Source organism: Canis lupus, chromosome 31, assembly GCF_048164855.1.
Source record: "Canis lupus baileyi chromosome 31, mCanLup2.hap1, whole genome shotgun sequence".
Lineage (NCBI taxonomy): Eukaryota > Metazoa > Chordata > Mammalia > Carnivora > Canidae > Canis > Canis lupus.
The window spans coordinates 10,378,757-10,450,845 of NC_132868.1; the positions used below are offsets into that span (position 1 = coordinate 10,378,757).

The 72,089-nt window shown below is 38.9% G+C and overlaps 1 long non-coding RNA gene across 1 annotated transcript; it reads right to left on the reverse strand.

Annotated features, from left to right (window-relative positions):
• Positions 1–11,479: 11,479 nt before the first annotated feature.
• LOC140621954 (uncharacterized) lies at positions 11,480–21,354 on the reverse strand. Its single transcript, XR_012021697.1, has 3 exons — positions 21,226–21,354; positions 20,107–20,256; positions 11,480–13,599 (listed from the first exon to the last, which is right to left on the reverse strand). It is a non-coding gene; the product is annotated as an uncharacterized lncRNA (long non-coding RNA).
• Between the last annotated feature and the right edge of the window lie 50,735 nt (positions 21,355–72,089).

The following is a 72,089-nucleotide window of genomic DNA, read 5'->3' on the forward strand; positions in this document are numbered from 1 at the left end:
TCGACTCTTCGTGTCTGAGACTTTTAACCGAGGGAATTACCCCAGTGGATGTCTGCCATCTGGTAAACGAGGCAAGTGTGGAGATCTTCGTGTGAGTTTTCAGTGATTTTAAGGGATGGAGGCTCCTAACCTTTTGAAAAGGATAATTACCTTCAAAGGAGAAATAAATACTCACCCAAGGATAAATAGCATTCGTGCTTTCCCTCTGTGGGGAGATTTGCTTGGAAATTTGGAGGCGCCAAAACTATTCCAGAGGAGCCTGGGGAATTCCCAGAGAAAGCTGGGATGTGGCTGGAGGCTGTGCTATTACTAAAGCAGCTACACCCTCCTGCAAGCTGGAACTGAACTTGACCGCTCTGTGTTTCTGAAGGGTATTGGCTCTTTTTGATGAATCCTGGCAAATGTTCTCCCTCTCAGTTCACATTTAAAGTCTCTTCAGCAGACAGCAAAGAGCAGAGTAAAAGAATTGATGAAATTCATCCTTGTAGTTTTGAGTAGTGACCCCATAACCTCCAGATTGAGTGTGTGTATATGGTTATAAGCGTGCGCACACACATACACGTTCCCTTACTGTATGACAGATGTTGTGGGGAGAAGGGGGGGGGGAATTTAGAAGGGGAATGTCTAAGAGTGGTGGTCTTATAATCCGTTCTAGAGCCAGGAGAGAGCCAATCAAGTGACTGAGCTCACCACTCAGCTGTGATTCTTCTGCTCACACGTTTCTTCACTTGCTATAAGGTGCCCCAACAATACCCTAAAAGATTTGGGTCTGAGAAGATGGAGAAAGCAGGAAGAATTTCTCTTGCAGGGGATTTTCTGTAGGGTTGTGCATCACTCTAAGTAGAATGACACTCGTAGTACAGACCTGAATCACACAGGAGCCCAGGTGCTTCACACCTATCAGCCTGGGCTAGGTAGATACTGCCCCACTACCATTATGCAGAAGAAAGAAGAGAGCGCAATGAGGTGATGGATTAGCCCCAAATTCCAAGGCCTCTGACTGCTGGAGGAAGGATCCACATAGAAGCCAGGGAGAGGTCACCGAATGCTTTCCGTACCCACATACCCAGAGGACACCCTCTGGGTGGGGGAGGCTCAGGGACCCACCTGCACTACATCAAATCCAAATGGATGTGCTCCCCAGCACTAGTGTCACTTGAGATGCAGTCCGCCCTCCCTCTCTCCTGGCCAAGGCATGAGGACCTTTCTGTGTGAGGACAGCAAGGCGATGTATGCAGACCAGCCCCTGACCCAGGCATGGCAGGTGAAGCCTGGATACGCCAGGAGCTGGGCCCAGGAACTGGGGGACAACCTGTTCTCACAGCCTTGCTCAAAGAAAGCCCACTCCCTCCCTGGCTTCTGTTCTGAGCTAGAAGATTCCAAGACCCATTACACATTTTGTTCTTCGTCACCACCACTCCCAAGTAGCTGTCCCAGAGCACGTGCTCCATTCCTTGAAGCACTGATGCTTCAAGGTGGGGAGATTGGAGCAGCACTGATTCTGGGGAGCACTCACCTGGTGGCTGGGTGACCGGTAACCAGGACAGGGCGAACCAATTCCTTCTAGCAGTTCTCCTGAGGGAGTCTTCAATAAAGGAAAGGGAGGAATTTTGAAGTTGCTTTCTCTGCCCCTACCTGTGAACTACCAGGAGCTTCCAGAAAGATCCCCTGTTGTCTTTCTTAGAGAGAGAGTGGAAGCTCAGGCTGTCTCCTTTCCTCTGGGCTCCGTGTGAATTCAGGGCTCGTCCAGCCCCTTCTCATTGCAGGACAACTCTTGCATCCCTCCAGGAGGTGCTCCCCTTCCCGACTGAACCAGACTGCCGTGGCTCTTCATGTCTGGACCATGTGGCTTCCTTTTGGGTTTAAAGCCACAATTTTCACTTTGCTCACAGTGAGCCCTCATAGTAACAGAAGAGAGGAGGGCATCATCCAGAGTTGGATTCCAAGGAGGGACGTACTGCTCCTATAACGATGGAAATGGACCAGACGGTGGGGAGAAGAGTAGATTTTGTGTAAGGCATTGCATTATTGTGTGCATGTTTGAGAGAGACCCCACACTATGTGGGGTCAAAGCCTGGATGGTTATGCTGGTGACTAGGTACAGGTTTGTTGTAAGGGCAAGGCTGCACGTGCGCGCACACACACACACAAACCAAATCAACGCTAGTGGACACCTAAGAACAAAACAGCTGGCTGGTTTTAATGTTTACATAAACCTCATGGTCAGAATACATTTTCCTGATTATCTATTTTCTTGATGAGATGATTGTTTAGTGTCTAAATGTTAGCGTCACACTAGTAATGTCTTTGATGTAACCTGTTATTCTCAGAGTTTGGTACCATTTTGATATTTGCGTATCACATTTAGAGGACCTCCTTTCGGAACTATTCATTTTCAGTGTATCTTAAAAATAGATTACAAAATGATTTCTTTAAATATATTTTCTCCCCCTTTTCTTTGCCTTTTTCTTCCTTTTTTTTCCCTCAACCTTCTAAAAGTGGCCAATTGAGCCTCCCAATAGAAATCAAATGCATCTCTGAACATCTAAATTTACTTTACACCGACTCTGCAGAAGGAAGGTCTCCATAACCCTTATAGAAGCAATATTCCACTGCTTTTTTTTTTTTTTTGATTCCTTAAAAGTGCTTATCAAGATGAATGAGAACAGTGGTGTGTAATTTCAAAGATGAAATTGCTTTTCTCTCCAGCTTTCCCTCAGCGTTTCAAGGTCACCCGTAAAAGGCAAGTCAGCCTATAGTGGCGACCTCCTCCTGGGTCCGTGTGGCACGTTACCCTCTCTGCGAAGGAGCATGCCTTTAGATGCTCTGTTTTATTTTTCCTCTCCAAAAAGGGTGTGAAATTCCGACTCATTCACACATTGTTGGGTAAGCTGAAGTGTTAAGAAGAGTAAATCACATTCTCTGTCCTCTGTCTGCAACACTGTTTTCATGGCACCAGTACTCACCCGCTGTCCTCTGAAACCGAGAGAAGCCTGCAACGTGCATCCCAACGATGAGTCTCCTCGAAAGAGTGACAGTGTACAGATGGGTAACGCTAGATGGGGCACAGAAATCACACCAGGACTGTGCCTCTTTTGATTTAATGTCTAACAAAATATCAAAACAACGTGTTCTGCTTTCTTCTCTCCAATCCCCGGAAGCTCACCACTACTTGAAGCTTTAATCTGACAATACACTGATGCCCAAATATTCTCAAGCATCCAGGATGGCTAGCAGCTCAAAAATTACCGAGAGATCCTGTTCCTTTATAGAAAAATATGCCTTGGTGACCACTTGTATTGGGGAGATCTGTAACTCAACACTTGATTTTTCTTGGATTAAAATGATGACTGTATTCTTACAGGTAATGTGGCCTTAAAAAACTTTAAAGCTATCTAAAATATCTTAAGAAGTATTATCTGTCGAATAATAATTGTATAAAAATTAGGAGAACTATAGCTCAGATTGACAATTATTTTGCTTATGTCTATAAAACGCCCATTTCTACAGGAAAGTAACAAGACTTATGAAAGTTTAAAGGACAATCATCAACAATGAGGGGATTGAAATAAAAACACTCTGAATACTTGAACCCAAAACAAGAAAGAGCCCTTTAGGGACACCCCAGGGAATGACATCACAGTAGAGGATACTGCCCAGTGGTCAGTCTGCTATAAGGCGACACAGGCACAGCATTTGGCAGGACTTCCCCAGTGCTCAGATTCCTGGGCCCCAGAGGTGGTTTCAATCTCACAAAGTTCTGTCAAGGGTGAAAAGCATGATGCGAGTAACTGCCAGGCCATGCCCTCTTGGTAGTAAGTACCTGCTTTATTAACAATAGTCAATATTATGATGAGAGCACTTAGGAGAACTACCTAAGTAGTCCCTTGATGATAAAACAAGCACCTTAAAGGGAAAGACAAACCCTAATACATAGTTTAGCAGCATCTGCCTTGGGTCTGGTTGTACATAATTTTTTTCACAGTGTGACTTGGTTCCATTTTTTTGACTCCTATTCCCATCCCCCAAATTTTCGATAAGTTTTGGGACATCGAGGAGAAATGTCATTTAGCACGAAACCCAAAAATGAGAAGCACATCAAGACACAACCTAGGATGTGGGGTGTGGCTTTCTATCAAGGTCCAGCCGTCACAGGGGAGGCTCTAGCAGTAGCCTTCCCTCCTCTGTGCCCTCTGGTGATCTAGCAAATCGCCACTGGGAAGCCCAGGAGGATTTGACCAGAATCTTGCCTGCAGTTACATTTTTTGGAGCAAGGTAGTCAAGAGCTGTGGTTTAGTAATTATCTCTTTAAAAAGGTTAATGCCACTTTAGATGACAACATGCTTTTACCTATAATAGTTACCGTTTAAGGAAGTTCGTCAGACTTGTCATCTCTGCACGCCCTCCCCACTGTCCCTAAGGTAAACAGTATGACAATAATAGTAACAATAATTACAATAAGAGTAACTATTATTATTATGATGACTATTATTGTTTTATTGATAAGAAAACTGAAGAATGAACAGTCTAAGTGATTTGCAGGGAGAAGTTAAATAACTTGCTCCAGAACAAGAGTCTACCATGTGATCCGAAGCAGGAGCAACGAAGGGCGTGTGAGGTAGCACGTGTGCACTTACTCCCACCTGGTGCCTTGCACACTGAGGTTTGGGACCTCTGAAGCATCTAATCCATGAGTCTATTACGTTATTTAAATGAACCTGAGTATAATCGTGAATAAATTTACAATCTAGAAATGTTATATAGTAAAAAGAACACCAATTTAAAACAGGAATCTGATCTGAAGGTAATTGCAAAGCATTTAAGATGCCCTGTTGCTCTTCCCAAGTTCATGATATGGCTTCTAAGTGCTGTAATCTGTTTTTATACGAATATGTTTCCTAACGTGATTCCAAGTGCTCATCAAATTCCTATTTCAAATATGCCAGCAACCTAAGTTAGTTTCTCTTCTGCTTCTCATCAGTGGCTTCTCATTAGTGGACACTTTCTAACTTGTCACTAAGGTTTGTTTCTGTGAAGCGGCGACTGTGTGAGCACCTGTGGCTGAGATCAGGGTCCATGCAGAAATCTCTCCCAGAAGCTCCTCTTCATGGAACTCTCTCGCATATGCCTCAGTTCCTGAGTGAGAGTCTCAGATGAGGACAGGTGGACCCAACCCAGTTCTCATGGCATATCTTACAGTCAATTATAGAGACTGGAAGATTCTCCCAAGTGGAAAAATATCTTCTTTCTATCCTCAAACCTTCTACCTCAAGACTTCCGTGCGACTGTGCTCTGCCTTCCAGAGTTCAGGATATTTTTTTTCTCCCAGATTTGAAAACTTACATTCAGAAGATTAGAAGAAGGTAATTTTAATCAGAATGGAATTCTGCTCCCCTTGGGAAGGCTGGCATTACACAGTCCAAGGAGGATGTTTGGGTCCCACCTACAGACCCCCACGTGCCCCCACCCACACCCTCAGGAGTGTGGGATACACACACACACACACACACACACACACACACACACACAGGACTGTAATGAGCTTATCCTGACAAAGCCAAGCTACTGAAAGGAAAACTTCACTTTCTGACTTTCTTATTTTGTGTCTTCTAAGTGAAAGCATGTTGTTCTTATCTGTGACGTTCCTGTTTCCCTGTTCAAGATTAGGGGAAGTCCAGCAAGGTCTGTTATTAACGTCAGTCGCATGTTCCACTGAATGGTTTATCGACACTGACACCCACCTAGAGGGCTGTGCCAACCATGCTCCTTTCTAACAAATTCATTTCTTTATAATGCAGCACATGTTATCTTTCTTTCAATGGTTAAAAACAAAACTTTGACTTCGTTGCATTTTAAGAACGTCACCTAATTCAATTTAGCTAACAAATCACTTACGGATACATAATCATCATGATTACCATTCTTTCCTTTTTTTTTTACTTTCTTCTTTTATTTTTTATATTTTAACTAATGTTGTGACAAAATTTCTTGTGTACATTTTGTGAGAATACATTCCCCAAAGGTCACTTCCTCAGGGCTAGGTAGTCCATACTTGAGATCTCTGAAACTTGGTTTCAGAAGCTTCCACAGACATGTGACCCTGCAGGGAATGCACAAGTGCTCATTTCCAATGGAAGAGCAGTTTTCACAGGTATCTTTAGCAGTATCCAACACATATTGACATTTAATAAATTCCTTTGGATGAATGAATTTATTTTTAACATTACTAATGTGGTGTTCACCATTTTTTAACCTTTGCTAACATGAGATGTAAAACATATTTCTTTGTTTTCATTTGCATTTGTTCGATTACTTCTGGGGCCAGATGTATTTCCACCAAGGCCTTGTCTGTTGGCGCATTTACTTGCTCTCTCGTGAATTATTTCAGGGTGTCCTCTCTCATTTTCTTCTGATGTTATTGACACATTGGTTTCTTCTCATTGAAATCAAGGAGAATAATTCAGAAACTTGTCAGTAAGTCTTTGTTGGTGGTGCTTCAAATCTCTTTTCAGCTACCTGCTTGTCTCTTAACTTTGGTTGAGTTGTTTTTACCATACATACATATTGTGTTTTCCCATGTATGTTTATTTTTTCAAAGGAGAAAATAATTCTGGGTCTTTACCAGATTATTTACCCCTATTCTATGAGCATGTTTTTGAAATTATTCCAACAAACATTGATGGAGCTATAATATGTGCCTGACTCATAATTTTCAGAATATAGGACATAAAATTTTAGAATACCATATACAAAATTTGCATGTTTTCATTTGGAATTTGTTTTCCATGCAAGGGATGGGGAGCTTTCTAAATTTCCTTCTTTTCAAAAATACTTGTCAGCTGAATGAACACCATTCATTCAAAGTTCAACGTTTCCCCAGAGTTGAAAGGCCATCTCTGTCAAATATTAGATTTGCATATAAAACTGGATCTATTTTTAGACTCTCAATTCTGTTCCTCTAATCTCGCCCATAAATCGCTATGCCCATACTATTCCATCACATTTCAATTATTTAGCTGAAAACTGCATTTTATTATCTGGGATATCATGTGGTGGTCTTTGCACTTCCTTTCATAATTCCCAACCTTATTTGTGCATATTTACTTCCTGGATTAGCTTTAGAATTATTTCTGTTGTGTTCTTAAAATTCCAGTGGAATTCTCTTAGGATGCCATTACATGTGCCAATTAGATTGGGAAGACTTGCTGTCTTCATGAAATGTAACCTTCATGCCCAAGAAGCTGGCTTGTTTTTCAATATATACATCATATGTTTATGTACGTAACATAACTTTTAAATTCTATTTTAGCAACATATAGCACAATAAACATGATATATAAATCTATTTTCCATGAATAGAAAAATAAGGTCATCTAGGTTCAGCCCAGACACGAGCCTCTCTGCATCCCCTGGAATGTTAAGTTGTAAAATCGAACAAAGGACTCAGAGACTCCCTTCTTTTCTCTTAAGAATATTCCATTTTAACCCATCATTTACGAATTAATGGAATGAATTGCCACATTTTCTGATCTTGAGAGTTTGGAACCCTGAAAACCTCTTGGGAAGCATGGAGTTTAATCTACCTATTGCCTGCTGGTCACAGTGGCGTTTCTTTTCATTTGTTGGAAAATAGTCTTTCTTGCTTCAAGGGCTGCCCTTGCTCACTGGCGTTCCTTTATCCTCTTGTCTCTTAGCATCATCATTGTGTGGCTTTGATGATATCATGTCTCAGTCATTACATTTAATATAAAAGATCCCTAATATATTGAGCTTGGACTCATGTACAACCTTGCCATTTGATTCTCCTGTGGACCAGCAGCTTTATGTCTTGGGTAGTGCCATTGTTTGCCATTTACAAAGGAAGACTTGAGGCGGTTAAATGACAGAGTTTCCATCCCACAGTATCTGCAACGGAGCCTAGAAGCAAACCCAGGTGGCAGGACCCAGAAGCCTCCCCACCCCCACCCCCACCCCGTGTAACTCCTCATCCTGAAGTCTATAGTATTTCATTTTCTGTCCACTGACAGAAGAGCCCACCAAGCCTAGACATCACGTGTGGAAGGTGAGTCGTTCCTGCATCACTGCTTAGAACATAGCTGCTGCCAGTTGAATTTTGGAGTTGAATTGAAAAAGAATCTTTTATTGTGTTTGGCCCATCATACATTTTGGGTTTATTACATCATCTAGTTGTAATATACTTAGCAAGCCCTGTTAAATATATGGTTAAAAAATACATCCTTACTGCATGTTTAAATAAATTTCAATAATTGAGCAACTATAAGGAGGATAACATTAGGGAATAGGATGAAACTAGAAATGAGGTTAATTCTCAATATGAAGAACATGAAAGCCCTTCTTCTGTCTCAGGGGATAAGTTTGGTTCTAGGGCAGAAGCTGGAAAAAAGGAAAAGAAACAGAATACATGACTGAGGAGAAACACAAGTGTTGGTAATGCCAATGACGGTGTTCTTTCTGCCAATCAGACTGAAGCATTTATCCATGTGAGGGAAAAAATTAGGAATCCATCTGCAATTAAAATATTGATGTAGGTGTCCATGTACATATAGATGATATGTAGATATGCAGATGTACATGTAGATGATATGTAGATATAGACATACATGCAATATATAGATATAGAGGTACATGCAGATGATACGTAGGTATATGTGTACATGTAGATGATATGTAGATGTACATGTAGGTGATATGTGGATGCAGATGTAGACATATGTGTAGATGATACACAACTGTAGACGTACATGTAGATCTAGGCATAGGTACACATGATGTTGATATAGACCAGACATCAGTGATGCAGGTATGATTTTAAGCATAGGCACAGACTTAGGTAGAGATTATAAATGCTTTTATCTCTCATTCACTTGTCCATCTCCAGCAGTTCATGGACTGTTCAATCAGTGACTTGTTTGGAGTACTCTATGACCTCTTCTTACTCCTTCACTCATCTGGCTTCTCATCTGCCTTTGATATGGTCAGCCATTCCTTACTTCTTCAAACATCTTCTTCCCTTCTTCTCTGTGACTGTCTTGTGCCTCAGATTAGTTCAACCCATACAGCCGCTGCCCTGAGTGCCTGCTGCTCTGATCCCTGCTGTCCTATGAAAGTCCATGTCCCTCAGGTCCTGCCCTGGGTGGCCCCTGTTTCCTACTCCCACACTGTTTCTGAGTGTGCCTACTCACCTCTATGGCTTCAACTCCTTCCTTTGATGCTTCCTCACTAACCTCTGTCACTACCCCAGGCCCTCCTTATATAGCCCACATCCTGCACTGCCCCAGTGATGCCTGCCTGACCTGATAACCTGATGAGTCCCATGCCCAGAACCAAAGCTATCCCCTTCTCCAAATCTCACCACTGGGGTTTCCTGCATTGTCCTGCCTCATGGGGGCAGCTGCCCAAACCAGAGATTTATGATCTATCTCCCCTTCCCGTAGATTCCTTACACTCCCCACTCATCTCCATCACAACCCCAGTAGTGATGGATGTCAACCATTACTTTGTACACTGAAACTAATAGAATGCTGTATGCCAGTATATCTCAATAAAATAAAAGTGTGAGTCAAGGATTTCAAGGTTTTTTATTTTAAAGATTTATTTATTTATTTGAGAGAGGGAGGGCGAGGGAGGGAGAGGATGTGAGTGGGGGGAAGGGTAGAGGGAGAGGGAGAGAGAGAATCTCAAGCAGACCCCTGCTGAGCAGGGACCCCCCCCCCCAATATTGGGCTTGATCACACAACCCTGAGATCATGACCTGAGCTGAAATCAAGAGTCAGAGGCTCAACTGACTGAGCCATCCAAGTACCCCAAGGATTTCAGTTCTAAACTTCCTAGAACTTGAGAAATTTTATAGTCAAAAAATTTTTTGAGTATTCTAGTAGGGGTCAAGCTTCATCCAACTAAAACAAAATTTTGGAAAAATAAGAGATAATGAGTACTGAATGGCTTTAATTGGAAAATCAAAAAATTTTCCAATTAAAATTTGGAAAACTTTGGCAAAATAAGAGATAATGAGAATTGAATGGCTTTAATTATAAATCTAAGATTAAAATAAGCATAATAAACCTTTAAGGACATTATCTAACAAAGTAGAAATACAACTCAAAATGGGAGTGAAAGAGAAATGCAGACCCAGTTTAATGATCACGGCAAAGGTTGTAGGTGGGAGTGAGAGACACCAGTGAAACTAGCAAACCAAAGTCTCACAGATGTAGGTGGTAAGGAAAACAGGAGTTATGAGCTGAGAGCCTTAGTTATTGAAGGACACACTACCTAATTTGCCCATGTTGAGGGCTTCCCCTTAGGCTCCTTCACCTCTGACCCTTGTGGTATCTTCTAAATACTTCAAAAAAAAAGGGGGCACCTAGCGGGCTCAGTCGGTGCAGTGTGCAACTCTTGATCTCAGGATTCTAAGTTCGAGTCCATGTTGGGTGTGGACATTACTCAAAAATAAAATCTTTAAAAAATATTATTTTTAAAAATGCTAGGAGAGAAAGAAGACCACGTAAAAACGGGTCTCAGTCAACACAGGGATATATATTTTGTGACATTTTGCAAATATATGAACATTTAAGACTATTTTTTATTCATTAATAGCCATGAAGTTGCACATAATGTATTAAAGCAGAAGTACATAGCTTTGTAAGATTATGAAAGAGAACACTGTGAAAACACCTCATTTATGAATTTTTAATTCTCATGAACAGGAATTCAAGCTTTATGAATTGGCACTTCTATTGAAGATTTATAAAGTATTATTAATCTGTAAATTTTATCATTTTAAAATCTCAATGATTATCTTGACTGATTTTCATTCTATTTAGATGTTTAAAAATTAGATAACAAGCTCAGATAAGTTCAATGATCTACTTCAATCTGAATATTAATATAGAAATAACCAGCACATTTTTCTCATTCTATTCACACCAAACACATATATAAAACTATATTTACACATCTTAGTCATCTATCTAAATATGTTTTGTGTTTGGACATAGTCACAGAAATACAGGAACTAAAATTATTTTGTTGTTACATAACAAAAATATATAATTCTTTGGAGAAAATTTAAAAATTATAGAACAGTTTAATGAAAAAAATTACCCATAATTCTAGAAGAATTACCCATAATATCTAGAGGAAACTTCTGTAACTATTTTGAGATTTTTTTTTGCCAGACTTTTATTTTTAATATCTTATTGTAATGACATTTTTGCAATTCAAATCCAAATTTTTCACTTAATGCTATGGTAAACATTTCCCAGTATATTAAATATTGTTTGTAAACCAAATTTTGATGGTTATATATTATTCCACCACATGAACACCTGGTTATTTCATTAACAAATTCTATATCATTTTAAATGTGCATCAAAGTTCATAAGAGTTATTGTTGCTATTATATTTAACTTCCTTAGGATCAATTCATGAAGTGGAAGCATGAGGTCAAAGTTCCTAAATATTTTGAGTTTTTTTGTCCAGATGTCCAATGACTTCCCTACATAATTGTACCAATTTATATGAGCAAGGTTTCAGAGGACTCTTAAGCCACGCCTTCAGTGGAATATATTTCACATGTTCTAAAATGTTATTTTGGCAAAATAAAATATAAGTTAACTATCATCCATACCCTAAGTCCTGGTTATTGCTTTGTTTTTGTTTTGTTGGGTTTTGTTTAATCAGTTTTAGTAAATGATATGGAATATTTTGGAAAGAAATTATAATCCAAAACATGAGCTTCTGATTACCGAGATGTTGGGGCAACAGGCTCCAAGGTCTCTCTTCTCCCTCCTCTTTACTAAGATAAAAGAAAAACCTATTTTTATTCAGACAAGTTTTCGAATACTCAAACACATGTGGTTCCATATTGATGATAAAACCTGCTTAGGGCCAGCTACCAACTGTTTTTTTATACTTCCTATTTTCGGAGATGTTCAAATTCAAGATTAAGGATTCAAGAAATTATTACTAATTTTCTGTCTCTCCCTTTTTAAGGTTAGAATGTTGAGCATCTTCAGAACTAAAGTATCATAATATTACCCTGCCACCTAGGGGTATTGCCAAAGAAATTTATACATGCACAGTAGACAGAAAGGTGTAGTATGTTGGTCAATATACAAAAATTCTGTTAATACTATAAATAATTTAGGCATTAAATTCTGTCACTAATACAAATAGCATCCACCTTATGCTTTTATGTTTTAACTCTTCCAAAATAATCTATGTCATTAAAACCATAGTGAAATGGAAATGATTAAGATGCTCCTTATGTCTGCCATAGTCTTCATGGAAATGTAAAAGTCAACACAATGAAGACTGCACATTGATATGTCCTGGCCCCATAAATAACATATATGTTTTCCCCAAGCCCTCCATGCCCTTTATTATTCCTCATTTAAGGCAGTGCTGTGTGCTTGGGAGACAAATCTCTGTTTGGGGCTTGGCCAGTTGTCCACTGCCATGGAGGTGAGCAGGGGCCCCAGATCATAGTGTGAACATACAGTCTGGCTGGCTAAACCCTTCATACCACCAAAGGCAATGAAAAACCATCATCCAAACTGTTGGTTTCCTATGGCTGTCCTCCGACAATGCCTAACAACATTTTCTAATCCCCTGAAAATAAGCTTTCCCTGATGAAATTTACTGAAGTGAGAAATCTAAATATTCAAACTTAATAGCAGTCACTGCCTCCTCTGTGCAGAGGGGATGTCTACCCCGAGGGACCTAAGAACCCACACGCATTTGGGGAGATAGCGAGCGTCCGGACGTGCAGGCCAGATAGCGGAATCCTTCACGAAGCACACTTGGCCACTATTTAAAATTAATGGAGCATGTAAACAGAACTTCATTTTGGAAACTCACACATTCTGACCTACAGCAGGGTTGTCCGGCTCTGCAAACTGAGGAAGTGACGAGAAGCTCTGCAGAGTGGCCCCAGCCGCCCTCCGTCGCTGGCGTGACCTGTCCCCTCTGTGCCTTGGGGTCGAGATGCCCAAACCCAGGGCACCTCCCCAGCCCATACTCTTCAGTCTGATCCTCAGGATCCCGAAGGAATGAGCAAGATGAAGGGAAACAGAGTCTGTGTCGTGTGTTAGCCTTGTCATTTCAATAGTGATGCTATTTGTCCCAGGGACTGGTGACTAGTTCCCTGACCTCAAACCTCTGTAATTAATCCCTGCAATAATATCAGCCCAGAGGGAACCTCCTCTCCTTAATATTAGGAAAATCCTCAAACCTCACCCCCATACCTGTTTTCTTATATTTCCCTCTTTCAAGGCAGGGGGATGGAAATGAAAGATGTAGGTGGCCGGGGTTCTGCTTAGCTTGGGGCTCTTCTTCATCGTGACAGGCCTTTGTTCCTGCACAGAGAGAGCTCTAATTACACCCTCTCCAAGTCAGGGCTCCATGTCGGGGCCATGCAAATGCCAGGCGCCTTTTCTCTCCTCATTATGACCTGTCTCTTCCCAGGCACATCACTTTCTCCAAGGGTGGGGGCTCTTCCTTCTGAGTTACAAACACACTTTCTTCATCTCCATCTTCTGCTTACCGGTTTTGCTCCAAATCTCCTTCCTGTGTAGAGGACTGGGAAAAAAATGCTGGTTTGGATCATTTACCATATGTGCCAGTTTTTGTACTAAGAAAGCAGCGACAATGGTGTCAGATTGCCCTTGCATTCCCTCATGCGGGCTGCGGTCCAAGCTCACGCCAAGGCCCCAGGAGTGTGGTTGGGCCTGCCACCCCCTGTATGACCACCACAAGGCCACCTTGGGCCAGTGTAATGACATCATTTAAAATGCAATCTATGCACTCCAGGATTCCAAAACCCATCTGAAAGACACTCAAAGTAGCTGAGCCCGGGCTCCACTTGCACTTGGTGAAGGGGTCTGATTTGTGCTTTTTAATTAGGAGGTTACTCAAATACCCTTGAAATGCAAACTCAGACAATAACCAGACTAGGTCTTAGTATAATGGTAATTGTTGGGCTTTTAGGAAAAAATATTGAAAGGAGTCCATAATATTTTGGCGTAATAGAAGGATCTTTACAAGCTCATCTCAATTTCATAGTTTCTCCTGTTATTGTTGGCCATGTCTTTATTTCAAAGGATTGCAATTGCTCTTCCAAGTTTAAAAATCAAGTCAATACCTGATGGAACAACATGAATAGCAATTCTTTTGGTTTTATTTACATTTCTTAGCACAATTTTAAAATTCAACACCAAAAAGAATTGACATAAATTTGAAAATTTTTGTTTTGTGCAATAGTATCTTCATCTGGTAAATAAGTCTTAGTAAGAAATGCTCACTAACTTTACAGAGATAAAATGTTCCAATTATATAAAATTAATAGGAGTTATTAACTCTGCTATAATTTGATATTTGCTGGTACAGAAAAAAGGTTTCCTCTTCTCAGCATCCATTTAGATAATAGATAATTCAGTACATATTTTATAAACAGTATTTAAATTATTTATGAAAATAAGATCCTGTATATTTTTAAATATACATATACACAGGTTTTTGAGGAAATAATATTGAGCTATAAATTGTCAAATTATGCCATCATATGTATAACATGTGTTATTTAATATACTTAATTCCTTTTATTATACATTATATTGAAAACACTGATGTTAATTGGGCTGCTCTTGACTTTGCAGACTTTATTTTCTTGACTTGTGTTTTAACAACTAAATTATTCCTTTTTATTAGCAGTCACATCTCTAAAATATTCCTAAATGATAAAATCAAATAATTTTCCTATTACTATTATAGATAATTTCTGTATGTCTTTAAATAAATTACCACTGTTGAGTTTAAGCATTTTCATTAACAGGCGATTCTATCCCCTGCTTGAACTATCCTAATTAATTTTCCAGCTTTGATGTGAGATACTAAGATCACCTCATATAAGTAAAACGTACAGAGAGAATAGTGAGATCCTTGAATTCTTCAAATAATTGTTCAAGATTGTTTCTCATTGATAAGTATCAGATTACCTTTATATATAATTGATACCAATATATATTTTGCAGGAAGTGATTGCCTGAGCCAAAGATTTTTAGATACACAGATGCAGAATGATAATGTTTCCAATGGTATGATTTTGAACATTTGTCTGTTTCATGAAGTCACATCCAACTGCATAGTATTTATGAAAGATAGAAAAGTGTTCTCTGGTTTCCTGTTTGTAAAATTTGTGGGGCATCGTTGACAAATTCATGGGTGCTGCAAGGAATGCCTTGCAGAACCAAGGTCTGTTGGAGACACAAGTTCGTCCCCTGCACCCTCCGAGCCTGGTGCTGGTTCCCCAACATGGGCCATGCAGCCCCCAGAGCTCTGAGTGACTAACTCTGCAGGACACATGTCCCACGCTGCCCCCACGGCAAATTACTCTGAGATTTTTTTCAAAACAGATGCTTTTATTGGCCTGTTTGCCTTCATTCATGATCAGGTAAATTAGATTTTCTTCTTGAAAATCTATTCTAAAAATAATTGGGGTCATTTTAGCCATTTTTTTAAAGCAACATGAGTATTTTGGAAATCAATTGCTTTTTACTACCATCAAAATCTGGACTAGATTTGAAGATTTTCACTGCCTCACTGAATCCCTGCATGATAAAAACAGCTCCCAAAAATGAAAAATACAGCAAATGATCTACTTGGATCACTTCGATCTTAAAATTTTGTGGTTCCTCCCACTCCAGAAGGCACATGAATCGATTAAGTGAAAACTAGTGAAATAAAGAGCATATTTGTCAGTAAACTCTGGGGCTGTCAGAGGTGAATAATTATGCTCTTTGCCAATTCAAAAGAAAAAGAAGGAAGGGACAATAGCAGCAAGACGGAGCTACTAAACTAGGTTGACCAAGACAAGGATTAATTTATTGAATTCTCACCACCAACCTCTGCAGCATGAGGAAACTGAAACAGAGAGGTTGCACAACTTGCCCGATGTCACCCAGCAATCAAGTTGTGGAGCCCAGAATGGAAACTTGGGCATCTTGCTCCCAAATCTTACCCACTAACTGCTAGGAGTGGCTATGGCCTGGCCACCTCCCCCGGGTTACCCTCAGTGCTTTCTTATGTAAATAGGGGATTACAATACCTGGCTGGGGCAGGAATTAAATGAGGCAATTGTTATTGTCAAATCTCTTGGCCAGTTTGCAGAAAGGGCAGGAACCGTGCATGGGTGTACACGGATGTATGTGTTGCTCATATGTCCCTAACCCTAGAACTTTATCTCCCATCAAGGAGAAGTTCAATAAATGCTGGGAGAATAAATAAATGTATGTATAGTATAATATAGTATATGTAGGTAACTGAATATTAAAAATGTTTTTAAAAGTGTTCTTGGAAAATTAGTTTTAATCTTTTTTTTTTTTTTTTCTACTTTGTCTTATACATTATGGCTTTTACTACTGTTACCTGTGAACTGATTGTTCGCTCCTCCCCTTACCAGACAGTGAGGTTATTTAGTTCAGGGGCCAAGACTTGCCAATTTTTATACTCACACATAGTGGGCACAAAATAAATATTGGCCGAATACAATTAGGTTTGCTTTTACTCCAGGGCACTGTAATTCTTTGTCAGTTTGAAAGTGGCAATGAAGGGAAGATTTGCTTTGCAGGCTTGATATTAACAAGAATTCTGGCCTATGTGTTGTGATCCATTTAATTCATGTTCAAAATGCATTTTTCCCCAAGTGCTATATACATAACAGAGGAACAGCCAAACCCAGCTGGACATCCCTGACTGGCACTGGCCTGGTGCCCACAGGCAGGAGAAGCCAGGTTAGGTGTTGCAGAGGGGCGTGGCTAAATCTTCAGGCTTTCCTTAGAAAGGAGGGGTAAACAAAACAAAACAAAGCAAAGGAAAGAAAGAAAGAAAGAAGGAAAGAAAGAAGAAAGCAAGAAAGCAAGAAAGCAAGAAAGAAAGAAAGAAAGAAAGAAAAGAAAAAAGGGATAAACTTTGAAGGACAAGTTGTGACTTCAGGGATGAAAGAGAAATCCGAAGCAAATGTAGATGACAAAACAGGGAAAAGCATCCATTAAGAGTTTCAGTCTCACTGACTAACCTCCTCCTGCAATTGGAGTGCAGGGAACAGGTGTAAAATGTCTTACTTTCACTCTGCAGTTTTCTTGGATGCATTAGTGCACAGATTAAAATCTTCCATGTTCGCTTTCACCGTGTCAATGCTTAAGGACATAAACACAAGGAAACAGCATCTTGTCCTGTGATGTCAAAGCCTGCTATTAACTAGATAAAGCCGGTTTCAGACCTCATTAGTCCAGTCTTGTCTCTTGGTGAGCCTCCTCCCTCAGCATGAGAACACCTGACCTCGTCTCCTCTCTCTTTGATTTCCAAGCCAAGCAGGTTTGTGTGTAAAAGCCCTCTGGCAGGAAGCTACAGTGTCGAGGCCTCTCTCCTTACAGAGAGTTAAAACAAGACCTGCCTTTAAACTGATCTGCTGGGATGGGTGCATGGGTGCACGCAGGGGTGTGTGTGTGTGTGTGTGTGTGTGTGTGTGTGGCTGTGAATCCCCACATGGGGGTCCTGTGTCGTGAGGTTGCAGGGTCCCCAGAGTCTATCACCCAGATAGACCCACGCGGAGGCCGCGTGCCACATCATCAAAGTGATGTTGACAAACTCAAAAGCAAAGAAGAGAAGCAAAAATGATAAAGCAGGTGAGAGGACTGATTTATGAGGAAGAATACAAAGAACTCCAGATAAAAGTGAATTGGATTTTGTCTTTCTTGTGGAGCACTTTGGGGGAATTCTAAATAGGAAGTCAGAGGAAACATATCTGGAAAACAAAAGTGTGGAGATTCGGGGAGAAACCAAAAGGAGATAAATTAAGAAAAACAGCATTTGGTTAGCTAAAATGGGGACACACTTTGTTTGGGATCATGATCCAGAAAATAACACATTGCCGAATGAATTCATGTTAAAATGAGTGAACACCGTATATTGACGTTGCAAAAGCTGACTTAAAAACAAAAACAAAAACAGTGTTTATGTAAATGCTGGCACATATTGGAATGTAAATTATCTGAGGACTTAAAATCTTCACACATTAAATCTGATAGATGAGCTCACAGCGGACAGGCCAGGAGGGGTGTGAGGTGTCCTGGCCTGGGAAGGAATGTCAGTAGCATCTTCCTTTTCCATACACTTGGCTCCATACTTTACTCTGGAGGAGAACTATTTGACAGTCTGACCCCTGGGAATAAAGTCAATATCAATCAGGGCTTGAGATCTGCTGGCATCAGGGAACAAAGAAAAACCCTATTTATCTATGGAAGTGCAATGCCACATGAGCATAAGTGTTTATATTAAATGAAAAGTTTATGATGCTTTGCAGCAATTTATTATGATTTTCCTCCAAACAGCTGTGCCTTCACCATCTTCCCAGAACCTTTCCTAGGAGTTGAGTTGGGTGCACACTCTCCCCCCCATGAGTACTCACTGATTCTAATGGTGACTCAGGCAGTGACCAGCTCCTAACAGCAAATGGAAGGTGTTTCTGGACTGTTCCTGCAGCAACACAGAGCTATCGATTTCCAGCTAAATGCCTCAACTGCGGTTATCGTTACATTAGATTTCATGTGTTTTGTAGTTAAAATGCATGATTAGCAGCGTGCAAAAGCATGTGTTGGGGGTCTCACATTTTTTAGAGCAGGAGAATATGGAGCTCATGTTACAACTCAGAGACTGGAGATGGGCCTAATTTTCAGAGATTAATCGTATTTTGACACACCTAATAAAATGCAAAATATCAGAGCATGATAAAGAAGACTTAGGAAAGTGTATTTTGTTCTCATGGCTAACAAACACGATCAGCAAACTTTTATCAGTTTTTTTTTTCAGGTAATAATTAAATGTTTGATTTAGAAGAAATGCAATGAATGTGAGATGCTCCCAATCAGTATCAAGTGTCCTTTTTGTACGATAGACACTTATTTCTTTACGTAACTCCTTCCAGAGAGCTCATTTTCACTAGAAGCCAAACTAAAATTTCATACTTTGAAATGTCTTTTGGAAGCCGGTTTCCTAGGAGTCTTTTCTTCGCTGGACGTGAGGCTGAGCTGGCTGCGGGGCAGGCTTGGAGCCCGTGAGACACACTCACTCTCCCTGGATTATAAGGTTTCTTAGCAATTGCTTTACTTGGGTTTTTCTATTTCTTTTTTCCCCCTATTTAATATTACAAAAGTGATTACAAATATCTGCTCTGCTTTTCCATTTCCTGCACTGGGATTTCCTTATTCTTCCTTCAGAAGTCAAGTGGGGAGCCTTCCTTCCCTCTGCCCATGCTAATGTTTCCAGAATGTTCTCTTCTCCTTGCCGGTCACTGGTTCCTGCTTCAGCCTGTCCACCCACACTATCCATCCCTTGGTGTTTTCCTCACTGACAGGCCTATAACCCTGACATTAGTTCCTAAATTCACCTCTTAGGGAGCATGAGGCCATTTCCAAAATCGTGAATTTGGAAGACTATTCAAGTATTCATCTTTTACTCATCAAGTGCAAAGGGTAACCCCTTATTTTTTTCTTTACCGAGGAACAACAAAAAGAAAATATTTGAGAATCTCTTTCTAGCAGGATTCAAAAAAAAAAAAAAAAAAAGGCACAAAATAACCAAAGAGCATCATCCATCAGAGGAATCTGATTTTGCTGGTAGCAATTGTGTATGTTGAAGAACAAGGTGACAATGAGACAGACACTGGGCACTGGGAGTGACCCTGTGGACTTTGGGGAAAGGGGTGCCTGTGCCCCAGGAGGTGAGGAGGACACTGCAGGGGGCCCACTGCTGCGGAGGCTCAGGAGCACTAAGCCACCGGGCTTCTGTGCTCATCTGTGGGGCTCCTTCTGGCAGAAAACACACGTACGCAGTGCCCCAGTCCCTATGGCCACATTTCCTCATCGTGACCTTCCCTGGAGTGCTGCCACCATGCAGAGGGCATGCCAGAGGCCTGGTGTTTTGTTTCCAGCACATTGTGGGATCACTCTGGGGCAGAGCACAGGCTGTAGGCCATGCAGCCGGGGAGCAGAAGCACACATAGCACCACAAGCCTGTCAGACCCCAACCTACCTTTGGGAGTGATGCAGATGTCTAAGGAGTGTGTGTCACGTTGGCCCCTACTGTGTGTCTGCTTCTCACCCGAGCTGGTGCACCTGCACCGAGTAGGGCTTGTCTCCAAGGGGGGCCCAGGCCACCGGCACAGAGAGCTCTGAGTTGGGCCTGGAGAAGGGCAGGGAAAAGGAAACCCAGGAAGCAGCCCGAACAAAAGGCCTGCTCTCCCAGCACCGGCTCCGAGGACGGTGCTCCTGAGCCACTCGCACCCGAGGAGCCAGGCAGCAGCAGGTGGCAGCATTGTCACAGGCCTGGCGGCCAGGCCAAGCGGGCAGGGACACTTGCGTCCTGCAGGAAGTTTCGCATGTGGAGAGGACATGGACCTTTCAAGAATTTATTGCCACCTCCTGACTGCTCCATTGTTTGCCTGTGACTGAAGCGAGTAATTAGGCACCAGCACTCGAAGCTCAAGTTATCTGAACTCTTCCCTCCACTTGCTGTTTTTCCTGTGTGACACCAACCTGCGTTCCCTCACCTGGTTTACCCGTGGGAGAGATAGCACCAATCTATCTCTTGCTAAAGAAGAACAAAACCGAACCAGAAACAACTGGCAGAGGGGGCAGGATGGGGGGCATAGGCGGTAGGAGCAGGATGGAGGGGGCATAGGCAGTAGGGGCAGGATGGGGGGCATAGGCGGTAGGGGCAGGATGGGGGCATAGGCGGTAGGAGCAGGATGGAGGGGGCATAGGCGGTAGGGGCAGGATGGAGGGGGCATAGGCAGTAGGGGCAGGATGGGGGGCATAGGCGGTAGGGGCAGGGTGGGGGGCATAGGCGGTAGGAGCAGGATGGAAGGGGCATAGGCGGTAGGGGCAGGATGGGGTGGGCATAGGCGGTAGGGGCAGGATGGGGGGCATAGGCGGTAGAGGCAGGATGGGGGGCATAGGCGGTAGGAGCAGGATGGAGGGGGACATAGGCGGTAGAGGCAGGATTGAGGGGGCATAGGTGGTAGGACCAGGATGGGGGGGCATAGGCAGTAGGGGCAGGATGGGGGACATAGGCGGTAGGACCAGGATGGGGGGGCATAGGCAGTAGGGGCAGGATGGGGGGCATAGGCGGTAGGAAGGAATGCGGTCTCACCTTCACGTTGAAGGTGGGCTACATCCCTGGGTACGACCCTTCTTTTTTCTCGAAGTGGTGATGGAGATGAGTGACAGCTGGCCCATCCTTGTCATCGGAGTCTGCGGAGCGCTGGAAGGGACAGTCACAATGGGGAGCGGCGGGTCACAATGGGGGAGGCGCCGCCAGGACGCAGCCGGCCGGGCCTGCACTTTCCCGGGAAGGGCAACCCCGGTGCCTGTCCCCGAGCAGCCCAGCAGCCCGGCCCTTGGTCAGAGGAGCAAAGCCGGGAGAGCGGCCGAGGGCGACGCGCTGGAAGCGGGCACTCACCGGTGGGTCACGGGGCGGCGGGAGGCGGGAGGCGGCGGCAGGTGGCAGGTGGCAGGTGGCAGGAGGCAGGAGGCAGGTGGCAGGAGGCAGGAGGCAGGTGGCAGGTGGCAGGAGGCGGCGGCCTTGCCTCCGCGGCCCAGGCGCCCTGCTGTCCGGCCGCCGTGGTTGGGTCTCGGCTTTGCTCGGGTGCTGGTGCCCGCGCGGGGCGCCCAGGCCTGGAGCAGCGTCCCGGGAGTTAGTAAAACTCCTCCCGTGAGAAGTCCGTGGAGCTGCCACGCCGAGGCCGGGTCTGACACGGTGGAGCCGTCGATGCAAGTTCCGTGTAAATGATGCCAGAGTGAAGCGCCAGGATTCATTAAACCGGGCAGAGTTTCTCATTAAACGTGTAGATTGACAGTCGGAACTAACTGTCATTTGCGGCTTCCCGAGAGTCCCCCCTACCCAATAATAGGTATATATACATTTGCAAAGCTGATACTATATTTAGAATAAAATAGCGAAATTGGGACTATTTGGTGGCTGGTAGATGCCTGCTTTGTATAAAGACGGCAGTGCTCTTTCCTCCTCTGTCACCTCTCCGGAGGAAGCACAAACCCAGGCGGGAGGCTAGTCACCAACATTTCCAGTTTACGTCAAAATGAAAGATAAAATGGACCCGTGCTTCCTAGAATATATTTAAATATTAACCATAAACTCAAGAAACTCACAGCTTGGGCTTTCCGTTTTCTCGCCATTTAATTCATGCATTATTTCACTTTAACTACAGCCAATAAATCCTTTATGGGAAATTCCTCCTAATATGACTACGGAGGAACGGTCAAAAATTAACATCTCTTCATGCTTGGAAAAGTGACTTGATGAAGGAAAAGCACACACTCATTACAGAAATATAATTTTTCCTCAAAGATCTGAGGCCCCTAGGTGACACTGTTTTGCATCTTAACATAAAATATGTAATGCAGAACCTTCTGGTATTAACAGATAGCGCCAGAGTACTCTGCCCTGGGCAGTTTGCAAAGATGCGAGATAGTCATGCCTTGAGGTACGAAAAGAAAATATTTCTTCCATAAATGCGGGATCCCGATCATCAATGAGCAGATATTCCGGAAGGCGCTGTCAATATGAAATGTCATCTAGGGGCAAAGATGCTTTCCTGATCTTAAAAAAAAAAAAAAAAAAAAAATGAGAGAGAGAGAGAGACAATCAGTATATGCGTCTATGTTCATGTAGTTACATATTCAAAACTGTATGAGAATGATAGAAGAAGCTTTGGGGAAGAGTCTTCAAAAAAATAAATGCAATTTTCCAGAGAACAACTGGAAGGACCATGTCATTACTTGGAGATCTTTTACTAAGAATTGTCTTCCAGGAACGTAGGCTCTGTTTCTGCTCCCTCCCAATTTATTCACGTCCTTAAATGCACTTCTAGTGAGGAAAAAAAAAAAAAAGTTAGGAGAAGTACACTCCTGTCTGTGAAAAGCTTCTTCCTTTTTACACCTATGTTCTAGAAGGAGCATTTCAATTGACGGTAATGTGACTTTTAGCCCACAGTCTCATTTCTTCATTCTGTCAGGAGCTGGGATCTCCCTCTTCAGGTAGACTCTCTAAAGGCCCCCTGAGCTACGACGAATTTGAAAGCATTTTCTCGGGAAAGCTTTTTCTCATTCTCTTTTCTCAGTCTTTCACAGTGAGAATTTATTTCAGAAGGTGGCTTTGTACTCTTTGTATACAGATCTAGACAGAAGTGGATATAGATATAGATGGGACAGATACGGATGCAGGTACAGGATCTCAGGGCTCAATGCTCTTCGTGTCACCTTCTGATTTGCATGCCTGCCTCTTGTCTCGCTGGTCCCCTAGGGCGAGAAGTATTCTTGTGCTTTTTTGTGCATCACTGACTACCCTTGTCAGGTGCTTTAAAAAATAAATTATCAGAAATTTTTGAAAAAAAAAAATCTTCACCTTTGTCCTTGGAGCTGAAAGTATTACTTGAACATTCTTTCTGAGGATAGCGCAAATTATAGTAACATGTGCCATCTTAAATCAACGGTATCTTCATGATCTTGACATTCATAATTCTGCAAGTCAAGCCCAGATTGAAAACAATACCCTCCTTTAATTACATAAAAGCTTTTGAATTCATATTGCAGGAAAGAGCCCAGAATATCTAAAAGTGTGCTAGAAAAGTGAACTTGGCAAAGATAAAATAATTATTTACAAGGATGTGACTAAATTCCTGAAAAATTTTTAAGCTTTATTTAAAAGAATACTGGAAAAATAACCATCCACAGAATTTCTCATAGTTTTGTGCCATAAAGATTTTCTTTGGACTATAATTCACATGCAAAAGCTAAGATACAAATTACTTTTTTTTTTCAGAGCAACATTAAACACTGCAAAATTTTTAATTTGGCAAAGATGCAGAAAATTAAGGTATATGGTAATGTTCACATTTTAAATTAGTGGAAAAAACAGAATGTTCACCAAATAGCATTAAGAAAACTAGTTGCCATCTAAAAATAAATTAACCTGACCTCAAAAAATTTAAAATAGTTGAAATTGTGCAGCATGTGTTCTTTGACTACAAGGAATCAATCTAAATCAAGATCAGGCATCTGGACAATCCTCCCCATCCAAATTTGGAAAATAAACATCACACTTCTAAATAACCTATGATACAAGGAAGCAATCACATGAAAATTTGAAATATATTTTTAAAAAAGGTACAACTAAAATACATCATATAAAAACTTGTGGGATCTTGGGTACCAGTGACTGAGTCTCTTAAGCATGTGACTCTTGATCTGAGCTCCGGTCTTGATCTCAGGGTCATGAGTTCAAGCCCTGCTTTGGGCTCCATGCTAGGTTTGGAGCCTACTTTAAAAAAAAAATGTGGGATGTAGATAAAGAAGTTCTTTGAGGGACGTTTATAGCACTAAAGGTTAAATTAAAAAAAATGTTACAAATCATTTGATAAAACTTCCACATTTAGAAATTAGAGAGGAGGAAAAGTTAAATGTAAATGAATCATAAAAAGGAAAATAAAAAAATATAACAGCAGAAATCAGTGGAATTAAAAACAGAAGGGAAAAAAAACCCAGCAAAATCAATGGAATCAAAGCAGGTTAATTTTAAAAGATCAGTGAAATTGATAAAACTTTAGCCAGACTGATCAGAAATAAAAGAGAGAGGAAACAATTTACTAATAACAAAAATAAAAGAATCCTAGAGTTCTGCAGATGTTAAAGGGAATAACTAAGTGATATTACTAAAGATATACAAAAACATGTCATAGGTTAAATTAGATTTGTTGAATGATATAAACTGCAAAAGCTCATTCCGGAAGAAATAAATACCTGAATACTGTAATATCTATTAAGGAAATTAAATTTTTAGTTAAAAATATTGCCCCAATCACGAAAACAAAAGCAGACTCTGGGCTCAGGTGTCTTTACTGGCAATTGTATCACGTGGTTGTGGAAGAAATATAGTTCACCCTTGAACAACATGGATTTGAACTATGTGAGTCCACTTATATACAGATTTTTTTTATAAATACAAGACAGTTTTGTAAATGTACTTTTTCTTCTTTACAATTTTCTGAGTAACATTTCCTTTTCTCCAGCTTACTTTATTGTAATAATACATGCAATATGCAAAATATATGTTACTCCACTGCTTATATTATCAAAAAGGCTTTTTAGTCAACCATAGGGTATTGATAGGTAAGTTTTTAGGAAGTCAAAAATTATACATGGATTTTCAACTGTTCAGAGGTGGATGCCCCAAACTTTTGTGTTAAGAGTCAACTATAATATACCTGTTCTATATAACCACTTCCCAATTTACTTATTTCCCAATTTACTTATTAGTCCAGTCGTATACTGATATTGAAATTAGACAAAGATATTTCAAGGAAAGGAAAATATAGATTAGTAGGCCTAATGAATACAGTCAAAAAAGTATTTAACAGAACATAAGCAAATCAAATCCTGGATAATAAATCATGATCAAGTAGAGCTTATCTCAGTGATGCAAGGCTAGTTCAACCTTCATAAAATGATCCATGTCAATTAGTCAACATATCATACATACACATTTATATCATATATCAATATGAGGAGAAAAAAACACGTCATCATCTTCATAGGTGCAGAAAAAGCATTAGTGAATTCCAATAGCCATTCCTGAGAAAAACTTCCTTAACCTGAGAAGTCCCACCTACAGAGAACCACAGCTAATATCCTACTTAGTGGTGAAAGACTTGCTCCTAAGACTGACATGAATAAGCAAGGATGTTCCTTATCACCATTCCTAGTCAATATCTATATTAGTTCTCTATTGCTATCGCAACAAATTACCAAAAACTTAGTGGCTTAACACAACCTGCATTTATTATTTTACATATCAGTGAGTCAGAAATCTGACACAGATCTACTAAGTTAAAATCAAGGTGTCAGTGGGGCTTCATTCCTTCCCAGACACCATAGGAAATGATCCATTTCCTAAGCAGGAAGCTGTTGGTAGAAATCAGTTTCTTGAGATGTAGGACTGAGATCAAGGTCTACACTCTTAATCACATTTGCAAAGTCCATTTTTCTACTTAATGTAACTAATTCACAAATTTTGGAATTTAGGCTGTGGATATCTTTTTTTTTTTTTTTTTTTTGGTCTTTTTGGTGGGGGGTGAACATTATTCTGCCTACCACAATATCACAGCAGAAGAACTGTCAAGTACAATATGACAAGAAAAGAAAAGAGTGATATTACAGGAGTTTGAAGGAAATAACTGAAATAATCGTTATTCATGGACTCTATTATTGCCCATGTGAAAAATCCCAAAGAACTTAAAAAACACTCTGAGTATAATGTCTTAGTTCAGCAATGTTGTTATACAGAAAGTCAATATGCAAAAATCAATGGTATTTTTATATGGTAGAAATGAAAATTAAATATTGAAAATTTTAAAAGAAACACAATTTGTGATAAGAACAAAAAGATATTTAAATACTTAGGGATAGATCTACTGAAAATTTGTTTGAAATTTTACAATAAAAATTAGAGACTTTGAAGAAAGAAATCAAAGAAGGACTAAATTTTAAAAACTAGCGTTCGTAAGTGGAAAGTCCTAATTCATTTTCACCTAATGGACTTATGGATTCAAAGTAATCCTAACCCAAATCTCTGCAGTGATTTGTTGAAATAAACAGTTGCTTTAAAATTTATATGGAAATACAGTGTATCCACCATTGCAATCTCCAAAAGTATAAAATACAATGAAACAGAATTTTTCTTTAAAAAAGAGAGTTTCCAGATGCCACAAATGCCAAAGGCTTTTTCATCCTTTGCTACAGAGAGAGACAGCTTCCTGCATCTATGTCTGTCTTAAGAATTTTTTTTCCTGAAACAAAGACAATTTGAATCTGTTTTTCAAGGCTACATGTTTGGTCCAGGAAAATTTCACCTAAAGAAGGAGATCTATCATGTCAAAATTACTGTCTATAGCACATGAAAACTAAGAGACCTTCCCTCATAAGCTCCATAGAAGGAAACTTAGCAGATGAATAACTTCAGCCAATCCAGCAGTGGACATGGAAACTAAACCCACGAGATTAGCTATATACCTGAAATGTATGGAATAGAACCACAAATGGATGAAGGTGACCACCAAAATGAAAGTGTGATGTTTCGCTAAGTAGGACCAACAACTAGCATAGATCACAGAAGAGAAAGGATAAAATAATTTTGTACTAATGTCTTTTTAAGTGAAACATTAAGAAAAGCAAAGATATTTAATGGAATAATTATAACACCAAGAAAGGTAACATTGACTAATACTGATGCTAATAGAAGATAGGGAAGATGATAGAAAGATGCTATCTTTATCACTGCTTACAGGAAGGGACTGATGGATGCCGCCTAAGTAATTGAAGGATGAAGGTACTGTATGAAGTTATAATTACAAAGATAACCACTAAAACAAACAAAATTAACAGCCTTCATAAATATTAGAAAATCTATTCATAAAAAAGCACAAAGGAAATTGTACACAAATTAAAGACTTTAAAAAAAATCTACAAACAGGAGCACTTTGGTGGCTCAGTGGTTGAACGTTTGCCTTCAACTCAGGTCATGATCCCAGGGTCCTGAGATCAAATCCCGCATCGGGCTCCCCACAGGGAAACTGCTTCTCCCTCTGCCTGTGTCTCTGCCTCTCTCTCTGTGTCTCTCATGAATACATAAATAAAATCTTTTAAAAAATTCTCTAAACATAGAAAATACACAAGATCATATGGCAAAACTAAAATGAAACATATTTCTTATTTCAATAAATGCCAATAAACAGTTTTAAATTCAGTTAATTTACAAAGTAAAGCCCACATTTATGCTGTTTAGTGGAAAATACTTAAAACAATGTGACTTTAGAATAATAAAAAATGAAAACCAAAGGGCTGGCAAAGTCATGCCAGGAAAAGGGTGCAAAAGCAGGGGACAGGATTGTAGTATCAGACAAAAAGAGCAGTAGGTGAGATCTTTGAACAAGACAAAAAAAAAAAAAATACAGAGAAACCATAATACAAAGATGAACTGTTGACAAGCGAAATGCAGCAGCCATGAACATGCACACAGGAAGCAGCACAGTCTCTGTATTAATGGGGCAGAAAGTACAGCTGCAAGAAAAAATAGAAGAAACTGTGGACATTTCAGCGTATTCTTTTTGTCCACAAAAGACCAAATTTAAAGTAGGAGTATACAAAAATCGAAGACCATAATTAACAAAGGAGATCTTCCTTTTCTAGAACAAATACTGCATCCTATACGTGGAGAAAATATCCTTCTTTATACACGATCATGGAATGTTCACTAAAATTGCGCAGAAACTAGGGCACAGAGGAAAGAGCAGAACTTGCAATTCTTCATGTGTTTCACTTTTGAACAAAGGTAGAAACATTTTATCAATTAGGAAATGGACATCTGTTCTTGATTTATTAATTTTTCTAAAATTATGAACGCTTGTTGAATGTTTCCAAATGCCTGTCAGCATCTATGGAGATGAGCATATTTTTTTCCTTAGATCTTTTAATATTATGGATTGAATTAATAGATTTCCTAAAATTCAACCACCACTATATCTGGAATCAGGTTCACCTAATTATATTAAATAGTTATGTTTATAAATTGCTCTTTGATTATATTTGCTCATTTTTCACTTAGGATTTTACACTAGTATGTAGAAGTGAGATTTCTGATAATACCTTTTTGTGTGAAATTATTCATTTAACTATCATTATGTTCGTGATTACCAACATCATTTAAAAATATGTGGGAGGGGGGCACCTGGGAGGCTCAGTGATTGAGCATCTGCCTTTGTCTCAGGGGATGATCCTGGGGTCCTGGGATCGAGTCCTGCCTGCATCAGGCTCCCACAGGGAAACTGCCTCTCCTTCTGCCTATGTCTCTGCTTCTCCCTGTGTCTCTCATGAATAAATAAATAAAATCTTTAAAAAAAAATGTGTGGGAGGCACTAGCCAATGTGATTGAATAAAAAAAAAAAACAAGTAGAGATGGAATAATCGGAAAAGATGAGATAATTCTTTCACTATACAATGACGCATTATGTGAAAAAACTAACAGAAATACAGAATCACTGAAATACTGAAATACTGCTGGAAACAATAGCACAATTCAGAAATTATACAATGTATAAAATTAAGTAACATCCACCAATAACATCTATGATGGAAAAGTCCTCATTAAAAATAACAAACCCCCCAAAAAGTGGAGAAAAGTCAAGAGGAAAGAGGCAGTATCTACCTGGAGCAAACTTCGCAATATTATCAACGAACAGGAATAGAACTGAACGTAGGAAAAGACGTACCGAGTTCTTGAACAAGAATAGTCAAAACTAAAAGTATATCAAATGCTTACAATTTAATTTACAAATTTCACATAAAGCCAATACAAATATGCCAACAGATACTTTGGGATTAATAAGACCAGATGATTTCAAAGCTCATGTGGAAAGATAAGATTCAGAAATAGCAAGAGAGAAAAAGCAGTGGTAGGTGGTTAACACTACCAGATCTTAAAACACATGATAAAATCTCCATTATGAAAATAGTGCGGTGCTGGCACATAACAAGATAGACCAAAGAAAATAAACTGAAATGCACTGGGACTGTGGAATATTATTTTTGTGGCAATTAAAATATGAGGGCTAAAGATTGATAAAGATGGACTTTTCCATAAGTGGCGCTGGGACAACTAAGTTGACTTAGGAAAATATTAATGTTGGATCTGTTCTGTACACCATACCCCAGAATGCATTCCAGTGGTTCAGAGATTTAATTATAAAGTATAAATTATTAAAGCACTAGAAAAATGGCCAGATTCTTTAATAATCTTAGAGAGAGGAAGTCTCAAATAAAAATCAAGGAGCCAAAAAAGAAAAGATTGTTGACTGTAAAAATAATAATTTTATATATAAACCAAAAAAAGAAAGAAAAAATAAAAACAGTCTGAGAGAAGATGTAAAACTATAAAGACTTTCTTGCAGTACATATCACAAACCCAATATTACTCTCCCAAATACAGAGTTCCTCAAGTTGATGAGAAAAACACCAACAACCTCATAGAAAAACAGACAAAACACATAGCGAGAGGTTTCACAGGAAAGAAAATAAAAAATAAGGAAAGATATTTTACTTCACTCACACTGAAGGAAATTCACATTAAAATGATACTAAGTTCTGTCTACCATATAACAAACACCTGAAAGTTTGATAATACACTTTTTGTTGAAGTAGTAAGGAAGGAAGCATTCTATAAAGAGTGAAAATTATAGTACCACCTTTCTAGAGGGTGATTGGCATCACCCATCAGAATTACAAATACCCTTATATTTTGACCCAGCAGTACTAGCTTTGGGAATTTATCCTCGCATGACAGTCAAAACATGTTTGTATATAGTTATTTATCACAACATGACTTCTAAAAACAAAATTGAACCAGTATAAATATTCACTTGTAAGGTACAGATTAATTAAATCACTATCTACATAAGCCAATATGTACATACAAGAAAATACTCTAGAGCAAAATAAAGAAAAAGAACATGATACATGGAAATGTATTATAGATTGAAAGATTTAATTTTGTTTATTTTTATTTTTTAAAAATATTTTACTTATGTATTTATGAGAGACACACAGAGAGAGGCAGAGAATAGGCAGAGGGAGAAGCAGGCTCCCTGTAGGGAACCCAATGTGGGACTCAATCCCAGGACCCCAGGATCAGGCCCTGAGCCAAAGGCAGATGCTCAACTGCCGAGCCACCCAGGTGTCTCAGATTTAATTTTGTTTAAATGTCCATATTACCTAAATTAATCTACAGATTCAACACAATCTCTGACAAAATCCCAATTGCATTTTTTAAAAAGAAATAGAAAGAGTGGCACCTGGGTGGCTCAGTCAGTTAAGCATCTGACTCTGGATTTCAGCTCAACTCTTGATCTCAGGGTTGTGAGGTTGAGCCCCATATGGGGCTCCACACTCATCAGGGCATCTGCTTGAGATTCTCTCTACCCTTCTCCCTTCCCCCACTCCCTATAAATAAATAAATAAATAAATAAATAAATAAATACATACATACATACATACATAAAATCTTAAAAAGAAAGAAACATGTTAAAAATCCATATGCAATATCAAGGGACACTAAATAACCCAAACATCCAAAACAATCTTGCAAAAGAACAACAAATCTGGATCCCTCATACTTCCTGATTTCCAAACAAGTTACAAGCCTACAGTCATCAAAATAGGGTGATGCTGGAATGGAGAGCAACATGCAAGCCATGGAACAGAACAGAACAGAAATTAATCCTCATGGACATGGTTAATTAATCTTCAACAAAGGTGTCAAGACCATGTAGTGGAGCAAGATAAGTTTCCTTAACAGATAACGTGGGAAAACTGTATAGTCATGTGCAAAAGAGTAAAGTTGTACCTTTAACGTTGTACACAAAAAATAACCAAAAATAGACAAAAGACTTTTTTTTGTAGGGGGAGGGGCAGATGGAGAGGGAGAGAGAGAGAATCTTAAGCAGGCTTCACTTCCAGTGGGTACTTAACTGATTGAGTCACCCAGAAGCCTCACAGGTGCAAGATTTAAACAGGAGACCCAAAACTATGAAACCCCTAGAAGAAAACAGGGGAAGTCTTCATGACATTGGATTTGGCAGTGATTTCTTGGATATGACACCAAAGCATAGGCAACAAATACAAGACTAGACAGATAGAACTACAAACTTGAAAAATTTCTGCACATTAAAAAAAGTAATAAAAAAGGAAATAATCAACAGAGTGAAAAAGCAATCTACAGAATGGGAGAAGAATTTGCAAATAATATATTTGATAAGGAATTGCCATTTAGAATATATAAAGAAGACTTACATTACAGCTCAACAACCACAAAAATACCCCAAATAACCTGATCTAAAAAATCAACAAAGAAAACATTATGGAGTTTTCTCCAGAAAAGGGGGGAAAAAAGAAATAGAATTACCATATAATCCAGCAACCCTTATAGGTGTATATCCAAAAGGATTAAAAACAGAGTTCAAGAGGGTCATTTGCACATCCATGTTCATTGTAGCATTATTCACAATAGTCAAGAAACGGGAGCAACCCGAAGATGGGTGAACAGGTGTATGGGTAAAGAATAGTGGTATTTATATATACAATAGAACATTAGTCAGCTTTAATAAAGAAGGAAATTCTATCACATGCTACAACATGGATGAGCCTTGAGGACATTATGCTAAGTACAACCAAGTCCATCCCAAATGGACGACACTCTTTGATTTGACTCTTCTGTGTTATGTCATATAGTGGAAGTCCTAGAAATACCAAGTAGAATGGTGGTTACCAGAAGCTGAGGGAAAGGGGCAAATGAAGAGCTGTTTCATGGGTACAGAGTTCCAGTTTTGCAAGATGAAAAAGTTCTTGAAATCTGTTGCAGTACAAAGCATACTGAACTGAACGCTAAAAAGTGGTGAAGATAGCTTAAAAAAAGAAAGAAAAAGCTTTCACGTTTCTTGAGGATTTATTAAGTAAAAAAAAGATGACCAATATTGTACATTGTATTCTTCCCTTTCCGTAAAAATATGGACATTAAGAACATTTGTTTGCTTTGGCCAGAGTGTGCAGAGGAATCTTGAAAGTTTACTCAGGAAACTAAACTGTTGACCTGTAAGATCCACAGGGTGCATGGCTGAGAACGGAAAGATGGAAGATAATGTAAGAGAGAAACATTTACACAGTCTAAGTGTTCATTTTTATTCATTTATAAGCCATAAGAATATAATTCATTTTAAAAATTGTATTAAAAATTAGAATCTTTTTTAAGGCATGGAATCCTTAGCTTGGAAGTCCCGGTTAAAGGAAAGCATTACTTAGAAAAATAAGTGTTCAGTAAGTCGGATATTGGGGTTTGGAATTTTAGGTGGGTTTTAGTTATCAATTATGGCATATTCCAGAAATAAGGCGACAGGAGGGCATGACTGACTGGGCTGCAGTTAATGACCACTGAGCGTGATGAGATAATGAGAGCCTAGGCTGTTGGCTCGGTCTTCAGGGATGTCCAAGTCTTCAGGAGGCTGGTGGTAGTAAAGAGAGAAAACCAGAGGCTGGACCCTTCACTGAGAGGAGTGTCCAGGAGGCCACAGTAAGGGCACAGCACAGTGAATCTGAGACACTCACCACATAGAGGAAGGTGTTTCCAAAGGGACTGAAGAGAAATGGTTCAGAAATGATCCCCAGGCTACAACAAAGAACAAGAAGCCTCTTCCTTCAATGTCCTGTTTCCTCATCTGTAAAATTGGGTTGTTGAGAGGATGAAATGTGCTCACAGATGCAAAATGTTAAGAACAGGGCTGGGCATGTAGAAGGTGTTCCACATAGCAGGTGAGAGAACCAAACAGCACCCTCCTGAGAGAGCTGCAGGGTTCACATGTCTTCTGGAGTTGGCAAGTGTCTGAGCATGATGGGGCAGGCAAACGAAAAGTTGAGCATAGAAGGGATTCTTAGCCTAGTAGGAGCTTTGAAAGTGGGAAGGGGAGTCCCTAGTGGGGCCAGTAGGAGATAGAGACCCTGATGATGAGGGGAGAGGGCCTGGTGCTGAACTGATAGTAAGATGGAGGTGTGGTACATGATGGGGCTGATGTTGAGGGCCTTTGGGAAAGAGTGATGGTCACTATAGCACTTACAATGGGCCAGCCCTATCTTTGGGTGCTTGGAGTGCCTTGGGCAGAGGACTGGTGGTGGGTGGCTGACTTCGAGGCCCTGGAGGACAGAGGGTGGTGACGTATCCTTGCGGGCTGCTATGGGTCAGATCTAGTGTGCCGGGGCCACCATGCCTGTCCCTCTGAGCTGACAGATGGTGGACTTCATTTGCTTTTTGGGAGGAATGTGACCATGAAAGAGGATTTCTTTTCTTGTCACTCTGGAAGTACCATATTTTGCTCAGTTTTTTCTTGTTTCCCTGTGAGTATAGAAACGATGATGCTTCAGGTGGAGCAGCAAGTCTCTTCACAGTGTAAGTGATGGGGCCTTCTGACGTCCACACAGCTTATTTTAATGAAGAAGGAAAGAAGATAGCTCTCCCCAACATTACAAACAAGCAATTTATATATTAGGAAAGGATTTTTGTTGCTATTTCCAATGTGAGCTACATTTGTGATAAAAACTGTATAATTATTTTGTACCATAGCAGACATTGAAAGATACATAATTTATTTTTCAATGTGTCCTTATCTGCTGACATACTGTGCTTCCTCTGTAAGGGATAAACATTCTATTCTTTTGCCAACATGCTGCACGTAGTACCTGCAATGTCACCACAAACTTACTTCTAGGAGACATGCCATAAGCACGAATGGACACTTTACTTGTAATCAACACACAATTTTTAAGCCACAGTAAATTCTGAATTTTATTGAGATGTATACATTTAATTTATTCATTAGTGCTTGTATATACACAATTGAATTCTCTCCAACCCATTGTAGTTTTATGGTAGACGACAAAGTACATGGTTCAAGCATTATTAATTAAATTCAGTAATGTTTACGAGATATTTATTTCCAAAGCACTAAAAATTCCATCTGCAAATAATCCCTTTAGAGCACAGTAGAGGGAAGTTTGGAGGAAATGCAGTGCCATCCATTAATTTTAGAGCATGTGTCTTTATGGAACCTGAGTGGTCGATTATTGTCTCCTTTAACAATCTTTTTTTTTTCTTTTTTTTCTATAAGAGACAGAAAGAACTAGTTTCATCTGAGGCAACATGTCCAACCACTACGAGGTGATAGAAATATAAAGCTTATCTACATGTACATTTTTCAAAGTACAATGTCAGTGAGTCAATATCATGAACAATTCCTCCATCGCTTCAGCTTCTTTCGTAAGTACAGTGGCTGATTTTTAAGAGTCCCATAAAGTTCAATGAGTGCTTGCATAACATTGCCTAAATTGAATTATCTTTATCTTTGCATCAGTGAATAAAGCAGAGATTAGCTCCGGGCTAAAGGTTGCCCAAGAATGAATCAAGTGGCCCAGTGTCTGATGCTACATGTCCTAGCTCTAGGAGTTAACGCTTGTCCTCAGTAGGACTTGTATGCTGCGTAACAGAATGTGAAGCACTGACCACATTTTCCAAGGGTTGCAAAGACAAACCCATTGACATAGACACCAAACATCTAATTTCGACCTTCTCTTCACGATGTTCAATATCAAGTTTGCGTTTCTGCTCTGGTGATTTTGAGCAGCTTTCCAGGCTCTGAACTAAATGACCATCTATGCATATGCTAGTGCTGTTAATGCAGAATGGAAGCCCTCAGTGCGTGGCCAGTGGCTGAGTAAGCATCCCCAGGACTGCATCTAGCCAGACTGCATCACCGCACTGCATCATTGGTGGCTAAAGGGCATGTCAGTAAGTGCTCTCATAGTGGATGCTTGGTTGTTTACATTTTCCTCCTCCAAGAAAGTCTCCTCCTGGTAATGCCTTGTCTGGTAGCAAAGGTGTTCTCACTGACATGATGTGAGAGAAAAAGCTCTTGGTTGACACAAGGAAATCCTGTTAGTGATGGCCTTGGAGAGAAGTGCAGATGGCAAAGCAGGAGGCGGGTCAATCAGATAATGTTGCAAGAACAGTTCAATTAGCAGGTAATACAGGTTCTGAGTAATCAAGATAATAAATCTTAGGCTGCATCTTATGTTCTAGGGTTCTCCTTAATTTTTTTTTCTGTTACATTTTTGGCATGGGGGTGGCAAATTGAAATAATTATGTAGATTAGAACCAAAACGTCACCTAAAAAACAGATTCTTGGGGGCTGGCATTAACATTTCACGGCTAATACTCTTTTCATAAATCTTGGCATTCCTGTTAAATTATTCATACGGTGTTCTATGAGAACATATGACAATTTTTTGAAATGTATTCTTCACAGCATCTTGCAATCAGCCAGAATGCCACTCCATGGGTTATTTTTCTGAATCTTGCCATCTGAATGTTCTGAATAAATTTCACTTTATTCAATAAGTTTCACTGTTGTTTCCAAGCATTTCTTTTATGATTTCTACAGCGTCACTTCTATTGTATTACCCTTCCATTTTATTTCTTTCCCATCGTCTTGATTTCCCTTTATATCTGCCGTGTGCTTCACTTTACCACTTTTGCAATCTATCATTTCAGCTTTGAAAAAAGAGATTTCCTATTATCTGATCTTCTCTAGATGTACTTAACTTTGTGACACTCGTATTTCTCTGAGTGACCTTTGTGATATAATTCTTTGGTGCTACATCTTGAAAGTGCCTTCTGACAGATTTAGCGGGTGCCCTTTTAATTCCCAGAGTGGAACCGCCTTGCCTGCCTAGAATATACTTTCTGCCAGTCCCATATTGTCTTCACTTCTTCAGTCCGAGACAGTTCAATAATAACTCTTGCATGTGCCACTCCCTTGCTTCCTCTCACATTTTTCTTTTTGGAATTGTCAGTTGACTTTTTCATAGTTATTTGCCTAAAGAAATCTAAAGTCAGTGTAATGGAAACATATAGACATTCTCACGGAGCCCCTCTCTGGGGTGGGTGGATTGATGGATACCTTGCAAACCACCATTTTCAAACCTGTGGTTTCAGGGCCACATCCTCCTCCGTGTATATGTGGTTCCTCTCTCTCACTCCCAAAGTCCTGCCTGGAACTAGTATGAAGGGTCTTCAGTTGATTGTGGACCATCCTGTTATTCTGCTAAGGTTGTCCCAAGTCGGAATCTATTCTTCAAGGTGATGACAACCCTGCCCTGCCGTACTGGGTGATCTAAGGGTGAACCGCCTCCATCCTCGGTTAGTGGATTAAAAACCTCTGTATAGCAAAACCAAGTCTGAGAGAATGACGGAATCCCATCAAGAGCTGCCTCCACACCCCCCGCTTCCTGTAACTAATATTGTCTCCTTCTAATAATTTCATACTCTAGGCTGTGATGTTCACGTTTTCAATAAATTAGAATAAATTGTTTGCTTAATAAATAAGAAATCATGAAGTCCCTAGTATTATTGTTAAGAAAGTCACATTCAAATGAGCTCCTTGCCTTTAACAAAAGGGATTCTGTTTTGAACTTCATTCCACAGGATACTTGGTTTTTCTTTCAAGTAGTTATATAACACTGGCATGTCTGGCAGCTTTTAACGGGAAGAAGTAATGAAATGGGTGAGGCAGGCATGTCTGCTGGTGCATATTGGGAGGATTGTGGAGAGCTTACAGAGATCTTCCTCCACAACCAGAAAGAACTCCTGAGCAGGATCCTAATGCTAGCCTGGAGGGTGAAAGAATTAGGTGTTTGATTATGTTAATCCTATTGAGATGATATGAAGAGTTTGTTATTCGAATGGAATAAATGAATAAATTTCTTCCAGCTCTGAAAATGGGTATAAACAAAGTGACTTTTCTGTGTTGACCTTGGGGAGGATGCAAGCAGCTCTTCTGGCAGCCTGGATTCAGACTCTTAGTTCGCTGAGCTTCCATGCTTGTCCCACTCACCACCGTGGCTGCACCTGGAACCTCAACTAGTAGAGTCCTAGCTGTCGGATAACTCAACTTCTCCACCGTGTCAATTTTCATGCCCCCCACACCTGGCCCCATCATCACCATGGCCACTGGAAATTGCTTTAAGCTTTCAAGAAGCTCAAACATTGATTCCTGACCATGTTGTTGTCTCTCCTATAACTCCATTTCAATTAGCATACTTTTCCTACTCTCTTCGCCTCTATTAATATTCATTTTATACCTAGTCCCTCTAGTGTTCCCAATATCTGGTCACAGAGCCAATGAAATGACCTTTCAACTCCTCACTGATGCGGGGTCAGCCATTATCACAATGCCTCCCATCAGAGCCTGGAATTCTCTCCTCATCCTTCAAACATTGCCTTTCTGATCCTCAAGGCTCTTGCTTGCTTCCTCTCTCACACCTCCACTTGCAGACATCATGGCAGTGTTTTAAATTAGGCTCACTAGAGATTCATAAATGTGATTCATGTAAACTGAGTCTTTGTGGAGGAGGCAATTCCTGATCTTTATTATCAAAGATGATGGAGAATATCCAGGTGAAAGTGAAGAATGTAGAGGGGGACACAGACGAGAGGACATCCAGACCGATGGAGCGGCAGCTCATGAGAACATCCCATCAGCAACCCAGGTATGAAGATCATGTAAACAGTTAGTTGGCACAACATGGTGCAGAAGCCAGCAATGAGAGTGCTGTGGATGACTCCAAGAGTGTTGATTGGATTTGCCAGGCCAGGTGATGATTCAATGTACAGAAACAGAACAACAAGGATAAAATGTGGGCGGAAAGATGATGAGTTTAATCTGACAGAGTAAAGCTGAGAAAAACACGGGTTGTGCTTGTCGGACTCTCCAGAGGTATGTTGGCATAGATCTATCAGGATCTTAAGAGAGAAAAAGGCACTGAAAAAATAGATCTGAGACTGCTGAAGCATGCATTTACGTAGACTTTAGTTTCAAGTTGCATAAGCCATTTTTTTAAAACTATGTGAGAATGGAAACTGGACCACAGGGCAGGAGGGACAGGAAAATAATGGGTCCTGTGGAAGACACTAGCGCTAAAACTAGAGACTCCTCAGGCACCCAGACACTCTCATTCTGCTTCTCTGTCCACTGGGCAGGGTGTGGTCACCCATAAGCCCTGCATCCAGTTCTAGCCCAACAGGCTGTAGGAGGGGAATGGAGTCATAGAGTATGAGTAACCTGCCCCCGGGCCATCCTTATTAGTGAGAAAGTGTTTCTCAGAGAAAGGACAGAGGCTCCTGGGTTGGGCCGACCTCCACAAAGGCATTATTACCACACAATGGAGAGGAACCCACTGACCTTGAAAAGGGATCCAAGAATGAAGCTGGGCCCAATGGCAACACACCGAGAAGCTCCATGACTTCTTCCTCTGTATAAGTCTTTTCCCTCTGAGAAAAATGGGGTTCTCGTTTGTCCACCCACTAAATTGGGCCTCATTCTTTAGCCATCAACTTAAAATCTTCCTTCAGGAAGAGTCTCTTTGTTCCTCTTAGCCAAAGTGATCCTGGATTTTTCTGTATCCTGAGCACAATTTTCTCAGTGTGTGCATTATATCATTCCTTTGTGTCAATGCACCTTCTCTACATGCTCCATTTCTTATGTGAAAGGTTTTATTCATCTTTTTACCTTATCTTTCTTCTCAGCCACTAGACCAGCACACAGGCTCCTGCACTAGAGTGTAAGCCTCTTGACAAGAATACTTTTTGGCATATTGTTTAGCCCTAGCCGTTATAAAAGCACAGGCCAGAATAGGCAGTCGATAAATATTCCCTGGAAGAGTGAGTGAGACTGCAGTCCCTACTGTGTTACCAATACCTCTGGAGGGCTCTGAATTTATGCTAAGTTAATTATAGAATGGCAGTTGTAGAAAGAAGAAAAATCTATTGTTTCTTGAAGATGATTTTAAATTTCCCTGAAAACTAGGGTTCTTTTACTTTATTTTTCTCCCTGGGTGCTAGATGGTGGCATATATAATTAATTCTTCCTTGAAATGTCAGCTCATAAGAGTAGATCTAGGACATAGCATACCAACTAAAATATGAAGTTGCTTTTTAAGTAAAACACACACACATACAAATATGCAGAAAGAGAGAGAGATTGGTCTGCTAAATATGTATTGAGTGCCTCTCATTTCCAGGAACCTACTATTGCTGTGTCCATAATTTAAACCAATCTACACCTACTGTGGGAGACACCTTTGTTGCCATAATATAGACCTGAGGCAGGAATGGAGCAGCACAGGCTACCTCATTCTGGAGGGTTAAGAGAAGCCCCAGAGGGGAGTGATAAGAAAGCAGCAGGACAATCTGCCCAGTGGACCAAGAAACAGGATTCTAGTCAGAGAAAAAAAGCACATACAAAGGCATGCAGATGTGAACCTGTTTGGGTGGCACATAAGAACAAGGCTGTCCTCAGAAACACGTAATGTAAAAGCATCAGCCCCTGACCCCGAGTTCAGGCTCCTGGGTCCTTTGGAGCATCTTCTTATCTACACTGTGATTTGATGCCTCTTGGAAGGTCTCTTGACATCAAATATAAAGAAATAGAAACTTTTGTTTTCCACAATTACAAAGAATAGGAAATATGATCTCAAAAAACTCGGAAAAGTAATACTTAGATGTGTATTTACATCAAATCTTTTTATCTCCCAGTAGAGTTTACCATGAACTGTGTTCCACAAATCAGGTAGACAGCAGTAAACAGGACAGACAGGGTTCCTGCCCTCATAAAAATCAAGGCTCACACAGAAAAGCAGCCCAGACACAGTGCCATCAGGGAAGAGGAATGCAGAGCCATGTGAACTACTTTTAATTGCGGCCATAACAATTTATTATGAATTTAGCGGTGTAATACAATACAAATACACTATCTCATGGTTTTGTACATCAAAGGGACTCTGACACAGGTTTAACTGGGCCCAAATCAAACTGTCAGTATGGCCAGGTTCCTTTTCTGAAGCTCTAGAGGAGAATCTGTTTTCTCACCTTGTCCAGCTTCCAAAGGCTGCTCATGTTCCTTGGCTTGTGGCTCCCCCACACCTTCAAGCCAGCAACAGCAAGGTGAGAACACATGCCATCTCCTCTTCTCCTACCTCTTCCTCTGCTTTCAGACCCTTGTGATTGCGCTGTGCCCACCTGGATAATCCAAGACAATCTGCATATTTTAAACTCAGCTGGCCAGCAACATGAATTCCATCTACAACACAATTCCTATTTTTAAATTAGCATAAAATATTCACAGATTTCGGGCGCTGGGATGCGGATATTGTTGGGAGTCATTATTCTTCCTTTTGCCAGAGTGATAGAAAAGAAGGTCTGGCAGTCTGGCGTCTAAGAGACATAGAAAAGGTGATTCTGCCAAAGGAATCTTACACAAAGTGGTGGAGGAGAGGGAAGGAAGGAATTTCCTGACAGAGTCTCCACTGTCTGGCCTTATCTACAAGATCTTAAGAGGAGGTGGAGAGCACGATTTCCAAAAACAGGGAAAGTGGTAGAATGGGACTCAGTGGGAACAATCATGTGTTGAGGTACACCAGGATGACTTACTCAGGATACAGAACTAATTTAAGGGTTTGGCACCTTACTTGGGGGGTAATGAGAAGTTATTGGTGAATATTAAATAGATAGGAATACAATGAAAATGGTGTTTTTGAGATGATTGCTCAGAATTAACATGAAAACAGAGGGGGTGCATTGGGGTGTAGAGAATAACAGGGAACAGAGAGAACAAAATCTGGTGATAAAGGCAAGAGGCAGATGTTTTATCGATGGCACAATACAAGCAAGCTATGCAGAGAGTTAGACTGACTTGCCTCTGATAATGTGGTGTCACCAAGTGCATCATTCACGTTAATGTTAAAATGAGGAAATGAGGAAAAGAGTCCATTTTGACCAGATAGATCTGGATTTGGTTTGGGGGCAGATAGCATCTCAAGAGTATACCATCTTTTCTCCTCCCTGCATGTCCCACTTCAGTGGAAAGGTTGTCACTTCCTTGAAAACTACTTTCAAAATCTGTGGGCTATTTTTTTTTCTTTCTAAGATTTATTTATGAGCGAGCAAAGAGAGAGAGAGAAATAGAGAGAATGCAGTAAGGAGGGGCAGCAGGAAAGGGAGAGAGAGAGAATCTCCAGCAGACTCCCCACTGAGTGCTGAGCCCCATTTGGGGCTTGATCCTATGACCCCCTTGGTTGTGACATGAGTCAAAATCAAGAGTCATGCTTAACTGACTGAGCCACCCAGGTGCCCCCAAGATCTGTAATTTATGAACATGGTCACATTCGACCCGTGATGGCCTGTGAGCATGTGTTGGCTTATTCGTTGGACTCTGTTTCACCAGTGCATGTACCACAGCAGGGTTAGTGTGTATCATTTGATAGCCAAAACATACTCTGGTTCTAAGGGATGACGTGTGATTTATTATATCACATATCTTTGAGATGAGGAGAGACCATAATTGAAAGGCAGCTTTCACTATAGAAAAATAATGAAAACTCAAAGTTTTTGAAGAAAAGAGCAGTATGAATACAAATCTATGCTAAAAATCCTGAAGCACAACAAATATGGGAAATTATGGGGCTTTGAAAGACATAAAGATAAACAAATAAAGAAAATGTCCTTGACATAACGGTTAGCAGATTTATATAGACTTTAGCATATTTACAGAATCTTACATGGGTCACTGAAACTGCATTATGCAAGTAGACTTAAGCAGACTCTGGAATAGGATCCTGAATGCAGAGATGTAATAACCGTTAAGAAGCACCGCGTATGTTTCAGGCTACAGCTGAGTCAGAGCTTCCGGGGTTTAAGAAGCTTGGGTGTAATAATAGTCAGTGTCCCAGAGGGATGGAAGTCTAGGTGTTCCACATTCCAAACTGGACCTCAAGACATGTCTCATATTTTCAAAGAGACAGTATGTTCTCCTTTCAAATCTACTTACACTCAGGGGTTGAGATGTGATGATAGGCCTGTGTGTCTGGGGAAAGGTGAGTGATGCTCAGGAAAAGCGAAAAGCCCTGCCACAAATGAAATTTAAGATTGAAGAAGACACAACTTTAGAATCTTATAGTTTAAATCTGACATTTAGGTCTATGATTCATTAGGAATTATTTTGTGTCTATGCTGCAAACTATTCACGATGGTTTTGCTAGTGGTTTTGTGTATATATATATATATTTTGTACTTTTGTACATGGATACCCACTCATTCCCACACCATTTGTTGAAAAGAAAGAAATGATGCCTCTTCCTTGGTTTGCCTTTGTACCTTTGTCAGAGCTCAATCCACATTAGGTGTGAACCTACTTCTGTTCCATTGATCTGCTTTTTAGATCGATACCTTACCGTCTTGATGATTACAGCTTTATAATAAATTAACAGAAAGTGATATCAATCCTTCAAGTTTGTTCAATCTCCAAATTGTTTGGGGGCATATTTTGAGGCAAGAGAACTATTCTAGTAGAATCTATACTAACATGACCTCTCTCATGCATGATATTCATATGTTTTGTCTATACAATTTATATGAATCTTCTCAAGACCAGCCTTTGATTTCAATGATTTTCTTCTTTATTGTTCTGGTGTTCATTCCATTTTCATCTTCTGTTCACTATCATTTACTTTTCTGTTACATAATTGTTTTTCCCTTCTTTTCCTTTTTTTTTTTTAATTGGAAAAGCTGAAGCCATTGATATGAGATTTTTATTCTTTTCTAGTATGGAAATTTGTTGCTCTAAGTCTTATTCTTTTTTCTACTGTGCATAGCCTAAGCTACCTCCCACAAATTAGGATATATTTCATTTTCTTTCCTGTTTAAGCAAAAATTCTTTCTATTATCTTAATTTGTGATGTATTCTTTGATACATGGGTATTTTAGAAGCAAGTTATCTCAATTCCCAAATATTTGTGATTTTCTAGAGATCTTTGTGTTATTGATTTCTAATTGAACCCATTGTGTATGAATCAAATTATTTTATATTTATTGAGACATGTTATATGAACCAAAATATATTCTGTTTTGCTAAATATTTTCTATTCATTGGAAAATAATTTGTATTCTCCATTTGCTGGGTAGGGTGCTCTAGATATGTCACTCAAGTAAAATTAAGTGGTAGTATTGTTTAAATATTCTGTGTCCATATTGATTTTCTCTCCACTTGGCTTATCAATTATTAAGAGAAGGGTATTAAAATCTTTAAATGTAATTATTGATTTTCCTATTTCTCCTTATAGTTCTATCATTTTTTGCTTCATATATTTTGAAGCACTGTTATTAGGATGATAAAACTTAAAGATTGTTAGTTCTTCTGAATAAATAGACTCCTTTGTGATTATGGAATGGCTTTCTTTATACATGGTAATATGATTTTTTCTGATACTTTGTTTTCTTTGGAAAGTGTCAGCATGACATACATTTTCCATCTTTTTTTTAAAACTAATTTGTGTCAAAAAAATAAACTAATTTGTGTCTTGACATCTAAGTTTGCTTATTACAGACAGAGTATAGTTTGGTATTTCTCTCTCAGTGTTTTTAAATTTGATCATCTCTGCCTCTTAATTTGGGTGTTTGAATCATTTATACTTAAAGTAATTTTTGATATTATCAGGCTTGAGTATATAATCATGCTATTTGCTTTCTAACTGCCCCCTCTATTCTTTATTCCTTTTACCATTTTTTTTGCTTCATTTAAAATAATTATTTCTCATTTTTCACTTTATTCTCTTTTTTGCTTACTAGCTATAATTTTTTTGCTAAGTTAGTGGTTGTGTTAGGATCGGCAGTATACATTTTTATTCTTATGTTATTTTTTATTTTTCTTTAAGGATTTTTTTTTATTTATCTGAGAGAGGTAGCACAAGTTGGGCGGAGGGGCAGAGGGAGAGGGAGAAGCAGACTCCTTGCTGAGCACGGAGCCCCCCACGTGGGGCTCTATCCCAGGACCCTGAGATCATGACCTGAGCCACAGGTAGATACTTAACTGACTAAGCCACCCAGGTGCCCCTACTTATGTTATTGTTTAAACTGAAGTATAGTTGACATGCAGTAGCACATATTTGGGAGTTACCACAGTCCCATTTTAAGTGAAATTGTACCATTTCATCCACAGAATAAGAATCTCATAATCATAAACTTTCAATTCTTATCATCTCTCAAATGTTGTGCTATTATTGCCTTACATTTGAAGTTTGCTTATAAACACTGTGATACAGTGTTATCTTTATACAAATCACAAATTGATTTTGAAAGAAAGAAAGAAGAAGGAAAGAAGAAAGAAAGAAAGAAAGAAAGAAAGAAAGAAAGAAAGAAAGAAAGAAAGAAAAGAAAAGAAAAGAAAGAAAGAAGAAAATCTACCCATGTGCTTTTTATTTCCAGTGCTTTTGATTCTATTGTGTATAATCCCATTTTAGGGGGTATCATTTTCCTTCTGTCTCAAAGACTTCTGTTAACATTGTTCTTAGTGCAGATCTACTGGTGATAAATTATTTCAGTTTTTGAATGTATCAAAAGCCTTTATTTCACTAGTGATTTTGAAAGATATTTTCTTTGGATATTCTAGGTTGACAGTTCATTTTTTCTTTCAGTAGTTTAAAGATTTGTAATTGTTTCTTTTCTTTTTTTGTTTCTTTGAATTTTGTTTTCAAGAAGGAACGTGTAATCATTCTTATCTCTGTTCCTCTGTACATAATGTGTCTTTTTTCTTAGCTTATAAGATTTTTTTTATTTGAGTAATATGATTATGATGTGACATGGCATGGGTTTTTTTCCTTTTTCATGTTTCTTATCCTTGAAATTTGTTGATTTTCTTGAATCTACTACTTGGTAATGTTAATGGAACTTGAAAACATTCTGCCATTATTTCTTCAAAGATTTTCATTTTTCCTCCTCTAGTCTCAGAGCATCTAAGTGCATATATATTGATTCATTTCCAGTTGCCCCACAGACCACTGATATTTTATTAATTTTATTAAATTATTTTTTCTATCTGTTTTTCATGTAATGTCATTTCTTTTGCTATGTCTTCAAGATTGCAAATGTTTTCTTCTGCAATGTCTAAACCGAAATTAAGCCCTTTCAATGAAATTTTAATTTTATAAATAGAATTTTCAGCTCTCAAAGTTCAATTTGTATCTTCTTCATCCTTTCTATGTCTCTACTTAACTTTTGAACATACAGAGTACAATTTAAGAACTTTTTAAGTGTCCTTATCTGTTAATTCTGACATCTGTGTAATTTTTGGTTGAATGGCTTTTTTCTTCAACATGAGTCATGTTTTTCTGCTTCTTTGTATGTCTGATAGTGTTTAATTGGATCATGGACATGGTGAGTTTTACATTTCTGATTGTTGGACATTTTTGTATTATTATAAATATAGTGACATTTTGTTCTTCGGCATAGTTATACTATTTGAAAGCAGTTTGTTCCTCTCAGGTCCTGCTTTTAGTTTGTTAGGTGTAATGGGAGCACTATTCAGTCTGTGGCTAGTTATTCCTCCCTAGTCAGATAAGACCCTCCTGAACATACAGCTCAATGCTCATGTATCGTGAGTTCTGGTCTGTTTGGTCAAATAGGCACCCTCCGTGACCTGGATGAGTGCCCAGGACTGTTGCCTTTCATCCTTTCTGATGGTTCTTTCTCAGCTTTGGGAGTTTCTTCACATGTAATTTTGATCAGAGTTGAGCTAAATTCTTTGAAGAATCTTATGAAACTCCCCAGAAGATCATCTCTATTCAGCTCTGTCTTCTTTGGTGCCCTGTTCTGTAATAATCTAGCCACCATTATCTCCCTGGATGCTCAGTTGCATCTGTTTGTTGAGCAAGAGGAGTCCACTAGGACCCACCAGGATTGCCTCCCTGCATTATTGTTTTGAGCCTCTCTCAAGGCTATAAGCTTTAGGATGACTATAAGCCATCACAGGGCTTTCCAGGTTTATTTCCTGGATCTTAAATATTCAGTGCCTGGTATCCAGTATCTTGAAAACCACATACCATAGTGTTTGTCTGTTTAAGTTGTTTCAAATAAAGCTAATCTGGCCCCTGTGACTCTGGCTTGGTTTGAGGTGGAATTCCTTACAACACATGTATTTTAATGACCAGAATCCTGGCATTCTATTTGGCTCTTTGAGCTCAATTAAAAAATTATTAAAAATAACAAATAATTTATTTTGTTTCCTATAATGTAATCTATCCTAAGAATGAGGAATGTAAAATTCCTAAAAGTAATTGAAAATTTCAAAGTTCATCCTTCAGTGACCAATAGACTTGAGATCTTGTATTGCATGTCTATTACATCAAAACTATTACTATACTTGTTCTATGTTTTAAATTTTATTTTTTAAAATAATCTCTGCACCCAGTGCTGTGCTCCCAAATCCCAACTCCAAGATCAAGAATTACATACTCTACCAACTGAGCCAGTCAGGCACCCTTATACTTATTCTAATATAGTGAAGCCACACCCTTGTTTTTCATTACTATTTTATCACCTGTCATGTTCATATCATGTTCATAAAATTTCATTTGGTACCTCTTCACTGATATTTCCTTCTAACAGTTTTCTTAGCCAGACCTTTAAAAAAAAAAAAAATTCCTGCTAAGTCCTACATTTTCCTCTGTTCCCGACATAGACATACATTGTAAATATATGTGAAATACGTATTTTCCTAGCTACTGGTTTTTATATTGACCGATAAGTTGATTTAAAATAAGGAACTACTCTAGAGAATCAAATTATATGCAAACCAAGCACTTCCTGCCCATAATATTTAGTGTTTAGGTCGTTTGGTTTGTGATCCATTTAATTAACATCTTTAATTAAAAAAAATAAATTAAAGGTAAATGGAGAGCCATAGTTGCTAAATTCCCAGCGAGGATTTTCTTTCAGCACCTAAGTCATTGGAATTCTGTTCTGCTTCGTTGCACTGCCGGCTGTTGTGGAAATTTTAATGGCGCTGACTTATGCAAAGGGTGTGCTCTACAAGTAAAACAAATAAAAATGGGGAAATGTACACTTTGTACCTTTGAAAGGTTGCATGCAGCGGCCCCTGGGACTTGGGTTACAAAAACATCTGAAATGAGCTGGGCAGTGGGAACGTGGTGGGACCAGCTTGGGAGGAGAGACAGTTGACTAAGCACTGAATGATTTAGTGCGTCATCCATTATTCCCTGCCTGTCATTTAAACAGGCTATCTATATGCATGGTAGGACCAGGAGCGCGGAGAGGAGGTGGACACATGATTGATGGATGAGGGCAAACACCTGTGGGTTAACCAGCTCAGAAATTAGCCACAAGTAGCATATTAGTGCAGCTAATCAGGCACGGTTCAGTATTTCGGTTTCTTGATTTGCCCATAAATAAGCTTCTATGTGGCTGCCCCGAGGCCTTCTGGTGATTAACTGCCTTGACCTACAGTAAAATACACAGATTGAGCAGCACAACGGGGTTTGCAGGTGTACACTGTAATCATATGACTCTAAACTTGTACCTTTGTGGGCAGAAGGTCTATGAGTTTTGAGAATCATGTTAAGAAGGCTTATCAGAGTACTTAACAATCAATTTACTTTTCATTTGCCTACTCCTGTTATTATGTTGACAACTTGTAGATTCAACTGCCCTGTGACCAGTCACTGGCCATAAAATATTTTCTCCCCTAGTTTCTATTGCAGAGCCAGGAGGGGGATGCATATGTGTTAATGTAGCCATTTTTAGTAAGATTCCAATCCTCTGCATTACATTTTTTGTATTCCTTTTTTTATACACATAGAGAACCTCTATCACTAGCTGGTATATGTTAGTTATAACTGGAAAGGTCCCTGAAATCATCTTCCATTAGTAATGACTAGGCTGGATGGTTATATGTTTGAAATGAAAGGCAACGCAAGCCAATAGCAGTGGAGCTAGGAGAAACTCACTTTAGCCAGTCTGTTAAAAATGTCTTATACATTATTGACTAGGTATTGCCTCTTTCTTTGATCTTAGAAAAGAGACAAGAGGATTAATAAAAACCAAGCAGTCAGGACCCTGGGGCAAATGGTCTCTGCACTTGAGTGCAGGGGTAGAAGTTAATTATAAGGACAAGATAATTGATCTAGATGACTTAGGTATGTCCAATCTCACAGGTAAACATAGGCACTCTAAAGCAAGTAGGACAGTGAACATTCCCCCTCTTATTTAGAAGTGTTTTCTGAATCTCCTAATCTAATTTGTGCAGGTTGTACAGCTCCTGAAATTCTGCTAGCTCATGTAAAAACTCTGGTTATGTTGGGAGGGTCAGTACAATGATATGTTCCAAGGTCTTTGCCTGGTTGACCTCAGATCATCCTAAACTTGGGAAGAAAAAAAATAGCATGACCAAGCTGCTTGTATTATTTTTAGTTGCAGTGAGGAGGACAGTAATGGGTAGTTACAGAGTGCTTAGGAGTGTTGCAATGTGGACGGGCAACAGTAAGGACTCAGAGCCCTGTTGTGAACAACAGCCCTGCTGTTTGCAGGATGGACAGGCAGGTGGTACCCTGAGTGCCCAAGGGGAGAGAAGGAAGACATCCTCTAGGATTTCAAGCCCCATAGTGGTGCTGCTTTTAGAAAAGACAGTAAGAAGAGGTGACTGAGAGACAGTAAACTATTTTAAGTGTGTTTCCTTTTGAAAGTTAATGAATTCAAGAGAAACCCAGCTGAGATCTGACTGCTCCACCTCTTCTGCCCTGAGAGTTACATTTTAAACCAAACAGGGCCCTGTGGACACTATTCCTCAAGGCAAGCCCAGCGTCACATGAATTGCAAATGGGACCTGCTAAAAGCTTTCCCAGGCTTTTGCTTCCTGTTGGGAACCCCTTCAATGATTCCATCCAAAAAAAAGAAAAAAAAAAAAAAAAAGATTCCATCCACTTACATGTGGAAGAACATAGCAGTTGCTAGGCTAAGCCCCTGCCACAGGATGTTTCCATGGTATTAGCGATGTGTGAAGGCCACAGGCTTGGCACTACTGGTTTTCTGTCGTATTTTTCATGAAGAAAACAGGGACAGGCAGCCTCTCCCCCCCATCCTTACCCAAAAGATGCTGTCGCTTCTGTAGGCAGAGAACTTCTTAGAGTCCAGTCCTCTGCCTTCTCGAAGTGCCATGTATATTCCTCTCAGCTGAGAGGTCCAAATACCAATGCTCCATGACAGAGGTAGTCAGGGAGGTGACAAATAGATGTTCATCTCCTTGAACTTATCACTGGCATCCCTCATGAATGGCGTAATTTTCTAGATTTCATTATTATGGAAGAACCAATAGTCCCTTCCAATAGCCATGTGGCTCTTTCTATCTTGGCACCTCTAAACATTGGAAAAGGGGTCATATCAGTAATTCTTGCCTATGGACCTTGTGTAGAAATGATGGATCACTTCCAGGTCAATGTGATTGAGAGTATGCATGGCTTATTTACACTTCACCCCCTGTATCCCCCACCTCAATCTTCCAGGTTGGAAGCAAACAATTCCAACATATGAGATTTCCATTGTGATAGCCTGAGACCATGAGTCCCCATTTGAAAGCAACCTGCTTATCTCATCAGCAGGTGCACAGTGGACTGGTATTTCAGTTAAAGATATAGTTTTGTTCTGTAAATCCAGCCTTACCCTTACCTATCCTTGTTAATGTAATCATTTCTGATGTGTAACATCAGTCAATGCCCCATTTCAAAAATGTATAGAATAATACCACTGGATTTAATTGAATGAACGCATGGAAAGCACTATAAAAATACATGGTGATGTCTAGTAAGTATTAGCCGTTATAATTGTTATCAATAGAATTTGGCTTCTCCACAAGTTTACTAAGAACAGAGTAGACAAGAAAGCATTCTTCATTTCTCTAGTGAACAAAATAAGTGGTCTTCTCAACATGACTTTTTCAAAAAAAAAAAAAAAACATGACTTTTTCAATATCACTTTTTGAAGTAGAAAATATCAGGATGACTCCCATTCAGTCTTTCTATTCTCTTCTCATAATTATTATTCTCTTATGATCAACTAACATAAACCTATTTCAGTTGTGCAGTATTTTATATTCTCTGATTTGTGAGAACATTCTTTTCCCCTCAAAGTCATTAAAAAAAAAATCTACTCTGCCAGGAATAGCAAGTCTGAAATTTATTTGAGAGAGAAGGAACAAAAAGCCTCAGGTCTGTTGTCAACTCCATGTATCCTGGGAAGTCAACTTCAGCTCACAGTAGTTTCAATTAATTCCTAATTACTTTTGTGTCATCTTTATATATGAGGAGACACATTCAAAGTGGAGAATAATAGTTTGTAGTACTGTTTCTTTCAGAGTTGAATGAAGGCCGTGTTTATTATGAGCACTAAGTAATGAGCATGATCATTAGTAATTCTTTACATCTGTGTTTACCTCTGAGGAGTTTTGAGCTAATGAGTTCCACACATATATAAATAACAGGAAAATCAAGGAAAAGATCTCATTTTTTCCATAGACATTACATATTTAATGTATTCGGCAAGACGTTATGATATAGCATAATTGAGAAAATCCTCTTGGGTAAGTATTTACCATTTTCTGACTTTGCAAGTGGTCTATAAGACATTCTAGCATATTAGTAATATTATAAAGAATTGGCAATACTTTCAGTTTAGGCAGCCACCAGCTCTAAAAAAGAAAGGCTTTTCAAACTTTTCCTTTTTTAGAGATTTTAAGTAATCTATATACTCAACATGGGGCTCAAACTTACAACCCCAAGATAAAGATTCGCATGCTCTACCTATTGAGCCAGCCAGATACCTCCAAATGTTCAATGATAAGATGAAGAAGGTCTGAGGATTTCATGTGAAACTTACATGGCAGAAGGGGCACTGGGGTGACTCAGTCGGTTAAGCATCTGACTTGGGCTCAGGTCATGATCTCAGGATCCTGGGGTCAAGCCCCACATTGGGCTCCATGATCAGTGGGAAGTCTGCCTTTTCCCTCTTCCCCTTCCTCTGCTCATCTGTGTGGTCTCACAAGTAAATTAAAAAAAAAAAAAAAAAAAGAGACTGAGCTACTTGTTCATTTTTCTAAATAAAATAAAATAAAATAAATAACATAAATAAAATAAAATATGTGGTTACTATAGTTGACACCTCTATATTGTACAATTAAAATCTAAGAGAGTAGAGCTTAAGTATTCTTTCTCACATACAAAGGGAAAATATGCATAGGGATGGATGCATGAATTAGCTCAATGGGGAAACCCTTTCACAATATATATGGGTAGCAAATCATCACACTGTATACTTTAGATATCTTTCAATTTTATTTGTCACTGATATGTCAATAAAAAAAAGAGTATCTGCCTTGTGTAAGGCCGTGGGGTATCAACTAGAAGATGTAGGTCTAGCAAGCAACTTGTAAGCATGCAGGTCCAGAGCAGTGACTAGCACATTTACTCTCTAAGTCCCAATGGATTGTCTGGTGACAATATCAACCTTGCAAGATTTCAGTGAGGACTGACTAAGTCAGGGTCTACCAGGCATCCAGCACAGCACTTGAGATGTGTAAGTGTTGCCTTTCACTCCCTCCTTCTCACTAAAATGCACCAATCTAATTGATCCATCTGCTCATCACAGATGGTAACTGGTGTCTGTGCTGGGTGAGGGGAGGCTCTTGGTTCAAGAACCTTTCTAATTTTACTCTAGAATTTGACTTGAGCTATTAAAAAACATTTTATAATGTAATTTGTTTCTTGAAAGTGAAATCTGTCGTTGCCTCTCTTTGTGGTAGGTATCTCCAGCTCCTTGTAGTCATCCTCTTGTGGAATCTCCTCCCCCTAAATGTATGAATATCTTCATGGTTCACTTCTTATGAATTTATACAACAACAGAAGTGATGGATGTCACTTCTGAGATCAGACACAAAAAGAGCTGTGGCTTCCATCTTGGGTCCTCTTTGGAATTCTGTCTTGTACCACCTACTATGGTGCTCTGAGGACTTACGCCCATTTTGGAGGGGCTGGGAAGTAGACTATCCAGTCCTAAGAGAGCCCTGGCTGCAGCCTGAATAGCAGCTTGCCTATGGCCTCACTTGGGACCCCAAACAAAGGACCCCCACAAGCTATACCCGGTGTCCAGACACACAGAAACTGTTAGATAATAAATTTTTGGTGTTTGGGAGACAACACATATTGGGGTAATAGGTACACAGCTCTAAATAGCTAATAAACACCTTTACAGAAAACTAGAGACCTATGGATTGGATGACCATCTTTCTCTAGGTTGTTCTCAATTATTTTTTTCATTTTAGAATTAACGCTCAATTTCAGTACATATGGTGCTGAATGACAAGACCAAAAATGTCCATTCTCAAGAAATGAAACCTTAGAATACTGATACAAAAGAAACAGCTTAAGTCATGATCTTAGCTTGATAAAACTGATATCAGCTATTATGGTTTATAAAATATCACTATGTTAATATCATTAGGATATTTTTAAGCATCATGATTGTGATTAATCATACAACCATTCTGCCATTTATTTTATAGGTATTTGTGGAACATCCACTAACTGTAAGACACCCCATCCATGGAGAATTAGGACCCAGAACCTACTCTCACGGAGATCAGAATTCTTTTTACTTTTCCATGTTAAAGCCGTTCCAGCAGAACAGAAAAATCTTCCAATAAGTCTGATGGAAAATACAAGGGGAGGATTAGTGCCTCAAATTATGAAACTATCTAGATTAACCAATAGCAAACATCTTTCAACGAATCCTTTCTTTTAGCCAAAGGGAGGTTTATATCTCAGGTACAACAGACAACTCAAAATGGCTACATGAAATCAAGAACTGTTTGGAAAGAGAAAAGAAAAAAGAGAAAAAGGAATTTATTGTAAGAACCCTGAACTGATGTCTGATGATTCTGGGAACAGCCCTTGAGATGTCAAAGATGATAATACAGTAACAGCATTTGGGAAGTATTTCTAGTCTTACACTTAGCCTTTTGGCAGGAATTTATTAAGACAGAATAAGCCTGTGACTTTTCAATTCCGAGTACAATTTGTTTCTCTAATACATCCGCAGGAGTAATGTGTGATGGAATATTTCCTTCTGCAGCCCCTCCACTGTGGGTGATGATATGCTATAATAGGTTCTCACAGGCCATATCTCAGTAATATAAAACACAACACATGTACATCTGTGGCCCAGTGTCAGTGCCTTAAATGTACATCAGAAATGCATTAAATCTCCTGATTGCTATTCTGTTTGTACAGCTTGTTGGTTCAGATTTTCCCCTGTAATGTACTCTGTTGATTACCTTGAATTATCAGTATATCCTTGGTAGAACAAGCACACCTTATTCAGGAAAACAGGCATACAGACGTGGCTTGAGCCCTTTTGGTGTGAAGAAAAACAACAGAAATATTTCTTGGAAGGTAACACAGGTAACTACATGCTTACTTACAATCACATCTCACAAGCATTTTTGCTTCCAGGTAATCTGGTCAGCACAGTCCTCCTAGAATGCTCTCAGGATTCTCTGCATTTGATGGTGTGCAGGTGATGCGCATGTATGCAAATCTCCCTCCTGCAAGGAGAGGAAAAAGGGACAAGGCTTCTAGGCTGGTCTCTGCTCTAAGCAAGGGGGATGCCCTTTGCCCTTTGTTTCTTCTTGCTTGACTTGAAGGATGTGCAAATAATGTCAATATACATAAAGTCAAAAATAAAAGTTGGAAATGCTTTTTAGGGTCTAGCTGGCTCATATTAGCAACAGCTACATTTCTGAAACAGACAATTCAAATAATTGTGAATAATGTTGAATATCTTTGCTGATATCAGAAAATGTGTGTTGCAGTTGACTCTGTCAATGCATATTAAAACCATCTCCTGAATTGGTGAGATATTTTAATATTACTGTCACAGATTGTGTGTGTGTGTGTCTCTGTGTGTGTATACAAGAAGTCATCACACCACATCCTTTAGGTTGGTTTTTGAATAGTGAAAATGTAACTGCTAATCTGTTCCTTTTCTCTTTTGGCAAACGGCATGATTTGTAAAGTTTAGAAACATACTCAGTGGTCAAACAACAAAAAAATAAGGTAGTATTCACAAACCAAGAAGGTAATCTAAAATATTACCATCTTTTGTTACTTATAGGAATAAAAAGAAAGAAAGAAAGAAAGAAAGAAAGAAAGAAAGAAAGAAAGAAAGAAAGAAAGAAAGAAAGAAAGAAAGAAAAGAAAAGGATATTAATCCTCATCCACTTGTGCCTTAAGTGCAATTTGTGATTTTCAAATGCTACTGACATTATTATTACCATCCCAACACTAAAAATTTTAGAGAATTGATGATTCACAAAAAGAACAATTATTCATTGAATGGCCCCAGTGATGCAGCTCTGTGCTGGACACTGGAGAGAGAAGTAGGAGCAAGGCATAGTCTTTGTGCTCTGAAACTAGACAGCTATTGGGGAAACAGCAAATAAGCAAAGCCCCCAAAGCAATAGTGTGTTATGAGAGAAGCATGGAGACCCAAGCTCACAGGAGGGTCAAAGTGAGCCTTTACCAGGATGAAGTGGTGATGGGTAAGAGTTGCACAGGATGTGGATGTGGCCATGGGTGGGGGCCGGAGAGGGTGCAAAAACAGGTGTCCTTAGGGATCATGCCTTTATCTGTAAATACAGGGTAAGGAAACAAAGATCCAGGGTCTTTTCAAACTTACTGTCTCACACACACACATGCATACTCGTACATGCACATACACACGATAACTCTGGTTCCTGATTCATGATTGCACTTACACTGATTTTACTGATATGCACACCTGATTTTTCCCACTATTTCCAATTCAGTAAAGAAGATCTTATACTTAAAATTTCTATCCAATCCAAATATAAAACTATGGATTAACATTTAGTATTACTCTATGCCTTTCTGTCAGCGAAGAGCTGAATAACAACACCATCGATTATCTTTTCTTTCCTTTAATTATATTAATTTTTTAATAGTTTGGTTCCATAAAAGTTTTTCCCATTTAAAGAAGAATCTATTTCCTTTTCCTTTTCTTTCTTTCTCTTTCTTTTTCTATCTTTTTTTCTTCTTTCTTTTCTTTTCTTTGAGAGAGAAAGAGCAAGGAGAGGCAGAGGGAGAAGGAGAGAGAAAATCTCAAGCAGGCTCCATGTGCCACATGGAGCCCGACGTGGGGCTCAATCTCACAACCCCGAGATCATGACCTAAGCTAAAATCAAGAATTGCATGCTGCCCAGGTGCCCCAGAAGAATATGTTTCTAGTTATAATGAATGACGAGTATAGAACTCCTGGTCAAGTATTAAATCACATTTATATAATCTATTTCAAGAACTTGTTAATACCAGGAGATTTTAGCTTACATTATTAAGAAAAGAGTAAGAACCTACAGATTCCATTGAGGATATTATTTTTGTATTAAACAAATATTCATTTGTATGTAGCAATTATTAAAATACAATATTCAAATTAAATAATTTCTTATCAAATCAGAAGGAATGTTTTCCCCAATTATAAATAAGAAGTGGAACTGACTGCCCATAGTATATACACTAAAGTACAGTCACTTGGTTCTGGAGGCACGTAGGAATTAATAGGTGTCTTATCCTACAGCCAAATTGAAGCTCTTGGAATTTGTGATAGTACTGTGAGAAGTAAGGGATCTTCTTTCTTTCTTTCTTTCTTTCTTTCTTTCTTTCTTTCTTTCTTTCTTTCTTTCTTTCTTTCTTTCTTTCTTTTTTTTTTTTTTTTTGTAAGGGATCTTCTTAACTGACTTCCTCACTCTGGTTGCCTGGCCCAGAGACAAGACTTGGCTCAGCTTTCCTGTTTGGCTAGCTCAAATATTGAAACAGCAACATTCCAAGCATAGACTCTCAAATACTACTTGTTAGTAAAATTTTTACTATTGCCTGTAGGTGATTACCTATAGGTAGGATATATTTTTAAAAGATTTTATTTATTTATTCATGAGAGACACAGAGAGAGAGAGAGAGAGAGAGAGAAAGAGAAAGAGGCAGAGACACAGGCAGAGGGAAAAGCAGGCTCCATGCAGGGAGCCTGATGTGGAACTCGATCCCGGGACTCCCGGATCACATCCTGGGCCAAAGGCAGGTGCTAAACCACTGAGCCACCAGGGATCCCCAGGAAATATTTTTAAATTATGAAATATTACTTGCACTTAGGAAAACATTTCATAATAAGAAGAAAAATCTAGAATACCCTGTCATATGAACTTAGTTAAGGAAACTTTTGTGTTAAGTTTTCTGGAAGAATTTTAGATTAATCTAGAGCCTTGTTTATTTACCTTCAATACACTGAAAACTCCATTTGCTCTGTACTTAACCACTTGACCTCATGGACATGGAGTCCACATAATAAAATTATCACTTTCTATTAAACTAAACACCTGTTCGGGCTAATCAATCCAAGGGTGTTTCCTCACATGACAGTCCTGACATTGGTTGGGAATAGTATTAAAAAATCAGATGTACTTATCGGGATCCCTGGGTGGCGCAGCAGTTTAGCGCCTGCCTTTGGCCCAGGGCGTGATCTGGAGACCGGGGATCGAATCCCACGTCAGGATTCTGGTGCATGGAACCTGCTTCTCCCTCTGCCTATGTCTCTGCCTCTCTCTTTCTCTCTGTGTGACTATCACAAATAAATAAAAATTAAAAAAAATCAGATGTACATATCAATACATAATTACAAGTGTGATTATAGATAAGTAAACTGAGCTATCACGTGTGCATATGTTTATAAGTATGAGGGAGAGAGAGAGAGATAGAGAAACTGAATTGTATCCACTGAACTTAAATGATCTAATCTTACTAAAGTCTCTCCCTAATACTTCTTTCTTTGTCGAATTCTTTACATGCTAATCTATTTTTTAACATAAATCATTATCTGTCGAATAATGAAATCATTATCTGTTGAATAAGGTTCTAACCTGGTCATAGCTTGAGATTAAGCAATCTCAAGTATCTGCCATGAACATCAGGATTACGCTAACTAGGTAAGCAAAAGAAAGCAATGAGAGATTATCTTTGCATCACTTTCTGCAAGAGCTGGCAAGGTATGAGGTGGAGAATCAGAGGGTGAGAAGTGTTGGATCTTTGCATGGAACCTTTTAGGGCTGGTAGCTGGGGAAAATGATCTGGACAACATCCAGAATCTTTTTTTTTTTTTTTTTTTTTTTTTTTCAGAATCTTAAAGTACAGGAGGGAGCCACTTGCACCTAACACTTCCATGCATTTGCTGATATGACTTTGTTGTAACACTGCACTTGGAAGGTAAAGGTCCTTCTTTGTTTCATTTTCTATAACTACAGACCAAACTTGCTGTGAAAGGCTGCATCCATACTGAGCATCGCATTTATATCCAATGCCTGTTTTCTTGAAAGTAGCAAAAACATTGTCCAAAGCAAAAGAGCATTAATTTTAGAGACGAAGGAAATTGCTTAATTCATTGGTCCGATCTCCCTGGTCCATGTAATTCAAGGTCCCTGGGAACAGGGCCTGGGGCAGTAGGTTAGTAGCTACTGAAGTGTTCACACAGACATTGATTCTGTCTAAAAGCTGCTTTGCTCAGTTTTAACCATTAACTGTTCAACTGTCTTTCACAGGGTGGCCAGGCAGGGCAAACTTTTCATCCATGTTTGCTCAAATGAACTGAACCTAAAGCTGTTAGGGACATAATACTTGGTCAAAATTTTAATTGAGGGTATGTTTAGGATTTGTTTACAATCATCTGTTTTTTTATATTTCTTATTTTTGTAATGTGTTGGGACATTATTATAAACTCACCAAAATATTATTTATTGATAAAGGTTTGATGAGTTTAAAATTAGAATTACTTATATGATAGGATTTTAATCAGATCTTTAAACTCTAAATAGTGATCTTCTTGGGAGTTCTAATGTTAATATAAAAGAAATAATAAAAATAAGAAGAAGGAGCAGGGAAAGGAAGAAAAAAAACAGCATAAACTAGGAGCAATTGCAAGGTCTTTTGGGACTCAAAATCTGAATTGTTAGATTTTCTGCTCTCAGCTACACTACCCTGAACAAGACAATCAATGGTTTATAGCTGCAGATTCATCTTCTTTAAAAATGAAGAAAATTATAGTTTCCCGGCTGCCCTCACAAGCTACTAGGTTGTATCAAGTGGTTGCAAAAGCTTGGAAGACTCTTTAGGTAAAACATCTAATCTGGTTAATCTCCACATAATGAAGATTATAAAAATAATGACTTGATGGACATAGTGAGTAAGAAACCAACAAAATCAGGACAGCAATGTGAAGGATGCAAGAAAAGAAATAAAGACATAGTGTAGTCCTTGCCCTACTGTTTATTTCTGAAGTAATAATGCAAGCAACATGGAAAAGTGCAAAAGGCAGCTTTCTCCAAAAGCTGTTCATGGGCTGGTCTGTTGCAGCTGCTGAAGTGCCCCAGTAGACACACAAAAAGGGTCCATGTCATAGGAAATTTCATATGTGCGGTATCTTAATGTTATAGTTAGCAAGCTGAAGACCTTGGCACTGCTACTGACATCAAACGTAGAGACACTTGAAAGAGGTCTACTACATATGGAGTTGTATTTCCATAGTTTCTATCAGACATGTCATTTCTTCCTTTTGGTGACTTCTAATCATCTCCTATAAAATTCTTTTTCAAGATGTGGACATTTTGAGAAAAGTATCATTACCAACCACAGTATCTCCATGTCTTAAAGTCTTTGCAATTTGTAAATACCATTTTGTGTGTGTGTGTGTGTGTGTGTGTGTGTGTGTGTGTAGGGGCAAGCCTATCTGCTTGGCATGTGTATTTAGGCAAGCATCCTCTCAAATGCTTCTTCACACGCATCTGTATTGCCATCAGGTGGCTCTGTTCCTTCCACTTTCAAGGAAACTCCTAAGATAATGCCAAACCTTCATTTCCAAGCATCCATTAGCCTGTGGGTATACACTTGTGAGTTCTTGCATGATGCTTTTTAATATGTAACTATAATAGTGGACCAGCCTGAGACACTGCAGCCCTGGAGGCCCGGACTATCTCCTTCAAATGTACTCATTCTGAAAACAGTCTTGTTCTTATTTGTCCCTTGCTTCTGTCAGTTGGGACTTTAGCCATGCTGACCATGTGTGTTGGTCAGCTCTGGACTCAACACATCCTTCTCTTGAAAACTCCTGGAGGAATATTTGATTTGGGTCTGTGATCCAAGTGTAACTCCTCCGTGTAATTTAAGGAAGGAAATTAATGGCTAAGAATAAGCAAGAGGCTTTAAGCTTGTTCATTTTGACTCTCTAAGGCCATCAGATGCTCAGGAACTTCTATACTCCCACAGGAACAAAGACATTGTAGCTGTCAAGTTAAGGACTGGAGAGGAATTTCTGTACTTCTCAGCCTTACTAAGGCATTCAGGCTTCTAACACACAGCCTTAGGAGGGTTGGGGCAATGGTCAGAAATCTGTGAGAGCTAGGAACATGTTCCACCTTGTGTTTACTAAGCATGTGCTTGGCGCTGGGTGCTAACACTTTCAGCAGATTATTTCACTTAACTCATAGAAATAAGTAACTTCATAGAATAATTCTGGAGAAAGGACTGGGCTGCCCTCCCACCATCGCAACTTTGTTCAGGAGAAGTGAATAAGCTAAAGATGGGGTCATGTATGGCTATATACATGCACAACACCTACCAGGGGGGAAGGGGGGGACAGGAGCAGTTTAGGGAAATGAGGGCTGGGAGTAGAAGGGTAATGGTAATTTTCCAATTAGGCTTTTGCAATGGGACCTGCATATCTATGTACAGACCTGGAATACATTGGTGCTTTCCTTTGGAACATACCTTTGTCTTCATCCATGTCTGTATCTAAATAACTTTCAACACCTACATCTTCATGTATATCTCATCTCTCTATGTCAATAGCCATAGTGATACAGATGCGAATATTGGCATTTGTCTGTCTCTCATCTATGCTGACAACAGCATCAGCATCTAACACTGACATCTACATCTACTCTTGTATCTAGTCTAAGCCTGTGTCTATCTGTACTGATGTCAATGTAACACGCATGAAGCTTCTGTGTCTATTTCTGTACCTAATCAACGACTTTCTCTCCCTGCATAGATATAGCTATTAATATCTATGAACATGTGCATCCATATCTAATGTAAGCCCATAGGCTGTATCTCCACATCAATGCTGGCAGCAACATCAACTCTCATTTCTACACATCTCTAATGCACATTTCCACCAACGTTGATATCATGACCTGCATCTACATATATGCGTAATCTCCGTCTTTGTCTATATCTATAGTTACATAAACAAATAACATATGTTAATATGTATTGACACATTGACAGGCTAGATTGACTTCTGTCAATGTGTTCTTGTCTATATACAAATATGTAACTATAGATATTGGTATTAACATCAACATCTATATCCAGCCCAACTCTGTGTCTTTATCAATGTGTGTCTCTCTAGAGATATTGGCATCAGTGTTGGCAACTATATCAGTAGCTACATCTCTATCCATCTCTATTTTCTTGTGTCTAATCTGTGTCCGTGACTATGTTAATGCCTGTGTCAATGTCATCATGGACATGACATCCACATCAATTTCTGTATTTCATCTATTCCTGTGTCTATGGCTATTTTTACATCTGCATCTCTTTACAACATTCTATGTCTACATCTGCATCTCATCTTCCTTTATCCCTATCTATGTATTTATATAACATAAGTGTCAGCATCAACAATGACATGGACAACCACATTGACAATCATATCTAACCTATGTCTATATTTACACTGATCTTGACATTTTCACATATGTTTTTACATCTACAAATACATGGAAATCCACACCTACATCTGCATATATATCTCCACGTGTTGTATGTCTATAGCTGATCTCTATCTCCATCTCTAGTCTATGCCTTTGTAACTGTTTCTACATCTCTATGACACAGACCTCTGCGAAGTAGAGGCACAGAGACACACAGTATATCTGTGTCTACTTCTGTATCTAACCTGTGTATCTATATATACATGTGTACATCCAATTCTTGGCTGCATCAATTTCATTTGTTTCTGTATTATTTATCTCTATATGTCTACATATCCATGTGCATCTGTGTATGCATATGCATATCTCTATAGTGTCATTGAGATCCATAATCTCTATCAACATAGCAAGTTTTGTGGGAACTTTACACGTTTCCTTCCATCCTTAATGAGCACATAGTCGGGGGAGTGTAACTCCTCCCTCTTTTCCTCACAAATCTACTTTTCCTGATTCTGAGCTAGGGAAAGATTACAAGGAGCTGTGGTCAGACTTTACCACAAGAATGTGATAAAATTTGGTCACAGAGTTATTGAAATATAGTCAAACACCCACACTGCATTCGCCTTCAGCCTTTCTATATACAGCAACACAGAGTTAATAGCTATTACAGAGATTGTTACTCACTCCATAGTTACAAAATAAACATTTGGTGGACATTGTTAAATGATATAAGTCTGATTTTTGTGTAGCAAGCAAATCCCTCCCCCAGGACAGACCAACTTGGTATGTGTCCTGGGCCAGGCTAGTCTGGCTTCTGTAAACATACTCTTGCCTTTTGCCCTTGCATGTTCGTGGGGCCACTGCTCTGTGCTAAGGTCAAGGAGGTTCTGATGCACGTTTGTTAGAGAGGGGAAGAAAGGAGATAAAGAAGCTCTCCCCTCAATACCAATGCTAATACAAAGATTGCACATTTTTCTCAATTTATCTGTAATTTTTAAAAATGCTAATCTTTAATGTACAAATGTCATTTTTAACTACACGGAATGTTACATGGTATGGTTCTTATTGAATTGCTTTAGACATTCTCTTGAAATCCAATGGGAATATGTTTTTATACCCAATCTCTCACAAAACATTTGTATAAAGAAGCACCATAACTTTTGTCAGGGAGACAGAATTTTCAAGCTTTAGAGAAGCAAGAGCTACATTCTAGAATGAAGGCTGTTTTCTGGGGCCTGTTCTCCATCTCACTCTTGTCTTTCTTGGTGTTCTAACCTTCTAATTCTATGCTTTGAATATTTAACTTCGACAACCATTTCTGAGATGCTCCCAGATGCTGGGATCTGGATGATCAAGTGAACAGCCACACTTTCTTCTAGGGGCCGGTAAAGGGAGAGTTAGTCTGTCTGACAACAAGCATCTGGGTTCTTGAACTCCCTCCATGTGTCTATCCTGGGTTTGCCTTCGGCTCAGAGTTTGCCTGTGCCTGGTCCCTGACTTGTGCTCCAGGTGGACTCTGGCTCAATATTCCAGTCTCTGGGAGAGATGTGGTTAAGTCTCAGGAGAGCCTGACTTGCAGTTGACAGAGGCTCTCCTTTGACCCTAGTCTCCTTGCACATGGTATGGAAAATAGGGCTACATTGCAGGCATCTCTCCAGTATATCCCAAGCCTTCCACTTTCCTAAAAAGTGGCAATCTCATTGTGTGCACAGTATCCAGAATGAGTCTGGAAATCTGGAGTGGGGTAGGAGTCCCAGAAACATGCTACTTCCACTTCTGGGCGCCTCACTGTCCCATTCCCCTGGGATTTCACATATCTCTTGGGAAATCCAAAGCTTGTACAGCAAGTGGGATACTCAGTACTGCTCTTCCAAGTAGCTCCTTCTCTTAATTTTTTTCCTTTAAAATTTTCCCCCATTCTAATGTCATCTAGCCTTGATCCATCTTTGCCTGTTTAAGACATAGTCACATGGCTGCTGTATATCTTCCTGTTGTTGCTCCCATCTGCTGTCTGCACCATGCTAGCTTGCCCTGGGCTTTAACACTCTGAGAAGTTTGGCTTCATCAAGGAGTTCTCTTACTCTGTAGATTCTTGTGAATCCAGCCTGGGGCAAGAGAACCAACAGAGATTCAGAGGGACATCAGATAGCAAGATTGGAGTATCCTTCCTTGTGGTATTTCTGGAGTTAGATCTATCCCTGAAGTGCAGGGCACATGTCTAGATAGTTGGCCCATTACACATCATCCGGTGTCTGGTTTCTGACCTCCTGGTGGTTCTTCAGGTCTTGTAGTTGGGGACTAAGCTCAGCAGTTGCCAGATTTAAGAATTGTGTCATCTCTGTGATTCTGGGACATCATCCCACTCCATCATAAATACCCTTAATTAAAGTCTTCCCAAATCATGTCATTCTGAGTGCAACTTCAGGTTCCGACGGGGGCTCTGAGTAATACACTGGCCCTTGAGGTTGGCCCTCATTAATCATCAGAATTTTCAATTTTGTGCTTGATCTCAGCTAGTCATCAATCTCAACTAAACTTTGAATAAATGACATAATTAATTTAACCTGAAGTTCATTCACTTCTTCATTTGTTCATTTATTCTTTCAACAGTGTTGACCGAGCTCTAGTCACTCTTCCAACAATGAACCAAACAGACCCTGATCCTACCTTTTGGGGCTCATGTTTTTGTGGAACAAACACACAAAGACAAATCAAAACATACATACTATCAGATAGTGAGAAGTTCTTTGACAAATATACAACAGTGTAAGGAGGACAGGGGAGTACAAATTTGGGGCAGTTACAGGGAACACCTCTCTATTGAGTTGGGAGCTGAAGAGAATGAGTGCTGATTCTTGCTTAGACTTGAAGAAACAAAAGTCCAGGGAGAGGACACAACAAAGGGATAGACCCAGAGATGGGGGCCAACTCAGCTGTCTCTACATACATAGGGAGTCAGTGAGAGGGGATGGAAAGTAGTGGGGATATTAGGTCAATGTTGGGTCATGTCAAGGAAACACTGTAGACCATCTCAATGGCTTGGTTTTTCCTTCAAGTGGTTTAGGTAGCTAGGAGGTTTACATAGGGCAGCAGAATCATATAATTTTCCTTTTGCAAAGATCCCTCTGGCTGCTGTGTGGTAAATAGATTATAGAGGAATGGAGAAGATGGAAAGAGAGAAACCACTTGGGTCCTATTGTAATAATATTTCCAGTGTAGTTGTGCCACTGCTGGGTAGATGCTCCCCAAATCCCTTCCAGAGCACACAAAACCAGCTCATCTCCCAACTACTTTACATCTGCTGAAGGGGAGAAGGAGGGCATATGGCTGGGGTTCACACTAGTGTGTGTAAGCATCATGTCAATTCTGAATTCTGGTCTGAGGTCGTTAGGAGAGAAGTCCCTCTCCATTTCTTCTTTCTCTCATCTCCTGCATGTTGTTTTGATGTTGCTGCCTAGGCAAATACTGGGACATCACAAATGCTGTAGGCTGTGTCAGATCAGATCCTGACAAGACAGTGTGGAGGAACACATTGTTCACTCCCACCTCCACCCACATCAACCCTCATGAACTGTGACATGAAAAATAACTTCCTTTATGAGCAGCTAATAATATGTGAGATTTGTTTGTTACAGATTCTAGCATTACTTACCCTGACTAATACTGAAATTGGTACCTTGAAATAGAATGCTAATGGAACCTAAAACTCATGGCTTTGGCTTAGCAGTTGGGCACTGGATACTGAGTAAAGCTGAAAGATGTTGGTCCATGTCACACAGAAGCAAATCATGAGTTAAATGCGTCAGCAACTCTGGGGGGATGCTTGAAATCAAAGCACTAGTGTGACCTTGATCAGTTTGCAAGGATAAATGGAAGAAAATAGGTAAAAAAAAATATGGGGCCTTAATGGGTTGGAAAAACAGGTATTTAAGGTTCTTAAACAACTGGAAAATGGTTGAAAAAGCCCATAAACGACCAAGACCTCCATCTAGGCTCAGCTATAAATTGAAGACTACATTTAGTGTGACTTTCTGCTCAAACCACATAGTTTTAAGGTATGACCATCAGATTGGGAAGGAGGCAGGGGTGTGAGGAAGCCAAGAAATAAAACTAATTTGGGAACATTGTCTAGGAAAGCACAATGGGTTGGATTATAGGCTCCCCAGTCTCTATTGCTTTCCTTTTTCCCCGTTTGCACCCATCTGTTGCTCCTTCTCCAAACAAAACAAAACAAAACAAAACAAAACAAGACAAAGCACAGTGGTACTTCTCGATGGACACAATAAAGGGGGTTTTCAATTCTTTACCATTTTCTTTATTAACCTCCAAAGAGAATTCTTCAGAATTATAGGTTTAAAAAATGTGCCATAAGAACTTCCAGATTATCACCAGAGTGATTTTGGTATAATCAGTTAAAGATCTATTTTTGTCATAATTGGGCTAGAAGTACAAAAGCAGCCTCCTTTCCTATCTCCTGTAACATTTCATGCTTGACCTTTCCAGTCTTAAATTACTTATTTGGAAAAATGAGGATTGGGATGTCTGTGACATAATCTTGTGTTGGTGATGGAGCCCCTGAAGACACTCAAATGATACCAGTTTACTCTTCCCTTTTTTCTTTTCTTTATAAACAGAAAGTGTTATTGAAGCATACTTGACATGCAGTATGCAAGGTGATGAATTTGGACATATAGGTACTTTTGTGAAATGTCATCACAATCAAGAACATGAGTATTTCCATCACCAACAAAAAAAAATCTTGCATGCCTCTCTCTCATCTCTCCCTCTGCTCCTCCTTGCTCCATACCCGCCTCCAACCCCAGAAAACCAGGGATCTCCTTCTGTTCCTTCAGATTAGTTTGTACTTCTTAGAGTTTAATATGGATGCAATCATACAGCATTTACACTTATTTCTCTAGCTTCTTTCCCTCAGCACTTTTTGTGTGTTTGTTTTGAGATCCATTCATGCTGTAACATGTACCCATGATGCATCATGGTAGTAGTGCCAAGTTATATTCCATTATATGGGTAGACCAGAGTTCATACATTCACCTATTGCTATATATACATTGAGATGCTTCCACTTTGGGGTTATTAAATGAAATCTGCTATGAGCATTCATGTAGAAGTCACTGTGTGGATGTATGATTTTTTTAGTCCTTGGTAAATACCTAGAATTGGGAGTACATGTCCTTATGTGAATTGTATGGTTAACTTTTTAGCAAACTACCAAACTTCTTTCCAAAGTCAGTGTACATGTTACATTCCTACTAGCAGCACATGAACATTCCAGTTCTTCTGTATACCCGCCCTGAAACTCAATACGGTTAGTGATTTTAACTTTAGCCACTCTAATGTGTTTGTAATGGTATGTCACTGTGGTTTTAATTTGCATTACCATAATGATTAATGAAGCTGAGCATTTTTCATGTATTTACTTTCAATATATCTTTCTTTAATGAAATGTCTGAATCATTTACCTATTTTCAATTGGGTTACTTTTTTTCTTCATATTTGAAATTTGAGACTTCTTTACAAGTTGTGGATACTAATATACAAATTCTTAATCATATTTGTGATTTACAGTGTCTCTAAGTATGCACTTTGTCTTTTATTCTCTTAATAGTATTATCCTAAGTGCCAACATTTTTAATTTTTCTGAAATCCAATCACTGACATGTTCTTTCATAAATCATGTTTTTGGTGTTGAAAATGGGAAATTTTCAGTTTTTTGTCCTGTGTTTACTTCTGAAGGTTTAAGGTTTTAAGATTTTGCATGTATGTCTATGATCCATTTTGAGTTACTTTTTGTATGTGATTTATGATGTAAATTGCACTATGTTTGTGTGTGTCTGTGTGTGTGCGTGTGTGCACATTGGTACAGACTATTCCAACATTTGTTAAAAAGACTGTACTTTCAAAAAAAAAAAAAAGACTGTACTTTCTCCACTGAATTACTATTGCCCTTCTACTGAATATTAATCATGTAGATTTTGGGTCCATTTATGGATTTTCTTTTATTTTCCATTGATCTCTTTGTCTATTCGAAGCCAATATTACATTTTAGTTAATATGTATTTATGATGCATTTTGAATTAGGTAGTCTCATGCTTTAATGTTTTTTCTCACTCTTGCTGTCACTAAGTCTTTGGTATTCCATGTGAATTTCAGAATCAGTTTGACAATTTCTACCAAAAAAAAATGCAGATTTTATTAAGTGTAAGATTGATTTGGGAAAATTTACATCTCTCTACTGTTTAGTCCTCCTTAATTACTCTCAGATGTTTTCTATAATTTTTAGTCTATAGGTCTTTCAGATATATCTGCATCTCGTATACATTGTTGATACCGTACATGGTATTGCTCATTTGAATTTGTGATTGTTCACTGCTAGTATGAAGAAATGAAACTAATTTTGTAGACAGATTCTGCATCTCTTCTAAACTCACTAATTAGTCTTAGTAGTTTTTTGTTAAATTTCCTAAGATTATTTACATAACTGAGCATGTTGTCTATAAGTAAATGTGATTTTACTTCATTACAAACTTAATGTTTGTATTTCTTTATTCTTGTTTTATTACACTGGCTACAGCCTCCACTATAGTATTGAGTGAATGTCATGATGACAGACCTGTCATTATTTTGGATTTATTTTTATATGATTCCACATTATCTCTTTTGTAGTTTAATGACTATAACTCACTGGCTTTCTACCTTGGTGGTTGCATTAACTGAAGACCATTTAATCAAATGATAATAGCATTTCTCAACGGGAATAAGAATCTTAGACTAGCATAGTTCATTTTCCACCTCCCTGCCTTTTGTGCTATTGGTAACATGTTTGCCTTTACATATTGTAGACATCAACTTGCATTGTTAGCACTTTTGTTTACTCATGTAGTTACTATTTCCATGGATCTTCACACCTGTATTTTTAGTCCCAAATCTATATGGTTCCATTCTCTTTTGCCTGAAGAGCATTGTTTGCCATATCTTTTCCCGTGCAGGTATGTAGGTAACAAATTTGTTAAGGTTTATATATTGGAAAACGTTTTTTTCAGGCCTGTTTTCTTCTGGTAAAATCTTCCAGGTTTATATATTTTTTGTCTCATTTTTTCTTTATTCTTTTTCTATCAGTAATATAAAAATGTTGCTCTCTTGTCTTCCTATTTGCACTACTGTCATGAGAATGAGAGAATGAGAAAACAATTGTCATCCTTATTTGCATTTCTTTCTGTATAACCTGCCTTTTCTCTGATTGGCATTAAGATTTCTTGTTATCAGTGGTTTTGAGCAATTTGAATACGATATGCCTTGGGTGTCATTTTCTTCCTATTTCTTGTGCTTGGGATTTGTTGAACTGTTGAACCCTTACATTTACTATTTTCATCAAATGTTAAAACTTTCAGCCATTATTATTTCATATTATTTCACATAAATTTTCTTCACTCACACACATATGGAAGAGGCTACTTGAAGTCTTGTGATCGACTATTATTGCTTGTCTTAAATTCTTTCATTTTGCCTTTAAGTTTTGATAGGTTAGCCACATCTTCAGGTCTACTAAATTTTTATTCTGCAAAATCTAATCTTCCATTAATCCAATCTACTATATGTTTTATCTCACACATTTTAGCTTTTAGATCTTTCCTATCTCTATTTAACTTTTGAATGCACAGGATGCAGTTATAATGTTTAATGTTTTAATGGCCTCATCTGAAAATTGTAAATCATCTGCTGTGTCAGTTTTATGTGAATTTTTAATTTATTGGTTTTTCTCTTCATGATGGTTCATATTTTCCAGCTTGATTGCATGCCTGGTAATCTTTGACTGGATGCCAGACATTGTTGGATGCTATTTTTTGTATTTTTACAAATATTGTTGAGATTTATTCTCAGGTACTTTATTTGGCAAGAATTTGATCCTTTGGCATCTTGCTTTTAAGATTTGTTGGTGGAACTGGGGCAGTGCTCAGTTGAAAACAAATTATTCCCCTCTACCGATGCATAACCATTTTGTGTACTCAGCCCAATGCCCCAGGAAATATGACAGTTTCTATTTGGTTGATGGCAACAGCACTCTCCTTGGCCCTGTATGAACAAGGGTACTGGTCTATAATCCTTTCTAGTGGCTCTTTCTCTGGCCATGGGTAATTCCCTCACAAACATGAGCAGATAAGTATTCAACAGAGTACTCAAGAGTAACCTCTTCAGATCTCCAGTGTTCTCTTTCTGGGCATCTCTTTCCTGTATACTACTCCAACCAACAAAGTCACAGGTTTGGTCTTATACTTTCGGCTTTGTTTCCACTCTCAGGGAATTTACCAAGCTTTGACTAGGTTCTTCCTCTCTGTGACTTAGCCTCAAAATTTTCTCAAGGCTTTTTAGAGAAACTACAGGGTTCTTTTTATCTCTCACCTCTCAGAAATTACTGTTCTTCATTGTCTGATGATTTGTGTCTTAAAGACCATTACTTCTTAAGTTTTGCCCTTTTTTTTAACTTTATGGAGGAAGATAAACACATGCTCTACTCAACTTGGTCAAAAGTAGAAGTCACTTTTATTACTTTATTCCTTTTTAAATAGCTTTACTATGGTGTATTTGTACATTATAAAATTCACCAACTGAAAGTGTACTAATCAATGACTTTTAGTAACTATACCAGGTGGTGCTATCATCATCAATCAGTTTTGAACACACTATCCCCCTGTGAGACCCCACATGCCTGCCTGTTTACAGTGAATCTACATGTCCCCTGTAGCCCCAGGCAACAGCAAATTTATATCCTGTCCTTATAAATTTGCCTTTTCTGAACTTTTCATTTGGCTGAGTTATCCAGTATGTGTCTGACATTTTTCATTTAAAATAATGTTTTTCAGGTTCAGTCATGGCATAACATGTGTTAGTAGCTGATTCCTTTTTAATGCTGAATAATATTCCATTGTTGGATATACCACACTTTGTCTAGGTATTCACCAATTGATGGGCATTAAACCACTTACAGGTTTTGGCTATTATAAATAGTGCCACTATGAACATTCACATGTAAGTGTTTGTGTAGAAATATGGCTTTATTTCTCTAAGGTAGATACCTAGGAATGCTATTGCTGGCAAGTAGGGTAATATTATATATACTTTTTTTTTTTTTTTGAGGAACTGCTGAAGTGTTTTGCAAAGTGGCTGCACTACCTTATATTTGCACCAGAGATGTATGCAGGTTTCCCTTTCTCCCCATTGTCCTCAATGTTTATTATTATCTGTCTTATCATAGCCATTCTAGTAAAAGTGAAATGTCACCTTACTGTGATCAAATACTTTCTTTGTTGAAATATTTGTTCATATCTGTTGCCTATTATTTGATTGAACTGTCTTATTATTATTGAATTGTAAGAATTTTATGTAAACTCTGGATACTAGTTCTTTAATGAATGATAGTTTTGAAAATGTTTACTCCAAGTCTGATGCTTGTCTTTTCATTTTCTTAGTGGTATCTTTTGTAAAAAAAATGTTCTGAAATTTGATGTAGCCCAATTTATTTTTCTTTCATGGACCATGCTATTGTTATTATATCTATGGGACATTTTTTCTAACTGCAAATCTTGATTTTTTTCCTTTGTTTTCTTCTAAGGTTTATTTTATGTCTTTCATTTAGTCTATGATCCTTTTTGATTTAATCTGTTTGCATTACATAAGGTGAGGGCTTAGGTTTACCTTTTTGCATCTAGATAGCCAATTTCTCCAGGACCATTTGTTAACAAGACTTTGTCATCAAGGAATGGCCTTGGCACTTCTGTATCTGTAATTGACTGTAAATTGACTGTATTGATGGTAATTGACTGCAAATATAAGGATTTATTTCTGGACTCTCAATTCTATGTCCTTGATCTACATGTCTAATGTTATACCAGTACCACAATGTTACACCAGTACTACTGCAGCTTTATAGTAAATTTTGAAATCAGTAAACACAAGCATTGAAATTAAGATTTTTTTCCAAATATTTTGGCTCTTCCAGATGAACTTGAATTTCCATATACATTTTAATATATGCTCATCAATTTCTTTAAAATTCCTGCCAGGAATTGGACAGAGAAAATGTTTGTTCTATAGATTCCAAAGAAAAATTTGAGGAGAATTGCCATCTTGGGGACATTGACTCTTCCAATCCACAGACATGGAATTCCTTTTCATTTCATTTAGATCCACTTTAATTTTCCTCAGCAAAATATTCTAATTTTCAGGCACAAGAGTTGCATTTTAAAATAGTTTCCTAAGTGTTATATTATTTAATAGTATTTAAATAGAAATATGTTCCTCAGGGATTTTTTTTCAGACTTTTCATTGCTTGTATATAAAAACATATTTTTAGAATATTGATCTTATATCTTGTAATCTTACTATACTTGATTCTTAGTTCTAAATTTTTTATGAGTTTTTAAGGTTTCAACATTTGAGATTATGTTGTCTACAAATAAAGACTTTTTCACTCCTCCCTTCCCAATTATGATATATCATTTATTATTATTTTTGCCTGATATCATTTTGCATTATTCCTTTTTTTATTAAGTCTAACTTACTTTTCTTCAAATGTTGATTTATTCCCTCATCGTACAGGGAAAATATCTTTTTC